General features: G+C 39.5%; 1 protein-coding gene and 1 non-coding gene across 2 annotated transcripts; both read right to left on the bottom strand.

Moving 5' to 3' along the window:
• Window positions 1-15,193: 15,193 nt before the first annotated feature.
• On the bottom strand, window positions 15,194-15,266 carry TRNAC-GCA. The gene has a single exon. It is a non-coding gene; the product is annotated as a tRNA-Cys (tRNA).
• A 27,041-nt stretch (window positions 15,267-42,307) lies between these two features.
• On the bottom strand, window positions 42,308-52,909 carry SUCNR1 (succinate receptor 1). The gene is made up of 2 exons (XM_040235130.1): window positions 52,836-52,909; window positions 42,308-46,537 (listed from the first exon to the last, which is right to left on the bottom strand). Exons 1-2 carry the CDS (start codon window positions 52,836-52,838, stop codon window positions 45,590-45,592), a joined length of 951 nt encoding a protein of 316 aa, XP_040091064.1. The 5' UTR covers window positions 52,839-52,909; the 3' UTR covers window positions 42,308-45,589.
• Window positions 52,910-72,089: the final 19,180 nt, after the last annotated feature.

The following is a 72,089-nucleotide window of genomic DNA, read 5'->3' as shown; positions in this document are numbered from 1 at the left end:
AGTCCCTTGGACTGCCAGGAGACCCAACCAGTCCATTCTGAAGGAGATCAGCCCTGGGATTTCTTTGGAGGGAATGATGCTAAAGCTGAAACTCCAGTACTTTGGCCACCTCATGCAAAGAGTTAACTCATTGGAAAAGACTTTGATGCTGGGAGGGATTGGGGGCAGGAGGAGAAGGGGACGACAGAGGATGAGAGGGCTGGCTGGCATCACTGACTCGATGGATGTGAGTGTGAGTGAACTCCAGGAGTTGGTGATGGACAGGGAGGCCTGGCGTGCTGCAATTCACGGGGTCGCAAAGAGTCAGACATGACTGAGTGACTGAACTGAACTGAAATGAATCATACTACAAAAAAAAAAAAAAAAGAGTCAGATATTATCTGGCTATAGGACTTCCTTTCAATTGTGGCTTAACAGTTTTAGAGCATACCAATGATTACAAGGGGCTTCCCAGGTGGCACAGTGGTAAAGAATCTGCCTGCCAACGCAGGAGACACAAGAGACACGGGTTTGATCTCTGGGTTGGAAAGATCCCCTGGAGGTGGAAATGGCAACCCACTCCAGTGTTCTTGCCTGGAAAATACCATGGACAGAGGAGCCTGGCAGGCTACAGTCTGTGGGGTGGAAAGAGTTAGACATGACTGAGCACAGGTGTGCACACACACATACCCAGAATTACAAACTGATACAGATTCAGCTGTTTATGAAAATTAAATTTCTATGGCTAGGCACTTCTATGTAATTCTACCCTCAGCCCCACTATAAGATAATGCTAGATATTAGTAATCTCCCCAGTGACTGAGGTGGCAGAAGAAAGTGTCAGTTATGCAAACTCTAATGCCTACAGGGATATTAATTCATAGACTGGATGCGATGCAATACAGAGCAGTAGGAATGCTGCCAATCAAAGAGGCACAACCACCTGTGCCTTCAGGGCCCCTCCCCAAGAAGGGACTTCATTCTCATATCAGTCTTTTCTTAACCGGTGGAAGTATGTTCTGAATACAAAAGCTAGAAATCCAAAATTTAAAAATTGCAGCCTTTTGTTTGTTGAATACTGGAAACTTTTTTTTTTTTTTTAAAAAGACGTGGCCCAAAGAAAATGTATCTGCAGACTAAACTTTATCTGAGGCTGTCAGTTTGCACCCTCTGATACAATATATAGGTTATGAAACATACTCTGGTAAAGAAACAGATGTTTCACAGTTTATCGCATTTCCTAAGTCCCCAGCCAACTCTGTGGTTATACTTTAGAAAGACAAGAGAGGGAAGACTTTGAGACATTTCATCAGAAGTAAATGAAAACTGTGTATCAACACGTCACAAAATTTTGAAAAAAGTTAACATAATTATGTCTGGGGAGTGTGTAATTTCCTTGGTTCTCTCTCATCACAACAAAAATTTGAAGTGACGGACCAATGTTTCAGCCCTCAGAAGGACCAGTATTACAGCTCCGTGTTACAGCTCAATTTTATTTAGAAAGCAAAGGAAAATACATCCTAAGGTATGAGGGCATGCTGACCCAAAAGATGTGAAGAAAAGAGAGAGACCCCTGGCCCTTTGGCTCCTCTCTCTATATGTTTTTTTCTCCTCCGCCTAGGCCTGCCCTATGTAAACTGGGCTAGCCAAGAGTGCTGTTTGTTTTACCTGAGGTCCTCACTCCAATCCTTGGACCTTCCTTTGCTCTATTTTCTCAGGCTTTTTCCTTCCTTGTCTTTAGCTACGGCCATTCTGGACTCCTTTTTCCTATTCTAACTACCTAAGATTTCCCCCTCAAGAGATGGGAGGCCCAATTCTTTGGGAATAGGGGCATCGAGGTCTCTCTGGCTACTTCCTGCTGAACTGGGACTGCAAGGAGCATTGGGCCTCCCCCTCTTGCTAGTCTCAGGCCTCAGAGTCCTTATAGCTGTGTCCGTCTAAGGGTGAGTGGTATTTTCTGTGGTCAGCTCTAGTGTTATATATCCTTGTTGCACTGGCACTGCATGTTGTAGCTTGTTGACCTGGGCAGAGACAAAATGAGTTAGGCAATTGATAATATACAGAATAATCACAAGCAGTATCAATATGGTGATGACAGGGACTAGTAGGGGAATTAGCCAACTCCAAATTTCCATCACCAGGAGGATCGCCCAAAGAGAGACTGTGGCCACCCTGAGAACTCTCCAGCTCATTCTTTGAGATCCTGTAGGGTCTGAATGTTTTTCTTGAGTACTGTGATACTTTCTTTAACTTAGCTGGAGGTATTTACCCAGAAATAAGACTTCTCATTCAAAATGCCTCAAGTCTCTCCTTGTTCAGAAACCCTTGCAAGGGCCACACCGAGGTTGTTTCAGCCAGGTTAAATCTGAGAAATGGCATCATAGATGTCAGAGGAGTGTGTAATTTCCTTGGTTCTGTCTCATCACAACAAAAATTTGAAGCAACAGACTAGTGTTTCAGCCCTCGGAAGGACCAGTGTTACAGCACCATGTTACAGCTCAGTTTTATTTAGAAAGTAAAGGAAAATACATCCTTGAGGTGTGAGGGCATGCTGACCCAAAAGACATGAAGAGAAGAGAGAGACCCCTGGCGCTTTGGCTCCTCTTTTTATATGTTTTTTTTTTTTCCTCTCCATGGGCCTGCCCTATGTAAATTTGGCTAGCCAGGAGTGCTGTTTGTTTTACCTGAAGTCCTCATTTTGGTCCTTGGACCTTCCTTTGTTCTATTTTCTTGGACTTTTTCCTTCCTTGCCTTTAGCCACCACCATTCTGGACTACTTATTCCTATTCTAAGTGCCTGAGGAACTATGGACAGAGGTTCGTGATATTGTACAGGAGACAGGGATCAAGACCATCCCCATGGAAAAGAAATGCAAAAAAGCAAAATGGCTGTCTGGGGATGACTTATAAATAGTTGTGAAAAGAAGAGAAGTGAAAAGCAAAGGAGAAAAAGAAAGATATAAGCATCTGAATGCAGAGTTCCAAAGAATAGCAAGGAGAGCTAAGAAAGCCTTCCTCAGCAATCAATGCAAAGATATAGAGGAAAAGAACAGAATGGGAATGACTAGAGATCTCTTCAAGAAAATTAGAGATACAAAGGAAATATTTCATGCAAAGATGGGCTCGATAAAGGACAGAAGTGGCATGGACCTAACAGAAGCAGAAGATATTAAGAAGAGGTGGCAAGAATACACAGAAGAACTGTACAAAAAAATCTTCATGACCAAGATAATCACAATGGTGTGATCACTCATCTAGAGCCAGACTTCCTGGAATGTGAAATCAAGTGGGCCTTAGAAAGCATCACCACGAACAAAGCTAGTGGAGGTGATGGAATTCCAGTGGAGCTATTTCAAATCCTGAAAGATGATGCTGTGAAAGTGCTGTACTCAATATGCCAGCAAATTTGGAAAACTCAGCAGTGGCCACAGGACTGGAAAAGGTCAGGTTTCATTCCAATCCCAAAGAAAGGCAATGCCAAAGGATGTTCAAACTACCGCACAATTGCACTCATCTCACATGCTAGTAAAGTAATGCTCAAAATTCTCCAAGCCAGGCTTCAGCAATACATGAACCATGAACTTCCAGATGTTCAAGCTGGTTTTAGAAAAGGCAGAGGAACCAGAGACCAAATTGCCAACATCTGCTGGATCATGGAAAAAGCAAGAGAGTTCCAGAAAAACATCTATTTCTGCTTTATTGACTATGCCAAAGCCTTTGATTGTGTGGATCACAAGAAACTGGAAAATTCTTCAAGAGATGGGAATATCAGACCACCTGACATGCCTCTTGAGAAATCTGTATGCAGATCAGGAAGCAACCATTAAAACTGGACATGGAACAGCAGACTGGTTCCAAACAGGAAAAGGAGTACATCAAGGCTGTATATTGTCACCCTGCTTATTTAACTTCTATGCAGAGTACATCATGAGAAACGCTGGGCTAGAAATAGCACAAGCTGGAATCAAGATTGCTGGGAGAAATATCAATAAGCTCAGATATGCAGATGACACCACCCTTATGGCAGAAAGTGAAGAGGAACTAAAAAGCCTCTTGATGAAAGTGAAAGAGGAGAGAGCAAAAGTTGGCTTAAAGCTCAACATTCAGAAAACTTAAGATCATGGCATCTGGTCCCATCACTTCATGGCAAATAGATGAGGAAACAGTGGCTGACTTTATTTTTCTGGGCCAGATGGTGACTGCAGCCCTGAAATTAAAAGACACTTACTCCTTGGAAGAAAAGTTATGACCAACCTAGATAGCATATTCAAAAGCAGAGACATTACTTTGTCAACAAAGGTCCGTCTAGTCAAGGCTATGGTTTTTCCAGTGGTCATGTATGGATGTGAGAGTTGGACTGTGAAGAAAGCTGTGAAGAAAATTGATGCTTTTGAACTGTGGTGTTGGAGAAGACTCTTGAGAGTCCCTTGGACTGCAAGGAGATCCAACCAGTCCATTCTGAAGGAGATCAGCCCTGGGATTTCGTTGGAAGGAATGATGCTAAAGCTGAAACTCCAGTACTTTGGACACCTCATGTGAAGAGTTGACTCATTGGAAAAGACTCTGATGCTGGGAGGGATTAAGGGCAGGAGGTGAAGGGGACGACAGAGGATGAGATGGCTAGATGGCATCACCGACTTGATGGACATAAGTTTGAGTGAACTCCGGGAGTTGGTGATGGACAGGGAGGCCTGGAGTGCTGCGATTCATCGGGTCGCAAAGAGTTGGACACGACTGAGCGACTGAACTGAACTGAACTGAACTACCTAACAATTATCATCAAATGATGAATCCTGGTGATTAATAATGCGTACACAATAATGCAATAATGCCTTTGATATTTCAGTGAAATCATATTAAGTCCCCTAGCATACCTGCACACCTGCATGTAAGTTTGCAATTGTTTTTTTCATTATGTACAGCTATAGTACTGTACAAGGGTAATTTTCAAATCTTTCCCCCTATTTCTAAGATCACCATTAAACCCTTAGCTTTTAGATTGTATTTAAACAAGCTCTTTGACTATGACTAGAAAGTAGTTTAAGTGATAAACACATATTTTTTAAAATTTCCGTAAAATAATGTGTTCTAGGATTTTAAGTTTTCCAGATTAACCCAATTAATTGAAATAGAATATACATTTTCATTGAAATGAAAAGCATGTAATAGATTATACAAGGCACGGCTTTCACATTATGATTCAGTGATAAGTCTTCTTGTCTTCTTTAACTGTCCTCTTATTTTCAAAAGACTAGGTGAAAGACTACTTTTGATTTCTGTGAAATGTAAATCTTTTATAGCCTGCTTTTTGCTCCAAATTTCTCAAATTTAAAGCAAAGTCTTTATAATGGAGAGATCATCTTCCCTTCACATCCTCTCTCTTAAACTTATGTGTCTAATGCTGAAGACAAAAAATACAAGAGAATCAGCTACTGTTATGTGAGAACTATGGCTCTAGTATGAAAAAGTACTATTTCTAGTGTTGGTCGAGATTACATAAAGAGTTTAGAAGTCGTTGCTCCTGTCCTTAGAATAAGAGAAAACTGAAAAAAGAGCTCAACGATTTTAGCCCAGTGAGACTCACACAAAAATCTGACTTTGAGAACTATAAATTTGTGTTGCTTTAAGATGTCACACTTGTGGCAACTTGATACAGTAGCAATAGGAAAATAATACATGGATGATCTGAGTCAGACCTCAAGCAGAAACCACTAGGGCTATCAGCTGGTGTGTGTGTGGGTTGCTCAGTCGTGTCTGACTGTTTGCGACTGCATGGACTATAGCCCACCAGGCTCCTCTATCCATGGAATTCTCCAGGCAAGAATACTGGAGAGGGTTGCCATTCCCTTTTTCAGGGGATCTTCCTGACCCAAGGGTTGAACCTAGGTCTCCTGCATTGCAGGCAAATTTTTTACCGTCTGAACCACCAGGGAAGCCCCATCAGCTGGTTGAAACATCAAAAGGCTAATTTTTACAAATTGCTGGAAGCTGGGTGTGGACTAATGAGAAAGTCCTGAGAGCCATGGACCTCTCAGAGAGGTCTTAACATTTTTATGGCTTTTACCACTTGGCTCTCATGATGTAGATCTAAGAAAGATCTCCTGTGGCTCTGGCCAGAGTGGGTGGGAAGACCAACCCACAAAATAGACCAAGAGCTTTCTCCACAATAAAGGCTTACAGCTTAGGTTAACCCTTGTGTAAAGAATACATTTTATTGGTTTTTCCTTGTGCCTTAAGGTGAACAATTGAGAAAATACTGGTTTAAGCCAGCAGTTCATAAATGTGGGTCCTGGGATAAGAAGCATCAGCATATTCTGGGAACCTGTTAGAAATGCAGGTCTTTGGAATCCACTTCAGGACTACTGATCGGACACTCTAGGGGTGGGGCCAGACATTAGTGTTTTAACACATCTTCCAGGAAATTCTGATGGAGCTAACAGTTGAGGCATAAGAAGTTTGAGAAAAAAAGAGAGCCCAAGACAGATCCTTTGGTTAACAGGGGCTCTTCTGTGATGTGAGGGCATCTAGATGTTTCCTTGTGCTTGTTTGGTATAGGGAAGAGGGTGAGGAAGAAGGCTACTGAAAACCAGAAGACTTAGAATGGCCTTTCCAGAGTCTGGACTAGATGCGCAGGGAGTAGAAGCCACGAGCAACTCCCCTAAACCAGGGTTTTCAAGGGGTTGGCAGCATCTGAAAGAATCAAGGGGAAGCCAAGGCAGCAACAAGGTGGACCAACCAGCCAGTTTTGCACATACCAGCACCCAGGGAGGGTACAGTGAGTTTCTGGTGAGCTGTTAACAGAAGGGGAAGGAAGCATAAGCTCTTGGAATGTTTGTATAAAGTAAGACTATTTTCATGTCTAATATGGAAGATAAAGTTATACCCACACCCTTTCCCTACCTAAACCCTAACCAGTTAACTTGGAGCTCATGAAACAGTCACACACAAATTTAAAAAGATGACAAAACCAACAATTTTGAAATTGTAGAGGGTGCACATATTTTGACACAACTACATAAAGCTGCTTAATAACATTTGGTTATCTAGAAAAATTTGAGAATTAAAGTCTTTTTTTTCAGATTTCTTTTCTCAAATAGTCTCTATGAAGTGAATTTGATGGAAATATTGACTACTGAAATAGATGTTGCAGTGAAAAACTGAAACCACTAGAGGGCAGTAAAAGCACATTTCTTGTGTTGCAGTTTTGTTTTTTTTTTTTTTTAATTATAACTTTAAACCAAACACTACCAAAATGCCCTTTTTTGTATTTCTACCTTGGTCTAGAGTTACACCTCACCTCCGCAGTTCAGATTCCTAGAGAATTTCTCCATGTAGGTAAAACAACAACAACAATTATTTTCAATGCACACATTTTTGTTTGTTTATCTGCTCTATTTTCACTATGGCTTGTAATGATATAATTCTGAGACATTGAACAATTAAGTCATAAGTTCAATGTCTTCTCCTCAATAACCTATTAGGTTCATGGAAGTATATCCCCAAATTCATCTATATATGTGGACACCCATGGTTGTGTGCATGTGTGTTTACCCAGAAAAGTTTGAGTAAATAAATAAAATACTGTATGTAACCATACAGTGAGCCAGCAGAATTCTTTGGAGGCACATTCATAAAGTATCTTTATTCTTTCTTATCACTGTCCTGTAAACCCACTGTCAAAACTGACCTCTTTTTCATGACCATCTTGGATAAATCTTGGGCAAGTCCCATAATTTCTCAGAAGTTAAAAAAAAAAAAAAAAAAGTCAAGTTATTTTGTTTCCTTCTCAACTTATCTCATTTCAGTAAGTAAAATGAGACGGACTTACTGAAAATACTTAAAATTCTAAACTTCGTGTAAAGTTTATCTTCCCCGTTTTGTCTGCTCTTGCAGTGGGGAAAAGTGGTGGGGTGGCGACACCCATTCAGGTTGATTTCTCTGCCTAGTTGCTATTCATCTGGCTGCTTACTAGGCTGCCTCTGACTTCCTGAAGATTGAGAGAAAGAGGGGGAAGAGAGGTACAGAGATGTCTTTCTTTGAGATCTGTGATACACACTGATTTTCTCTGGCTGTGGAAGACCTTTATGCCTAATTTCTCTTGAGTTAACTTGTGGGAACTTTGAGAGCTGTGTGATTTCACTACTAGATCGAGGGCCAGCTTAATTGGTGTGAGCCCCGTGCAGACTCTCAGGACCACAAGCTGAGGGGGGGCCTTAGGCTTGTTTTAATGCTCTGTCATCACCATCTTGAAATGTTTAAATTTTGAGCAAGAGCACGCTGCATTTTCCTTTTTTACCTCATGCTTGTGTGCTAAGTTGCTTCAGTCGTCTCCAACTCTTTGTGACCCTATGGACTGTAGCCCTCCAGGCTCCTCTGTCCATGGGATTCTCCAGGCAAGAATACTGGAGCGGGTTGCCATGCCCTCCTCCAGGGGATCTTCCCAACCCAGGGACTGAACCCTCATCACTTGCATCTCCTGAATGGGCAGGTAGGTTCTTTATCACTAGCTCCATGACCCGGCAAATTACAAAGCAAGTCCTAACTGAGCCACACAGCTTCAGCTCCGTTGCTGGGCAATGCCTCTCCTTCAGCTGAAAATCTACAATCTCCCCCCTCAATCTCTTTCTGGTCAGATAACCTCTACAGCAGAAACCGACTTGGGCAGGATTCCATGAACTGAGACCGCAAGCCAATATCCCTACTTAGCTTCTTGTGTTGTAGGAAAGCAAACACTTCAGGAAGTACAGCGACTGGAAACCTCTAAGCTAGTGCTACACGTTCTCTGTGGAGTCAAACTCTCCAAAGAGACTTTTGTCCTCAACCATGAGTCAGATGATTCTATTGTTTTAAATGACAATGGTCCCACTGAAGCTCTCCTTGAAACACCCCTCCTCCAGATAATTGTCAAATCAATCCTTCGTCTAACTCTCTGACTTCTTCACCTCAATTCTTTTATATCCTCAAGAGGAATGAGGAGCTGAGGGTCTAAACTTCAGTTTTTGGCTCTCCTATGCAGGGTCTCCAAAGGAGTTTAGCCTCACTCTGAAAACTGCTGGTTCTTGCCCTCTGCTCTTCTGTTCTCAGCCTTTTAAGAAACTTGGCAGAAGCAGAGTCCCAGGACAGTGCTCAACCACATCATTTATAACGACAAATTCTTATTTAAAGGGAGAGATTTTGAAATTAAAATTCTTGAGAAACATTTTCAGTAACACCAGTTCTATAAAGATGCTAATAACCTCATCGATAGAAAATTTCCATTCAAATATGTTGAGCATATCTTTTGTTTAGGAACCAGCATTAAGTTCGATTGATATGCAAATTAATAAGACTCTCTTGGTGAGCTCACAGGGAACAACATAGATGATTTTGTGAAGAAGATGGGTGATAATAAAGTTTTGTCATGGGTTTTGTGCAACTTTCCTGAGCTTGTGGGTGAGAGTGGGGGTTGTGGAGCTTCTTCCCTGAAGCTTCCTGATTGATAGATCGCTTAAAGCATCTGTCTACAATGTATGAGACCTGGGTTCAAGCCCTGGGTTTGGAAGATCCCCTGGAGAAGGAAATGGCAATCCACTCCAGTACTATTGCCTGGAAAATCCCATGTATATCGGAGCCTGGTAGGCTACAGTCTATGGGGTCGCAAAGAGTTGGACATGACTGAGCAACTTCACTTCACTTCACTTCGTAGAACCACCCCTCATAGCTGAGTCTCTGGCCCCACCATATCCACAGTGGAGCTGGGACAGGATGAATTCCCAACTTACACACTTTTAGACAAGGGGTTCCATTTTACCCATAAACTACTTTATGCCTATTCAAAACTAAATTCCATAGCAAAGCTTTGCATAAGGCATCTTGCATTTTTTCCTGTCTTGTTGCTATAAGGAATCAGTATTAGAGCCAACAGACAAAAACCTTTTTTAGCTTCTCCTTCAGTGTGTGACAAACAGTCCACAAAGAGAAGTGGGTGGATATCAGACTCTGTGTGTTCCATTAATAGATAGAAGAGGGAAGCCAATAGCGGCATTCTCAGTGACACTTCATATCTTAATGTGGAATTTTGTCCCCTCTTCCTTTTTATTTCCCCCCTTGGAGAGTTCCTATTATGATTAATAAAATCTTAGTAAATCTTTTAGGTTATGAACCCCTTTCAGAATGAAGGGGACATTTAGATCTCTATCAAGGAAAAATTTCCTAAGTTCATTGAGTTAAAAGAAAATCCCATTTAGTAGGAAAGGAAACAGGGGATAGGGTGGATTTCAATTTGGAATTTCCTGGACATAGCAATTATAAAGTGATTCACAACTTGGAAACATCTGCCCAGATTTTGTCTTTTTGCTACTAAAGAAAGAAAATTAATGCATACTGATTACAGAATTTGATAACTGGATCATTTTCTAAATAGGCTGACTTAACTGGGTGTTATTTTTCTTTTGTGTGTGTGTGTGTGTGTGTGTGTGTGTGTGTGTGTGTGTGTAACTCAGTCATGCAGTTTTTCTTGGGGGAGGGGATCACATTTTGCATAAATACCCTCTGCAATAATGGAGCCAAAACACACCTTCTGATCAGCCCTGATGTGTTTCTTCCCTGAAGCACTGAAATCATCTTGTACCACTTTCAAATCATCATGTATCACTCTCAGTACGAAGGAGCAGTATTTCTGAAGCAATACCAATTGCTTCCATAGCCCGTGCATTGGGCATTAGTACATCATATCATATACTTTTCATTAATGATAATTTCTCCCATTTTCAGAATAAGGATCTCACACTTTCAGGAAAGATGTCAGGAAGGCTCATTTCTCATCTGTACCTGCATCTTCCCAAGGGATATCTGTTTTTCAGTTATTCCTTTCTATCTAGATATATACTAGAGTTAAAGCTGTAAAGTCCTCATCTGCTATTGTTAAAACCTCTGGTGGAAGGCCCAGATTTTCAGTCATGTCTCTGTCCACCACAACTTTGAGAGGTCCAGTCAATTTAAACCCCAGTGGAGGGTATCAGAGGTCTGAGGGTCAAAACTTTCTTACAGAGCATTTGCCTTTTCTGGCTGAACTCTGGACAAAAACAAATGATTAAGTCATACTCTTATGGCTAGAATATTTGAATGCAGAGTTCCAAAGAATAGCAAGGAGAGATAAGAAAGCCTTCTTCAGTGATCAATGCAAAGAAATAGAGGAAAACAATAGAATAGGAAAGACTAGACAGCCCTTCAAGAAAATTAGAGATACCAAGGGAACATTTCATGCAAAGATGGGCTCAATAAAGGACAGAAATGGTATGGACTTAACAGAGGCAGCAGATATTAAGAAGAGGTGGCAAGCATACACAGAAGAACTATACAAGAAAGATCTTCATGACCCAGATAATTATGATGGTGTGATCACTCATCTAGGGCCAGACATCCTGGAATGTGAAATCAAGTGGGCCTTAGAAAGCATCACTACGAACAAAGCTAGTGGAGGTGATGGAATTCTAGTGGAGCTATTTCAAACCCTGAAAGATGATGCTGTGAAAGTGCTGTACTCAATATGCCAGCAAATTGGAAAACTCAGAAGTGGCCACAATACTGGAAAAGGTCAGTTTTCAATCCAATCCCAAAGAAAGGCAATGCCAAAGAATGCTCACTACCCAAAATTGCATTCATCTCACACACTAGTAAAGTAATGTTCAAAATTTTCCAAGCCAGGCTTTAGCAATATGTGAACTGTGAACTTCCAGATGTTCAAGCTGGTTTTAGAAAAGGCAGAGGAACCAGAGATCAAATTGCCAACATCTGCTGGATCATCAAAAAAGCAAGAGAGTTCCAGAAAAACATCTATTTCTACTTTATTGACTATGCCAAAGCCTTTGACTGTGTGGATCACAAGAAACTATGGAAAATTCTTCAAGAGATGGGAATACCAGACAACCTGACCTGCCTCTTGAGAAACCTATATGCAGGTCAGGAAGCAACAGTTAGAACTGGACATGGAACAACAGCCTGGTTCCAAATAGGGAAAGGAGTATGTCAAGGCTGTATATTGTCACCCTGCTTATTTAACTTCTTTGCAGAGTACATCGTGAGAAACCCTCAGCTGGAAGAAGCACAAGCTGGAATCAAGATTGCTGGGAGAAATATCAATAACCTCAGATATGTAGGTGACACCACCCTTATGGCAGAAAGTGAAGAAGGACTAAAGAGCCTCTTGATGAAAGTGAGAGAGGAGAGTGAAAAAGTTGGCTTAAAGCTCAACATTCAGAAAATGAAGATCATGGCATCTCGTATCACTTCATGGCAGATAGATGAGGAAACAATGGAAACAGTGGCTGACTTTATTTTTTGGGGTTCCAAAATCACTGCAGATGGTGACTGCAGCCATGAAATTAAAAGACACTTACTCCTTGAAAGAAAAGTTATGACCAACCTTCGGTTCAGTTCAGTTCAGTTGCTCAGTAGTGTCCGACTCTTTGCGACCCCATGAACCACAGCATGCCAGGCCTCCCTGTCCATCACCAACTCCCGGAGTTCACCAAAACCCATGTCCATTTTGTCAGTGATGTCATCCAACCATCTCATCCTCTGTTATCCACTTCTCCTCCTGCCCTCAATCTTTCCCAGCATCAGGATCTTTTCAAATGAGTTAGTTCTCCACATCAGGTGGCCAAAGGATTGGAGTTTCAGCTTCAACATCAGTCCCTCCAATGAACACCCAGGTCTGATCTCCTTTAGGATGGACTGGTTGGATCTCCTTGCAGTCCAAGGGACTCTGAAGAGTCTTCTCCAACAACACAGACAGCATGTTAAAAAGCAGAGACATTACTTTGTCAACAAAGATCCATCTAGTCAAAGCTATGATTTTTCCAGTAGTCATGTATTGATATGAGAGTTGGACTATAAAGAAAGCTGAGCAATGAAGAATTGATGCTTTTGAACTGTGGTGTTGGAGAAGACTCTTGAGAGTCCCTTGGACTGCAAGGAGATCCAACCAGTCCATCCTAAAGGAGATCAGTCCTGGGTGTTCATTGGAGGGGCTTATGTTGAAGCTTAAACTCCAATATTTGGCCACCTGATGTGAAGAGCTGACTCATTTGAAAAGACCCTGATGTTGGGAAAAATTGAGGGCAGGAAGAGAAGGGGATGACAGAAGATGAGATGGTTAGATGGCATCATTGACTCAATGGACATGAGTTTGGGTGAACTCTGGGAGTTGGTAATGGACAGGGAGGCCTGGTGTGCTATGGTTCATGGGGTTGCAAATAGACACAACTGAGCGACTGAACTGTACTGAACTTGTGGGTAGATAATACTATAAATACTAAGTTTATTGTATTATCCCATCCAGTTTAGGACAAGCAAGGAATGTTACCAGTCTCCTCTTCGAAAGACTCTCCAAATGTATACGTTGAATTTAACCATGTGGCCTACATCAGGGCTAAAAAGTCTAGTTTATGGATGGGAGATTGAACTTTTAGCCATGACTAGCAAATGCCAGGGTTTTCTTTCTCCAACTATTTACTTTTTAAAAATATAATACTACTGGTAAGGCTTATGAGCCAGTGGCCATAAATGATGTGTAATGCTTATTTAAATTAGTATAATTCAAATGATGATGTTTTGATAAAAACAGTTTCTTGGGTGTGACCTCAGCATCATGGTACTGTGAGTCATTCTGTCTCTCCCCTTTGATCTAAGGAGTAAAGCATCCATAACTCAATGAAAGTTCCTCATACCAGGACATTGGCGAGTTCCATACATCTGTATATCAAACGGTGGGTGGACTGAACACATAGAAGAGGCAGAATCACGGGAAACGTAGAAGTGGTGCCCGAAACCTTGGATTCTCTGCCATATCAGGTAAACCTGCAGCCCAGGAGAACCCACTGGCAACAGGGAAGCAGTGCAGGCGACTCCAGCTTCCCGGGTGCAGCAGTGCTCACTAGAACAGGGGACTGGCAGCAGCAGCAGCAGTGGGACCTGTGACCCCCACCCCTCCATCTGTGAACACAGCCCCAGATGTGGCAGAGGCACCCGTGACCCCGGCTCCCTGCATCCCTTTCTTCCTCCGCTACACCTGTTTCCCCCCACCCAGGCACTCCTGATCACAGTGGAAGTGCCTGCCATCCTGGGGTCCCCAGCAGCAACACCAGTCACAGCAGCAACACTGGCACACCAAGGCACCAGCAATGCTGGAGGCGGAAGCAGTGACAGTGAGGGCACCTCGCTGTGACACCTCTGACAGAAGTGTTGGAGAGTGGAAAGTTTTGGTTCTCAACAGCAGGCAGAGGAAGCTCAGGTAAGAGAATCAACAATTTGTGCTACAGTGCCATCTACTGAAGGAAATGGAGGAGGAAAAGGCACCCCACTCCAGTGTTCTTGCCTGGAGAATCCCAGGGACGGGGGAGCCTGGTGGGCTGCCATCTATGGGGTCGCACAGAGTTGGACACGACTGAAGCGACTTAGCAGCAGCAGCAGCAGCAGTAAGTAGAGAATCCACTCCAGGACTCTTGCCTGGAAAATCCCATGGGCGGAGGAGCCTGGTGGGCTGCAGCCCATGGGGTCGCAAAGAGTCAGACACAACTGAGTGACTTCACTTTCACATTTCACTTTCATGCATTGGAGAAGGAAATGGCAACCCACTCCAGTGTTCTTGCCTGGAAAATCCCAGGGACGGGGGAGCCTGGTGGGCTGCCGTCTATGGGGTCACACAGAGTCGGACACGACTGAAGCGACTTAGCACAGCAGCCATCTACTGAAAGATAAAAGAAAGACTGCTAATTGCCGATCTGTTGGATTGTTATAAATAGAAACAAGTGAAACAAACAAACAAAAACTTTACTTAGAGAGGAAATATATTCACTACTTAAAATGGACCAGCAGCAGAACCGCTCATCAAACACCATGAAGAACCACAGTAACACTGTACTGTAAAAAAGAAAATGACAATTCTTCAAAAACCAAACTTAAAAGCATGGAATATTACAATCTAACTGAGAGAAAATTCAACATAGTTGTGAAGCTCAACAAGCTACAAGAAAATTCAGAAAAGCAATTCAATGAGTTCATGAATAAAATTAATGAACAGAAGGAATGCTTTGCTAAAGAGACTGAAAGTGAAGTTGCTCAGTTGTGTCCGACTCTTTGCAACCCCATGGACTGTAGCCCAACAGGCTCCTCCGCCCATAGAATTTTCCACGCAAGAGTACTGGATTGGATTGCCATTTCCTTCTCCAGGGGATCTTCCTGACCCAGGGATCGAACCTGGGTCTCCTGCATTGCAGGCAGACACTTTACCATCTGAGCCACCAGGGAAGCACAAAGAGAGAGAGAGAGACTGAAACTCTGATAAAAAACTGAACAGATATTATGAAATGAAAGAACTAAAAATATGAGATAAAGAAAGCATTAGAAAACATAGAAAATAGTGCAGACCATAGGGAAGAGAGAATTATCAAGCTGAAAAGTAAAAATCTAGAAATAATTCAGGTAGAAGAGGAGATAGAACTGAGATCTAAAGATAAATGAAGAAATTCTATAGGTACTACTTGACGTCATTGAGAAAGGTGACCTAAGGATAACAGTTACCGCAAGAGAAAAGAGGAAGGAGGGGACAGGAAGTTTATTTAAAGAAATAACAGTTCAGATCTTCCCAGATCTGAAGAAGAAACTGGATATACAAGCTCGTAATGCTAAGAGAACAGCTATTTAGTCAATGCAAAAAGACCTTCATAAGAGACATTATTTGAAAACTATCAAATGTCAATGACAAAAAAATGTAAGGCAGCCAGGGGGAAAAAAGACAGTAACTCACAAAGGAACTCCTATCAGTCTATCAACAAATTTCTTAGCAGAAACTCTACAGGCCAGGAGAGAGTGGAATGGCATACAGAAAATTAAAAAAGGTAAAAGCTATCAGCCAAGAATACTCTATCCAGCAGTTATTTTTCAAATATTAGGGAGAAATAAATGCTTTTCCAGACATATGAAAGCTGAGGGAGCTCATCATCACTAGACCTGCCTTACAAAAAATGTGGAAAGGAACTCTTCCACTGGAAACAAAAGGGTAAAATAGCAGAAAATTTGAGTAGATGATAAAAGGCAATTAAAAAAAAACACCACCAAAAAAACACAACTCTGTATCAGAGTGGGTTTCCCTGGTGGCTGGACAGTAAAGAACCCATCTGCCAATGCAAGAGTACTGGGTTTGATCCCTGGGTTTGCGAGACCACTTGGAGAAGGAAATGACAACCCACTCTAGTGTTCTTGCCTGGGAAATCCCATGGACAGAGGAGCTTGGAGGGGGCTACAGTCCATGGGCTTGCAAAGAGTAGGATGTGACTTAGTGACCAAACAACAACAACATCAGAATTGTTGTGAAACATTTAATTATAGCATAAAAGTTAAGGAGGATAAAAGCAATGAAATTAGCTATCAGTTCAGTTCAACCACTCAGTCGTGTCTGACTCTCGGCCACACCAGACTGCAGAACGCCAGGCTTCCCTGTCCATCACCAATTCTTGGAACTTACTCACACTCATGTCCATTGAGTCAGTGATGACATCCAACTATCTCATCCTCTGTCATCCCCTTCTCCTCCCACCTTCAATCTTTCCCATCTCAGGGTCTTTTCAAATGACTCAGTTCTTCGCATCAGGTGGCCAAAGTATTAGAGCTTCAGTTTCAGCATCAGTCCTTCTAATGAACATTCAGGAATGATTTCCTTTTGGATTGACTGGTTGGATCTCCTTGCAGTCCCAGGGGCTCTCAAGAGTCTTATCCAACACCACAGTTCAAAAGCATCGATTCTTTGGTGTTCAACTTTCTTTACAGTTCAACTCTCACATCCATACATGGCTACTGGAAAAACCATAGCTTTGACTAGATAGACCTTTGTTAGCAAAATAATGTCTCTGTTTTTTAATATGCTCTCTAGGTTGGTCATAGCTTTTCTTCCAAGGAGCAAACGTCTTTTAATTTCATGGCTGCAGTCACCATCTGCAGTGATTTTGGAGTCCCCCAAAATAAAGTAACTCTGTTTCCACTGTTTTCCCATCTATTTGCCATGAAGTGATGGGACCAGTTGCCATGATCTTAGTTTTCTGAATGTTGAGTTTTAAGCCAACATTTTCACTCTCCTCTTTCACTTTCATCAAGAGGCTCTTTAGCTCTTCTTCGCTTTCTGCCATAAGGGTGGTGTCACCTGCGTATCTAAGGTTACTGATATTTCTCCCGGCAATCTTGATTCCAGCTTGTGCTTCATCCAGCCCAACATTTTGCATGATGTTCTCTGAATGTAAGTTAAGTAAGCAGGGTGACAATATACAGCCTTGAGTACTCCTTAGCTTTTGTTTTCCTTTAATCTGCATTGTTTCCTTTTCCTTGTTGTTTATGCCTGCTACTTTGGTCTGGCAGTTTTCTATGATATTTTTCTTTCTTTCTTTCTTTTTTTTTTAAATAGCTACGTCATTTGGTAACAAACTCACAACTTAAAAGGAGGTTATTTGAGACAACAAAGCATAAAAATCAAATCGGAAAAGGATGGAAGCCATGCAGGTAACTGAAGATAAGATGCTATCACCAGAAAAGGGACTATTTTACCCATGAAACATTTTATGTGAATCTCATGGTAATCACAAAACGTAAATCTAGAGCAGAGGCACAAAACATAAAATGAAAACTGACAAAAATATTATAGAAAACTGCCAGGCCAAAATAGCAGAAATAAATACAGGGGAAAAGAAACAAGCAGATTAGAGGAAAATGAAAGCTAAAATGGCAGTACTAAGTCTTCATTTATCAGTAATCCCTCTTAACATAAATGTGTTAAATTCATCAGTAAAAATAAATAGAGTTGCTGTGAGAAAGGCAATGTGAAAGAATGTTCAAACTATCGCACAGTTGCATTCATTTCACATGCTGGCAAAGTAATGCTCAAAATTCTCCAATGAGGTTTCAACAGTACATAAACTGAGAACTTCCAGATGTTCAAGCTGGATTTAGAAAAGGCAGAGGAACCAGAGATCAAATTGCCAACATCTGCTGGATCATAGAAAAAGCAAGAGAGTTCCAGAAAAACATCTATTTCTGCTTTATTGACTATACCAAAGCCTTTGACTGTGTAGATTCCAGACCATCTGACCTGCCTCCTGAGAAATCTGTATGCAGGTCATGAAGCAACAGTTAAAACTGGACATGGAAAAACAGACTGGTTCCAAATCGGGAAAGGTGTATGTCAAGGCTGTATATTGTCACCCTGCTTATTTAACTTCTATGCAGAGTACATCATGAGAAATGCTGAGCTGGATGAAGCACAAGCTAGAATCAAGATTGCCAGGAGAAATATCAATAACCTCAGATACACAGATGACACCACCCTTATGGCAGAAAGTGAAGAAGAACTAAAGAGCCTCTTGATGAAAGTGAAAGAGGAGAGTGAAAAAGTTGGCTTAAAACTCAACATTCAGAAAACTAAGACCATGGCATCCAGTCCTATCACTTCATGGCAAGTAGATAGGGAAACAATGGAAACAGTGAGAGACTTTACTTTTTGGGCTCCAAAATCACTGCAAATGGTGAGTGTAGTCATGAAATTAAAAGATGCTTGCTCCTTGGAAGAAAAGCTATGACCAACTAGACAGCATATTAAAAAGCAGAGACTTGACTTTACCAGCAAAGGTCCATCTAGTCAAAGCTATGATTTTTCCAGTAGTCATGTATGTGGGAGTTCGATTATAAAGAAAGCTGAGCTCTGGAGAACTGATGCTTTGGAACTGTGGTATTGCAGAAGACTCTCAGAGTCCCTTGGACTGCAAGGAGATCCAACCAGTCAATCCTAAAGGAAATCAGTCTTGATGGTTGGATGGCATCACCGACTCAACGGACATGAGTTTGAGTAAGTTTGAGTAAGTTTAAGGAGTTGGTGATGGACAAGGAAGCCTGGCATGCTGCAGTCCATGGGGTCGCAAAGAGTCAGACATAACTGAGCAACTAAACTGAAACTGATTCCTCCAAAGTCTAATTCTCTAAGTTATTAACATCAAGGATAGAAGAACTTAGAAACCCAGGATACACAAAAGAGCAGATATTTAATCATTACACTTTAGCTTTTGTAAATCCTTTACTGGTCTCACTCACTCATCTGACAAGCTGAGTAAAATTAGTGGAAGAACCCTGATTATATTTTGTAAAGAGATAAAAAAGAAAATGGAAAGTGGAAGTTTCTTATAGTAGGTAATATTTGCATAGTCAGTTACAAAATTTAGCCTGCTATTAAATGAAAGATTTATTTTCAGATTTTAAAGATCAATATATTACAGTGAACAAAACATACAAGTAAAATATGACATTTTATGGTAATTTTCATGCTGTCTTATAATTACTGTTCAAGTCTCAAAACTAAAATAAATAGATACATAAAATATACTGTTTCCTCATTTTAAAGATAAACTCTAAATTTACTCATGCTAAATTCAGTGAAAGCTGGCAAAAACCAGTCCTCTTCCAGTGTGTATAGATAAAGCACTAGGTAGGTTTCACATTTAGCCTGAATACTCTCCTTCTGGGGTCCATGAAATAACTCCGTGGTATGCTAAGTTGCTCTGTCATATCTGACTCTTTGCGACCCCATGGACTATAATCAGTCAGGCTCCTCTGTCCTTGGGATTCTCCAGGCAAGAATACTGGAGTGGGTTGCCATTTTCTTCTTCAGGGAATCCTCCTGACCCAGGGATCAAATCCATATCTGCTGCTTGGCAAGTGGATTCTTTACCACTGAGCCCACCTGGGAAGCCCCTACACCCTCTTAATAATTTTTTCAATTTTGCCTGAAGTACTTTATGAGAATCTCAGTTACTTGCATCCAAATGACCCCAGACTTGAAGTACTGCAGTCTTAAGTAGCTCATTAGATAACCACACCACTTTCTTTTCTAATCAATATCTAATGGAAGTAAGTAGAAACACCTAGGGTAACGGTACCAACCTCAGGAAGGTTATGGAAGGACTTAGGTGACTGCAGCCATGAAATTAAAAGACGCTTACTCCTTGGAAGGAAACTTATGACCAACCTAGATAGCATATTCAAAAGCAGAGACAGTGCTTTGCCAACAAAGGTCCGTCTAGTCAAAGCTACGGTTTTTCCAGTGGTCATGTATGGATGTGAGAGTTGGACTGTGAAGAAAGCTGAGTACTGAAGAATTGATGCTTTTGAACTGTGGTGTTGGAGAAGACTCTTGAGATCCAACCAGTCCTTTCTAAAGGAGATCAGCCCTGGGATTTCTTTGGAAGGAATGATGCTAAAGCTGAAACTCCAGTACTTTGGCCACCTCATGCGAAGAGTTGACTCATTGGAAAAGACTCTGATGCTGGGAAGGATTGGAGGCAGGAAGAAAAGGGGATGACAGAGGATGAGATGGCTGGATGGCATCACCGACTTGATGGACGTGAGTTTCTCTGGGAGTTGGTGATGAACAGGGAGGCCTGGCGTGCTGCAATTCATGGGGTCGCAAAAAGTCGGACACGACTGAGCGACTGAACTGAACTGAAGGTCAAAATGTGGGAAAACATAAGGTTCAAGTGATAACTCAGTCATACTGACAGCAAATAATCATTATCAACTCAGCAATGCAGGAGGGCAGGCATACCCTAATTTGCCACTGGCAGACCCCACTAACAATTCCCAGGAAATAAAAATAGAATCTGGGTAATAAAGTCTAACCTTCTTTATCTTTTCCTTTGTGCTTCATCTTGTTTCGTTTGTTCATAGAGTGTTGTGTACAGAGACCTTTCCTGGTGAACTTCAGGCCAGAGTTCCTAGTGTGAAAGAGCTTCGCCAGACACTTCAGCTCATCCAGCAAGGGCAGAAATGCTGCACAAGATACACTCTATTTAGGATGGGCAGCAGGTCTGATGTGTGCAGAGACGCTGCGCTCAACACTAGGAGAGAGATCTGGAGCATGAGCTTTGCAGCTACACCCACCTCACAGAAACTGCCCCCCACCCCGCCACCCACCCCCCCACCCCACCAACCCAGAGCCAACTGCGGAAGCGACCCTAGTGGAGCAGCCCCACCCGCAGCCTGTCTGGGAAGAGCCTGGGCTCTATAGCTCCAGCTGGTGCCTCTTCATTCTTTGACGTAAAAATAAAGATTTCCTTTGTTTTGGAGGCAACTTACCTTTGTCCTATTGGCTTAAACAACACTGGGCAGGAGGACTCTTGTTGGAGACCAACTTGGGTGGGTCAGTAACAAGCCCTGTCAAGCATTATTGCTGATATATATCTTACAGCCCATATATTATTTTACATGTATTATCTTCCTTATAAGACTATGACCCTCGAAGGACATAGTTCCTAATTCATATTTTCCAATCAATCAGTGTGGAATCTTGCTATTTAGTATTTAGATGGCACTAGTGGTAAAGCACCCTTCTGCTAATGTGGGTTAGACATAAGAGGTGCGGGTTCCATCCCTGGGTCTGGAAGATCCCCTGGAAAAGGGCATGTAAACTCTCTCCAGTATTTTTGCCTGGAGAATCCCATGGACAGGGCAGGCTGGCGGGCTACAGTCCACGGGGTCACAAAAAGTCGGACACGAATGAAGTGACTTAGTATGCATGCAAGCATGTACTTAGTAGATTTTTGTCAAAAGAGGGAAAATAATAGAAGGTTACAATTACTCTCATTGGAAATTCTGATAGTCAGGGATAGCTTATTTGAAAACAAAGGGAATATACCTTAAAAGAAGTGATTGTCTGAGATGTCACCTCGTAGGTAGAATGAAGGTGAAAGTCACTCAGTCATGCGACTCCATGCATTGTAGCCCACCAGGCTCCTCTCTCCACGGAATTCCTCAGATAGACTAGTGATTCTCAGTCAGGACTAGTTTGTCCCTTAGAGGTAGTTAGTAATGCCTGGTGACATTTTTGTTTATCACAACTGGGGTAAGGGATGCTACAATATCTTTAGTGGTTACAGGCCAGGGGATGCTGTTAAACATTCTACAGTGCCTAGAACAACCCTTTCTCAACTTTTCACAGCAAATAATTACTTGGTTCAAAATGTCAGTAGTACCAAGGTTGAGGAATACTAAACTAACTTTCCCCCTGATCAAAGACTTTTTTTTCTTGCTGACTGGAGTAGGAAGAACACCTCTGGACTTCAGTTACTAACACCAACAACTGGTGCCAGAGGTAGTATTTGTCCCACTGTAGCAATTCTCCTCTTATTTCAATAGGTAATAGGACATCTTAAGTTTTCTCTGGACCCTCAATTACTAACTAGAGACTACAGCTCTTATCCTCTCTTGTAGGCAAGATTGAGGAAGCAAGATTAAATTCTAGCCAATGGAAATGAGTAGAAATGATGTGTACTTCATGTCCTTAAAAAGGAAGATCTTTGCACTCTTCATTCTTTCTTTCCTGCAAATTATAACATGGATGTGGAGAGGATGAATGATATTTGTCTATGTAGATATGGATAAAATTACAGGAAGGGAATTCCTCAGTGGTCCAGTGGTTAGGACTCAGTGCTTTCATTGCTATGGCCTGGGTTCAATCCGTGGTTGGGGATCCAATATCCTGAAAGTCTCTTGGTGTGGCCAAAAAAAAAAAAAAAAAAAAGAGTGGTGGACAATAGAAACCTGGTCTTATGGAGCAAAGTCACCTACCTACTTTATCCTGCCTGTTTCCTGCTGGCCAGTCACACAAGAAAAAAGGCAAACTGCTTTTTGCTTCAAACAGCGCTGTTTGAACATTTTATAAAGGCAATTCTGTTTTTGTGCTAATACAAACCAGATACAGTTTTTAATGTTCTACATGATGACTGGGAGTGAGTAGCACTAGCCACATGGTTTAGAAAGCTGTAGACAGGACTGGTTAAAACTGATAAATACATAATATTGGTAGCCAGAAGGCAAGAGACCACATCTCAAAAGACCATACTATTTGCATGCAGTGGAATTTGTAGCAGTCAGTTGACTCAGGGATCACACCAACTGTGAAACACAGTAGATGTTGAAGTTGCTGTGATTTTCAAGCTGAAGGATTTATTTGGTTGGCCTGAAAGTTCATTCAGGGTTTTCCATAAGATGTTACAGAAAATCCCGAATGAACTTTTGGGCCAACCCAATAGAATGTGTATTGATTTTTCCTCCTGTATTGGTATTATATTTAATTTTTTTGTTTATAAGCTTTAGAGGTGTGATTAAGTTTTATAACCACCCTACTCCAGTACTCTTGCCTGGAAAACCCCATGGATGGAGGAGCCTGGTGGGCTACAGTCCATGGGGTCGCTAAGAGTTGGACACAACCGAGCAACTTCACTTTCACTTTTCACTTTCATGCATTGGAGAAGGAAATGACAACCTACTCCCAGGGACGGGGGAGCCTAGTCGGCTGCCGTCTATGGGGTCGCACAGAGTTGGACATGACTGAAGCGACTTAGCAGCAGCAGCAGCAGCAGCAGCAGCAGTAGGAAAAAAAAAATTCAGCTTCCTGGGACAAAATTCTATGGAAAGGAGTTGGACAGTTAACTCTTATTATAAACACTAGCTATCTTAAGAGTAATGCAGATGCCTTATTTAGGAATTTGAGCAAAAGATGGAGAGTAGATAAAACAAGTACTTTTTAGCTACCAAGTGCCTGATAATCTGCTTTATTCCTTTTGTTGTGGGACATAATTTCGGGGAAAAAAATCGTTTTTTCCTCCTGCATGTTGTGGTTACTGCCCCTATTTCCACCTATCAAATAAGTAGCTTTCATCATTTTGAAGAAGGACGCATGCAGCTGAGAAGGCAAAAATCAATTGAGTTCCTGAAGAGATATGTTAAAACTCCTCTGAACCAGGAATTTTGAAACCAAGACTTTCATGAGCCAAGTTTTTGAGATCACAAAGTATTTTTAAGCTACAAAAGGCTAAGCCTCTGGAGACTGTTGAATATGGAGTCTTGAGGATAAAGTTAGGGGTGGAGAGGAGCTTGCTAAGAAAAAAGTATTTTCCCACGCTAAAGGAGATGAAGTTTAATAAGTGACTGGGGTGAGTATTATCTGAGGGGAAGGAGCTAGAGTATGGAAACTGGGGGTGACTGAAACAGCACATGGCACCCTATTGTCAGCCCAACTAAGATTTGGATGGGGCAAATGCAGACCACAGGGAGGCTTGGATCAGAGCAGACAAATTTTCCTTGATACCCAAGAGAGTTTAAACCTCAAAGGCGTCCTCTCAGTGCACCTGTTCCCAACCCAAATCATCATCATCATCTAGCAATAGAAGGGTAGAATCAGAGACATTTCATCAGAAATGGTCACAGATACACTATGCCAAGCCTCTCACTAATTTAGACTAACACAGGCAAGTTTTCAAAAGATTTCTGTGTTCTTGAGAAGAGATAGAAGAGAGTTGCCTGGGAATCTGGACTGTCCTTACAAGTGGGATACGCAGAATGTGAAGTGATCTTAGACATGGCAGAGGGAGAGTCAATGGGGATGTGGATTTACAGCAGTGGGTATAAGTGGGCTAGGGATGGATGAACAAGTAGCAGTAGGCCCCAGCATAGGTCTAAAAGGATGTGAAGAAAAGAAGTGGGTGCATCTGCCCTTCAACATATACCAATATATACTAAATCTCTTCCCCAAAATAATCTACATCAAAACTGTGAAGAAAAAGAGCAGAAAGCAATGAAAACAACCTGGAATTGACTATTTACCCCCAAAGAAATGAAGAAAAGTCTCATAGCCTTCTACATAAATATGCAGTGACCTCCAGAGAAGGGAGGTGAGAAATCATTCAATGATCCACAAACTCTTGCCTAGTTATGAGGATGTTTTCAAGAAATGGATTCTGAACAAAAACAGTAGTTTTGAAAATCTAAGTGTTAAAAATGGACAAGTAAACAGAAAAGTAAATACTTTTTGAACAGGACATAGAGAAGTAAATGTGGTCGGACGCATTTGGAAGACATCTGAAACTTCCCAGCCCCTCCCCAAATATCCTGATGCCCCAGTCATGGAATACAGGTATTTATTGCCACAGAAGGGGGGTTAGATAGAGTTGGAAATAAATTGTCAATTAGTCCCTACATATGATTAAAAAATCTAATTGCACAAGTAAGAATAATGGAAGCCAGAGTTTACTAGTACAGAAGTCAGAGTTATAAGAAGTAAAAGATATCAAAGGAGCAATTTTTTGCAAGAAAAAAAATGAAGATTTAAGGATAGTTTTCTCAATCAAAAGGGAAAGAAGTTCAACCTGTGCTAAGAGGGAGAGTCTTATAGGACACAGGGCTGGACTTTAGAGGTTTATGTTATCTGAGAATGGGAGTTTTCAGCTTTCCTCCCCACCTGCACTGATTCCAGATCTCTGTGGAATGAATAAAGCCAAACAGAATCAGTGCCACTAGAATGATATAAACATACTCTGGGTGGTCGGGCTCACAAAAACAACCAGAGCTTATATAGAGTCAGGTGTCAAGTTGAATGAAAACACTGAAACATCTGTGAGGAAATTTTAATTATGACACTTTCAAAGGTACAAAACCTCCATAAACAGAAAAGACACCTGTATAGCTTCCTTCAAAATTACCAAATTTTTAAAAAAATTGTCTTATTTTAATTGAATTTTTTAAGAAATTAAATGTAATTCAACTACACCCCTCTTTTCCCCGCATTCCATTCTTAAAAACACTGTTTGCCTGAGCATAACGAATCCCAAGTCAAAAGACAAAGAAAAAAGACTAGAGTTCAGGAGCCAAGCTTGGAGCCTATACCTGAGACTGGGCTTGAGTCTGGGTCTAGTGATACTGAACCTGGGTCTAAGAGGTCTAGGTCTGGGTCTAGGACTGGGTCTGGGCCTGGTCCCAGGTCTTAGGGTGGACTTGCGTTGGGAGAGACTGGCACTGGGACCGGGACCAGTGATCGGGCGGGACAAGGCCTAATCCTGAGCCTGGGCTTGGGACTGTGCCTCATTCTGCAATATATCTGGGCCTAGATTTAAGTTGGAAATGGGGCTGGATCTGAAGCTGGGCTGGGGCTGAAAAATGTTTATCTGTAAGAGGAAGTTGGGGCTGCTGCAGAGCTACAGAGACTTTGCTCTTGGTTAGTAGATATCAGGAGTATATCTAGACTTGCTCTGATAAGGTCATCAGTGACTAAGAATTTCTCATCAACAAACTCACTAACCCGTTTCAGACTCAGACTTTCCTTTAATCCAGAAATCTTGCTATCTGAATTCAGACAAAAGTTTGTCAGAAGAACAAAAGTGAAAATACAGCTTTAGTTAAGCAGAATCTTAACAGTTTGCAGTTAGAAGACATTCAGGAGTCTTAGCTCTTTTAAATCTTAAACAAGTTTCAGTTATTCATATTTTATGTTTTAAACTAGTTTTTTTATATTTTAATAAAACATGTTACCTTTGATTGTTGTCAATATTGGTTTTGAAATTAAGCATTCCTATAATTTTCTAAAATCTTGTGGATCTATGATTTTATAAAAATGGGTTATGCATTATAGTCATTCATGTTGGAGATGGTACAGCTTGCCTTGGGAACAACAGTTTGAATTCCACTCTGCCTTAACTTAACTTTGAATGTCTCAGTTACTCTTAGAACCCCACTTTTGACATAACAGCATTGCCTCGTGGGGTTTTTAGTGGTCCATAAGCTAGTAAAAACAATGTACAGAATAGAGAATAGACAAGTCATACTCAGTAAGTATCCATTTCCTTCACAGGCACCACCCTCCATGAGGCTTCACTATTGGAATACTCTCCTGAGGAACACAAACTACTTTGGACAACTCAGTGTTTTGAGTCGTGCAAAAGTGGTTATGAACAACTTAGAGACTGTAAAATACCCCACACTAAGTTGCTAAAGTGTAAGTTACTATCCCACGCTGGATTCAATTGGCTTCTTATGTTTTTTAATGGGTAAGAGAAAGTAACCATTATGGGTTTCCATGATGTCTGGCACTTAGAACTCATTTACTCAATTTTCATAGTCAGCTGAAAAGGTGTGTTATTATCCCTACTCAATATACAGTATGTGAGAGTTGGACCTTAAAGAAGGCTGAGCACTGAAGAATTGATGCTTTCGAATTGTGTTGCTAGAGAAGACTTTTGAGAGTCTCTTGGACTGCAAGGAGATCAAACCAGTTAATCCTAAAGGAAATCAATCCTAAATATTCATAGAGAGGATGAGATGGTTAGATAGCATCACTGACTGAACAGACACGATTTTGAGCCAACTCCAGGAGATAGTGGAGGACAGGGGAGTCCGGCATGCTGCAGTCCATGGGGTTGCAAAGAGTCGGACATGACTTAACGACTGAACAACAACCACCATCTGAAGAATATGAGCCTGAGAAAGATTTAGTCACTTGCCCCTAGCTATGTAGGTATTCCTGACTGAGCCAGGATCTGAAGTCGAGACCTTCTAAGCCTGCGTAGGAACCCCCTGACCTATCCCTGCTTTCTGAGTGTGTGGGCGCTTTACAGAGGTGACAGTGCTCTCTGACTCACAGTCAAGTGCTTGCCTTTCGTTTCTGAGCTTTACTAGGTTCTTCTGACCCTTGACTTTCTTTCAATATTATGATTTAGCTTCTTTTGTCTTGAGTATGAGCCCCATGTCTGTGATTCACTGTTAGATCTTCTCTCTGTTGGGTGCCTAGGGGAAGAGCTTTTCCTTTTTTGGAAGTTCAATGCATGAAGCAGGGCACTTAAAGCCATTGCTCTGGGATAACGCAGAGGGATGGGGTGGTGAGGGAGGTGGGAGAGAGGTTCAGGATGAGGGAACACATGTGCACCCATGGGTCATTCATGTCGATGTATGGCAAAAACCATCACAATATTGTAATTATCCTCCTATTAAAATAAATTAATAAAAAATAGAGTTTTTAATGTATGTAAAAATTGATTTAATTTGGACATATTCAATGATGTAGAAATTAAGACATATTATATATAAATTAAGAAAAACTTCAACAAATTCTTGATTTTCATGAGAGTCTGTGTGCATATGTTATTTAAGATAAATCACAAATCCCAAGGCAATATTTTTTTATCCCCATCTAGTATAATACACTGCCACCTATGCCAGTCTGTGTTTTTAAAGAATGCAAATTAAATATAATATTGGAGTATGGCATTTTCAAGGAAGGAAAATTTGTTGTTAAAACATCATATAATTTAAATTTCATTTGTGTTTCACTTTGAATAGTATTGCCTGTGATATTGCTTCATCTAGAAGCACAGATGGTGAAAAATATGCTTATATATTCTCATTTTTTATATTCCTTATCTATTTCATTCATAATCTTTGGCACTGTCAGCTAACACAGTTTTATTTACTGAGATTCTAAAATTTCTGTAGAAATGACCTGTTCAATTGGTCTGAGTAAACAAGTCCAGGAAATTTAGAGTCGTGAGGAAATCATTAGTCACAACCTTGACGAGTTAATGTAGTGAAGAAAATCAAGAAGAAATATTCTGCTAACCACTGATTATTACTTAACATCAGTTTCTGGTGAAAGGCAAAAATACTAAAAGGTGAAACAGAAAGCCTTATCAGCACTACTCCTGATTAACATGCTCATCATGGCTGACTTAGGGTTGATTGTTGTCCTGGCCACCAGGGTCTCTGCAAGAACTCATCAGTACCTTGCCCTCTAGAGTTACACTAGGAAAGAAATGAAAACTCTGCTATTTTGTTAGTGTTTTTGTTTGTTTGTTTTTTACCTGTTTTTTTTTTCTTCATTAATTGCAACATCAGAACAGTAGACTTAACTAAGCATTGGCTATTAAAAACCAATTGTTAAACAATGATGAAAAGAAAAAATGAGGATTTCCCTGTCGGTCCATGGTTAAGACTCTGTGCTTCCAATGCAAGGTTTGATCTCTGGTCTGGGAACTAAAATCCCATATGCCATGCAGCCAAGAAAAGGAAAACTGAGTGGAGAGATTTTGCAATATCATTAAATCTTAAGGTAGCAGTAAAAAGGAATTTTGTAGTCAGAGCCAGATTATATATAATAAATTATCTAAATACTAACCTGTTATAAATTCTGTGGTCTTAGGAATATAAAATAAGAAATTAACTCATGCCTAAAATCTTATGCCACCTTTGTTTCCCCTTCAGGTTAGAGTTTTGAACTCTAATCAATTGAATATCTCTTCTTGAGAGGTAATGTTGCCCAGAAATTGGTAAGTTTCTTAAAAGTTTCTTAAAAGAGAACTAGAGCAAGATGCTAGGAGTGATCCCATGAGGCAGAATCATTGTTCAAGATTTTATGTGTTGATTGGCTTGGTGGTTGCCAGTTCGCCAAACAAGCATGGATAAACATCGGAAGTAGGTTTACCTAGAACAGAGGAAACAAAATAGAGTTGGACCACACCAGAAGAAAATAATGACATGAAATAGGTAGACCACCGCTGCCTTAAATGATATAGACAGGACAGTATTTAAGGACAAGACTTTGGAAATTATACATGCCGGGGCTCAAATCCTTCATCCATCAACCATTCGTAGAGACAAAATACATAACTATGCTATGATTCAGACTCCTTAGCTATATCTGCCAGGATTGTGGATAAGATTAGAGAAGATAAGCATCATGAACATAGTATAGGGCTTAGCTCTACAAACAGAATATAATTGGTGTTGGTAGCTAATATTAATTCTATTATTATCATCATCGCCTCCATTGCATGGCTGGAGTACAGATTCTGGAGCCAGATAATTAGGTTCAAACCCTTTCATCATCATTTACTGACTCAGTAATTCTTGATAGAATATGTACCTTTCATGTGCCTTGATGTCTTCAGTTGTAAAAAGAAGATAATTTCTATCTTGTGAATTTGTTAAGAGGATTCAGTGATTTAACACACTTGGGCTATTAGAATCACTAGATTGTATAAATAGTAAGCACTCTGTTAGTTGATATTCCATGTATATAATTTTAAATGGTATAGAGAAATTCTGAGTGAGAGATCAGTGACAATTTGAACATAAGAGAAGGTGCTTTTTAGCATGAGGAAAATGATTTTTTCTTTTTTGTATGACTGTCTAAACTAAGTTCCGGTGCCTAAAGGTTAGGATTAATTTTTTTTCTAGGCCTCTGTTATGCTTGGAGGAGTACCTGTAATCATCAAATCTACAAGTAGGAGAAAACCTAGTGGTTATCCTAGCCCATCTAAGACATGTACACTCTTTACAGTATTAATACTTCCAAAAACACATGGCATAGCCAATGAAGGTGAACACATTACTTTTCAAGGCAACTAATTTTCAGACAATCATAGGAAAGAAAGTTTGCTCTTCTCTGGAACTGAATCTCAATTCCCTTCCAATGACCAGACAAGCCCAGCCCTAGAAATCATCACAGACTAAATATAGTTTCTCTTCCTTATGACAATTATTCAAATACTTGTAAATAGCATCCATATCAACTCCTCTCCCCACTCATTAGCCTGTTTCCCTTTTCTTGAACAAAGTACCTTCCACTGTTCTTTGTATAAAAGCAGCATGAACCCCTTTGGAATCAGACTGAGTGGATCTCAAATTTCCAAGTGCTTAACTTGGGTGGTTTAGTAGATCATTCTTAAATGATTCATAGGAATGGAAGTGGTAATACCTAACTTTAAAAATGGCATTAAGAATTAAATGTATGAGTATGTACATAACACTAGACACAACATAAGTGTTCAAGAATAACAATACCTGTGTTGATAATTATTATTGTAAACAGAATATTTCTCCTGCTATTTTTGGCCTTCTTTGAGGACAGTGTTCAATGTGTCAACATGTGGAAGAGAGAAAACAATTACTTTCCTGTTTTGTACTGTTCCTAAATTTGGTTTAATCTTAATTTTTAAGCTTAAAGTGTCACAGAGACATTTGAATTCCCTCCTAAGGAATCCATTTGGTGAAAGTCGCAGAGTGCTTATTATGCGTCACTCACTGTGTTAAGTGCATTAGGTACACCATGCTCTGTCTCCAATACAATAATTCTATGTGGCAAAAGGTCATTACTATCCTCATTTTATATCAACAGAAAAGCAAACTGAGATTTAGTGTTATGACTGGGATTGACTGGGCTTCCCTGATAGCTCAGCTGGTAAAGAATCCGCCTACAATGCAGGAGATCCTAGTTTGATTTCTGGGTTGGGAAGGTCTGCTAGAGAAGGGATAGGCTACCCACTCCAGGATTCTGGCCTAGAGAATTCCACAGATTGTATAGTCCATGGGGTCCCAAAGAGTTGGAGACGACTGGGTGACTTTCACTTTCACTTTGAGGTTGACTATATATATTAATATGTATAAAGTATATAACTAAAGAGAACTTGATGTATAGCACAGGGAACTCTATTTGGTGTTCTTTGGTGACCTAAATTGGAAGGAAACCCCATAAAATGAGGGATATATATATATATATATATATATATATATATATAAAGGAATATATATATATGGATATAGGTGATTCATTTTGCTCTAGAAATTGACACAGCAGTGTAAAGAAACTATGTGCATGCGTGCTCAGTTGTGTCTGACTCTTTGCAACTCCATAGACTGTAGTCCGCCGGGCTCCACTGTCCATGCAATTTTCCAGGTGAGAATACTGGAGTGGGTTGATACTTCCTTCTACAGAGGATCTTCCCAAACCAGAGATCCAACTCACATCTCCTGCATTGGCAGGTGGGTTCTTTACCACTGCACTACATAGGAGGCCCAGAAAGCAATTATGTGTGTGTTTTCAGTCGCTAAATCATGTCCCATTCTGTGCAACCCCATGGACTGCAGCAAGCCATGCTTCCCTGTCCTTCACTATCTCCTGGAGTTTGCTCAGATCCATGTCCATTGAGTCAGTGATGCTATCTAACCATCTCATCCTCTGCCACCCACTTTTCCTCCTGTCTTCAATCCTTCCCAGCATTAGGATCTTTTTCAATGAGTCGGCTCTTTCCATCAGCTGGCCAAAGTATTGGAGCTTCAGCTTCAGCATCAGTCCTTCCAATGAATATTCAGGGTTTTGTTTCCTTAGGATTGACTGGTTTGATCTCCTTGCAACTATAATCCAATTAAAAAAATAAGGTTGTGGAAATTCACATCCTGGTAAGTAGCAATTACCCAAGTTTCTCTGATATAGCATATTGCACAAGGGGTCCACAGTCAGATGTGGATTTGCTGGAACAATTCATGGTCTTATGAATTTTTTTGAAATCAATCAACTGAAGCCATTTTCTAGGATAAAGTCCTACCCTGATGGGGAACTTAGAATTCAAAATGAGAAAGACAGTGTCAATGGGAATAAAGGAAAGAGAAGATTCCAAATAAGTGGAATGGGTGGGACAGAGGGCAAAACCAGGAGATCTCAGGAAGTATGTAACAAATTTTTAATTTAGAAAGAACAGAGAAGAATGGGCTCCAGAGTTGGAGTGCTGGGAGACTGAAGGGTCCAAAATGGCTCTATTCACATGGTTTGTTGCCATTTGCAAGGGCCTTGGCTGAGACTTTCACCAGGAATCTCGATCTTGTCCAGATGGGTTTATTGACAAGGCTTCTTGGACTTCCTCAAACCTCATGGCTGAGTTCCAAGGCAAAAGTGGAAAGCAGAAGCTAACAGTTCTCTTACATCTGGGGCACAGAAATTCCAGGAAATCACTTTCCCTGGTCAAAGCAGTTACAACAATAACCAGATTCAAAGTGTGGGGAAGTAATCCAGCTGTCAATGGGAGGGTACCACATTCATTATGTGAGAAAAGAACTGATGGGAGCCATCGCTGGAAACTATTTACTATACATGCTTATATTAAAAATGCAAAGAATGAAGCTAAAAGTGTATCTATCTGTTGATATAACTATTCTGAGAGCAGGCTTCCCAGGTGGCTCAGTGGGTAAAGAATCCACCTACAATGCAGGAGATGTAGGCTCTCCTGTCCATGGTGGGTTGCTATGCCCTCCTCCAGGGGGATCTTTCTGACCCAGGGACTGAACCTGTGTCTCTTATGTCTCCTGCACTGGTAGATAGGTTCTTAACCACTAGTGCCACCTGTGAAGCCCATACATATTATACATTTATTATATATATACACACACATACTTATTGTATGTATAGATATATATGTATATACTGTGAAGAAAGTTGAGCACCAAAGAATTGATGCTTTTGAACTGTGGTGTTGGAGAAGACTCGTGAGAGTCCCTTGGACTGCAAGGAGATCCAACCAGTCCATTCTAAAGGAGATCAGCCCTGGGTGTTCTTTGGAAGGAATGATGCTAAAGCTGAAACTACAGTACTTTGGCCACCTCATGTGAACAGTTGACTCTTTGGAAAAGACTCTGATGCTGGGAGGGATTGGGGGCAGGAGGAAAAGGGAACAACGGAGAATGAGATGGCTGGATGGCATCACTGACTCAATGGACGTGAGTTTGAGTGAACTCCGGGAGATGGTGATGGACAGGGAGGCCTGGAGTGCTGCGATTCATGGGGTCGCAAAGAGTCAGACATGACTGAGTGACTGAACTGAACTGAACCTTATACACTTTATGGTATATATCACATTTTTGGCAGAACTGAAAATTTTAAAACTGGATATTTGGCATTCAGTTATAATAATTAAGCATTTAAGCAATAATTGCATCTAAATTTCAAATCTCAACACATATTTCTTGCTCTTTCCCCCAAATTAATGCATTGTCTGGGCAGTTCTTCCTCTGACTGTGACTTGTGTTTAAATGTGGTCCATGAATACCTCAGTCTCCCTAGATTGCATATTCTTCTAATGACAGATAACAGGAGCACAGAGGTCAGACTTAATCACTATATAGTCTTTGCTGGTGTTATGAGCACTAATATTTCAAGCTATTCTCATGGTCAAGTTCATTTATCTACAAGTGAGGACATAATCTCTGTCCACAGGGGTGAAACTGTAAAGTCACATGGTGAAGGTCATAAATGGGTAAGTCTATAATAAAGTAAAAGTGAAGGTATGAGCACAGTAATCCATTCTACCATATACTTATGACTATTTTAAAAACAAGACGCGGGGATGACCCAGAGAGATGTTGTGGGGAGGGGGGGTGGGAGGGGGGTTCAGGTTTGGGAATGCATGTACACCCGTGGTGGATTCATGTCAATGTATGGCAAAACCAATACAGAATTGTAAAGTAAAATAAAAAATAAATAAATTTAAAAAAAAAGAAAGAAAAAAAAACAAGTTTTTATATCTTAGAGATAAATATTAGCATTTATGGAGTAAATGGTATGATATGATATCTGGCATTTATTTGATATGATAAAGGTGATAAAGGGGAGGGTCCTTATGAAACAAAGTCTTCCATAAATTGATGACCATTGTAGTTACGTGATGCGAACACTGGGAGTTCATTTTACTATTGTTTTTACTCCAAAATAAGTTAAAAATTTCAGAGTAACTGAAAAACAAATATTCAATGCCCTTCATCATTATTTGTAGATCACAGAATCATGAATAAATATTTGCTAAACATCCTTGGCAGAGAAGGCAATGGCACCCCACTCCAGTACTCTTGCCTGGAAAATCCCATGGACAGAGGAGCCTGGTAGGCTGCAGTCCATGGGGTCGCTAGGAGTCGGACACGACTGAGCGACTTCACTTTCCCTTTTCACTATCATGCATTGGAGAAGGAAATGGCAACCCACTCCAGTATTCTTGCCTGGAGGATCCCAGGGACGGGGGAGCCTGGTAGGCTGCCATCTATGGGATCACACAGAGGCGGACATGACTGAAGTGACTTAGCAGCAGCAGCAGCAAACATCCTTAGAAATACAAATAGTTTTAGATACCATCTTAAGGAAGGAGGATTTCTTAAAAAGGAAGTAATTTTGAACTGTGAAAGCCCAGATAACAAACGAAGTATGTTTGTTCTTTCTGATATACTTAGAACATAAATGATTATTGTTTCTCATTAAGCCATTTCAGTTCTATAGATATATCCACAATCATTTCTTTAGTGATTATTCAGTGATTCAGCAAAGAATGATCACTTGTCTTTTCAACATATCAACATTACTGGATGCAATAAAAAATAAAGTTCTAATCCCCTTTTCTATACTTAATTCTATAGAAGCTATTTAGCTCATTTTATTTATTTAAATTTCAAAATATGTTATTTACAACTTATAAGGTACTTTAAATTTATAAAAGCCCTTTAGGTATCACTTTCTGATATTCATCATTACTCTACAAAAGCCCACTAAACCTTCCAAAATATGTAAAAACAGAGATGAACAAAAAATTTTAGTTTTATAAACAATGCTTTTCCTAATTACTAGGCAAACATTTAAAACTGATATTTCCTCCCAACTCATTAAGTCTGTATCATAATTCCTTCAGTTCAGTTCAGTTCAGTAGCTCCATCATGTCCAACTCTGTGACCCCATGGACTGCAGCTCGCCAGGCCTCCCTGTCCATCACCAAATCCCGGAGTTTACCCAAACTCATGTCCATTGAGTCAGTAATGCCACCCAACCATCTCATCCTCTGTCATCTACTTCTCCTCCCACCTTCAATCTTTCACAGCATCAGGGTCTTTTCAGATGAGTTAGTTGTTCACATCAGGTGGCCAAAGTATTGGAGTTTCAGCTTCAACATCAGTCCTTCCAATGAACACTCAGGACTGATCTCCTTTAGGATGGACTGGTTGGAACTTCTTGCAGTCCAAGGGACTCTCAAGAGTCTTCTCTAATACCACAGTTCAAAAGCATCAATTCTTCTGCATTCAACTTTCTTTATAGTCCAACTCTCATATCCATACATGACTACTGGAAAAACCATAACCTTGACTAGATGGACCTTTGTTGGCAAAGTAATGTCTGCTTTTTAATATTCTATCGAGGTTGGTATATCTATCTAACTAATTATAGTTATCTAACTTAGATAACTAGTTAGATAGTATATGCTATCTAACTTTCCTTCCAAGGTTTAAGTGTCTTTTAATTTCATGGTTGCAGTCACCATCTGCAGTGATTTTGGAGCCCCCCAAAATAAAGTCAGCCACTGTTTCCATTGTTTCCCCCATCTATTGTCCATAAAGTGATAGGACTGGATGCCATGATCTTCGTTTTCTGAATGTTGAGCTTTAAGCCAACATTTTCACTTTCCTCTTTCACTTTCATCAAGAGGCTCTTTAGTTCTTCTTCAATTTCTGCCATAAGGGTCGTCATCTGTATGTCTGAGGTTATTGATATTTCTCCTGGCAATCTTGATTCCAGCTTGTGCTTCCTCCAGCCCAGCGTTTCTCATGATGTACTCTGCATAGAAGTTAAATAAGCAGGGTGACAATATACAGCCTCGACATATTCCTTTCCCTATTTGGAACCAATCTGTTGTTCCATGTCCAGTTCTAACTGTTGCTTCTTGACCTGCATACAGATTTCTCAAGAGGCAGGTCAGGTGGTCTGGTATTCCCATCTCTTTCAGAATTTTCCACAGTTTATTGTGATCCACAGTCAAAGGCTTTGGCAGAGTCAATAAAGTAGACGTAGATGTTTTTCTGGAACTCTTGCTTTTCTGATGATCCAATGAATGTTGGCAATTTGATCTCTGGTTCCTTTGCCTTTTCTAAAACCATGTTGAACATCTGGAAGTTCTCAGTTCATATTGTTGAAGCCTGGCTTGGAGAATTTTGAGCATTACTTTACTAGTATGTGAGGTGAGTGCAATTGTGCAGTAGTTTGAGCCTTCTTTGGCATTGCCTTTCTTAGGGATTGGAATGAAAACTGACCTTTTCCAGTCCTGTGGCCACTGTTGAGGTTTCCAAATTTGCTGGAATATTGAGTGCAGCGCTTTCACAGCATCATCTTTCAGGATTTGAAACAGCTCAACTGGAGTTCCATCACCTCCACTAGCTTTGTTTGTAGTGATGCTTCCTAAGGCCCACTTGACTTCACATTCCAGGATGTCTGGCTCTAGGTGAGTGATCACACCATCGTGATTATCTGGATCGTGAAGATCTTTTCTGTATAGTTCTTCTGTGTATTCTTGCCACCTCTTCTTAATATCTTCTGCTTCTGTTAGATTCATGCCATTTCTGTCCTTTATTGAGCTCATCTTTGCACCAAATGTTCCCTTGGTATCTCTAATTTTCTTGAAGTGATCTCTAGTCTTTCCAATTCTATTGTTTTCCCCTATGCCTTTGCACTGATCACTGAGGAAGGCTTTCTTATCTTTTCTTGCTATTCTTTGGAACTCTCCATTCAAATGGATATATCTTTCCTTTTCTCCTTTGCTTTTCACCTCTCTTCTTTTCACAGCTATTTGTAAGGCCTCCTCAGATAGCCATTTTGCTTTTTTAGTTCCTTAAATGGCAATAAAAGCAATCATATAACAGGACAATATTCTAACATATTAAAATATTTCATCAGAAGTATTTTGTGCAATAGAAATTTGTTAAATAATGCTGATTTGAAAACAGGTTAGATTTTTGACTCTTATTTGATTCAATGTGTGATTTGAGTCTGAAAAATCTATAAAAGTGATAATATAGGTTTGGTGATATTTACAAACCATAACTGACTAAACAGGAATGCTGGAACTGAATTTGAAAATAGCAATCAGGGTACTCTGCAATTCCTTTTCAAATCATCTTTTAGGGGTTGGGAAGAAAAGATTTCAAATAGCTGCCTGGGATTCATTCTCTCCTATTCTGCTAAGTAGAAAAGCATCTAGGAGAAAAAAAATGCTAGTGCTGACTTAGTCTAATTTTATAAACATGATGATTGACCCTCCTGGAAAATAGATTAGTGCTATTCATTAGAGAGTGCTTATCTATGGAATATTTTTTTAGCAGAATTCCCATGGTTTAGGACTGACATTGATGGCTTTGTGAAACAAAGCTTCCTGTGAAATGTGACACAAGCTCTAAGTTCTAGGACGCAGACATCAGTGTGAGGCAACGTAAATGTTAAGTGCATTGTGAAGTCTCTTAGACATTTCATCTATTACTTTGGGTCCTCAGGGCTTTTCCTTCGGTAGGAGAAAGGATCTGAGGAGGTGCTCTCAATGTTCCAGAGCATTCCCTGCTTTGCTTATGCCCTATCTTCCCTGGTGGCTCAGATGGTAAAGCATCTTCCTGCAATGCAGGAGACCCGGGTTCAGTCCCTGGGTTATGTGATCCCCTGGAGAAGGGAATGGCAACCCACTCCAGTATTCTTGCCTGAGAAATCCGTGGACAGAGGAGCCTGGTGGGCTATACACTCTGTGGGGTCACAATGAGTCAGACACAACTGAGTGACTAATACTTGCCTGCCCATAACCTTGAAAATATTAGCAAACCTTGGTACTGGGTATGACCTTTTATTATTTTTTTAAATTTAATTGATGTATTTGAGTCAGATTGATTTAACAGTAGTTTAAAACATTTAAACACTGTCTAAATCATGGGGTTTCCCAATAACTGATTTGAATTATGTGATTCAGAAACAGAGTAATGGGTGTTAATGCTTGATGAGTTAGTTAAAACAACGAAACAAAACTGTTCCTTTCCATAAGCAATTAAAAGCAATACTTAGTAAGAAGATCAGAATCTACTTCTAAGAAATATATATTTTACTGATAACTGAACCTAGATTGATGAATTAAAAAAATTGTGTGGGTCGCAAACTGAATATTTTATCTGTGATCTCTACAAAGGAAACCGCAGTTACAAAATGAGATTGCTTGCTATCTTTCATAACAGGGTAGATGTTTCTATATTTTTGCATTAACATTTGGAGGCTGCACACGGGTGCTCTTTTTCATTCAGAGTGATTCCTTCACCTCAGAAAGGGAATAACATTTTTCACAAATTTGAAAATAATATTTTGAGATTTGCACGTAAAGTTGATCCCAAGCCTCTTTTTATGTATCCTGAGAAACACTGCTATAAATAGTGATGCTCTATCTCTTTGATTTGATTATTTGATGCCATAAATAATATGATACCAATATTTCTAAGATATATCTCTTTCAGTTTAGTTCAGTCACTCAGTCATGTCTGACTCTTTGCGACCTCATGATCAGCAGCGCACCAGGCCTCCCTGTCCCATCACCAACTCCTGGAGATTACCCAAACTCATGTCCTTTGAGTCGGTGATGCCACCCAACCATCTCATCCTCTGTCGTCCCCTTCTCCTCCTGCCTTCAATCTTTCCTAACATCAGGGTCTTTTCAAATGAGTCAGCTCTTCACATCAGGCGGCCAAAATATTGGAGTTTCGGCTTCAACATCAGTCCTTCCAATGAACAACCAGTACTGATTTCTTTTAGGATGGACTGGTAGGATCTCGTTGCAGTCCAAGGGACTCTCAAGAGTCTTCTCCAACACCACAGTTCAAAACCATCAATTCTTAGGCACTCAGCTTTCTTCATAGTCCAACTCTCACATCCATACAGTACTAGTGGAAAAGTCATAGCCTTGACTAGATGGACCCTTGTGGACAAAGTAATGTCTCTCTAATATGCTGTCTAGGTTGGTCATAACTTTCCTTCCAAGGAGTAAGGGTCTTTTAATTTCATGGCTGCAGTCACCACCTATGGTGATTTTGGAGCCCCCCAAAATAAAGTCAGCCACTATTTCCATTGTTTCCCCATCTATTTGCCATGAAGTTATGGGACCAGATGCCATGATCTTCGTTTTCTGAATGTTGAGCTTTAAGCCAACATTTTCACTCTCCTCTTTCACTTTCATCAAGAAGCTCTTTAGTTCTTCATTTTCTGCCATAAGGGTGGTGTCATCTGCATATCTGAGGTTATTGATATTTCTCCTGGCAATCTTGATTCCAGCTTGTGCTTCCTCCAGCCCAGCATTTCTCATGATGTACTCTGCATAGTAGTTAAATAAGCAGGGTGACAATATACAGCCTTGATGTACTCCTTTTTCTATTTGGAACCAGTCTGTTGTTCCATGTCCAGTTCTAACTGTTGCTTCCTGTTCCTTACAGGTTTCTCAAGAGGCAGGTCAGGTGGTCTGGTATTCCCATCTCTTTCAGAATGTTCCACAGTTTGTTGTGATCCACACAGTTAAAGGCTTTGACATAGGCAATGAAACAGAAGTAGATGTTTTTCTGGAACTCTCTTGCTTTTTCAATGATCCAGCGGATATTGGCAATTTGATCTCTGGTTCCTCTGCCTTTTCTAAAACCAGCTTGAACATCTGGAAGTTCATGGTTCATATATTGCTGAAGCCTGGCTTGAAGAATTTTGAGCATTACTTTACCAGCATGTGAGATAAGTGCAATTGTGTGGTAGTTTGAGCATTCTTTGGCATTGTCTTTCTTTGGGATTGGAATGAAAACTGACCCTTTCCAGTCCTGTGGCCACTGCTGAGTTTTCCAAATTTGCTGACATATTGAGTGCAGCACTTTTACAGCATCATCTTTGTTGACATATAAAATATTGAAATAAGATTTAAAGATAAAATCACGTTTCCCTGTAGGGGTGGTGTTGGAGTCAATTTAAGCTCACAGATAAGACAGAAACCAATGAAATTTTCTGGGGGAAGAAGAGAAAGCTGAAAAGACCAATATTTAAGAAAGAATAGGCTGGGATAAGAGTGACAGAGATTGCAGAGCAGTGAAAGAAAGAAAGCAAGACAGAGTATGTCAAATTAATGATTTAACTGTTCATTAAATTTTGTTTTGTCTAAGCCTCCATGAAATAACTCTTTTGGGGAAAGTCCTAGTTGGACAACTCTTGGATGGTTCTGTGTAAACAACTGTAAGCTGAACAGCTTTGCATACATGTATGGTTTCTCTTGGGGCTTTCCTGATGGCTTAGTGGCAAAGAATCCATACGCAAAGCAGGAGACGAGGGTTCAGTCCCTGGGGAAGATTCCCCAAAGAAGAAAATGGCTACCCACTCCAGAGTTCTTCCTGGGAACCTGGTGAGCTACTGTCCATGGGTCACAAAGAGTCAGTCATGACTGACTGAACAACAACAAATGGTTTCTCTACTACCAGAAAGACACTACTGCCCATCTCATCGAAAAATGCACATTTAGACAGAAATGGATCTTCATGGGGTTTGCCTACACACACGTCTACCTTCCAGGCATATGTCTTTATGCTTCAGCTCCCTCTTCTGTTGCACTTCCTCTCCCCACATGGCAGCCCTCAGCAGGATTAGCATCTTCTCCAAATCATACCCCAACCTACTATGACAGAATTAATGCCTGTACTTTTAGCAGTTTAGGCACATGTCTGTTTTGTCCGGAAATAATGCCTGTCTGTTTACAGTCTGCTTTCCCTATAAGACCATGAGCTAATTGAAGGCAAGAAATATTTGCTGTTCATAGTTTATCTAATGGCAAAATTTCTGGAAAACACTGGAAATATTTGTTGAATAAGTATTTTTTTTTATACAAGTGGAAAACTGCCACATACTTCTACTTGCATAGATAATACATAATATGATTTTTTTAAATGTATTCAAGACACATCTCAGTTTAAGTCTTATCAGTCTCCTGGTATAGACAAAGCTTAATGAGAAAACATCACATAGGAACTGAGTGTTTGCATAAGTGATGTTGTGAGCTTTACTTTCCTGTTACATGTATTAAATATGTGTGTATTTATGTCTCCATACAGCAAATTTATGTATGTATGCCAAGACTTTCTCCAGGTTCACCAATATGGGAGCACAAATAATAATGCTTTTACTTGATTGTGCTTCCTCTACTCAGCATGTATAAAATCCTGTCCAGGTATATATTTTTGTAAAGCCACTGGAATGTGTCTCATTTGTGCTCATAAATATGCTCATGTTTCCTTCTCTTATGATGCAGATTCTTTTTCATGGCATCCTGCTTGGATTGCTGAAGACCAGAGATCTGACTGTCTACTTTTCTCTTGATACTTTCACTTGGTACTTGGTACTTCCACTTAGACCATCTGAGAACCACCTATCACCAATGGATATTATATCACTTAAGTTTCAAAACAGCATGATATTCCTAGGTGAAGTGTGTGAAGATCTTTCCTTTTAATGAGCTTATAATCTGGATGCAAGTCCTTGTCAGGTAATGCTGGTTTGCTGAAATCCAGAAAGAAACCTATTTGTCTATTTGGCATGGGAAAGAAAAGATGAGTTCAGGATGAACTCAGCAGCTGGAAAGTAAGCGGGTAAAGATCCTATGTAAGAGAGAGCTTACATATGTTGTACATAAACTCTGTTCAAGTCTCTAGCTAACCTCTGAAGTTTGGGTGTGCTGGGTAGATTCTAAACAACTGAGTTTCTAAGCTGGCTAAAATAAATGAACTGAGATTTCAGAGATTTGAATTTGAATTTCAGCCATGAAATAAAATAACAGCACTTTTTAGGAACATAACAGAATCCAGAGTCTCCATAACAAATTCATAATGCTGAGATAGCAGTCTAAATTTATTAGATGGGAATAAATAAGAAGTTGTCATGCATGCTTAAAGAACTTAAAGAGAAAAAGCTATAAGTGGAGACCAACTTCAAAATAACACAGATTTGGAAGCAGGCACAAATATTAAGCATCCATTAAAACAATGCTAAAAAGTGTAGAGGAAAATATAAAGGTCAAGGCACTGGCAGTTGGCACATGTATTTGTGTATAGACATTCTTTCCTTCCTATCAAGTAACATTCATTATAAAAGCAGTGAAGAGAGAAAATAGCTTGACATACACACTCAAAAGGAGTATTGAATTCAAATTTGTCCTATAAGACATTCATTCATAATGAAGAATCATTTAAAATGTACCTTGTTTGTGCTGCGAAGACAATAAAATATTTTAAAAATTAGATACAGTTTTTCTGTTAACAGACCTAAGAATTGACTTTAAAATGCATTTTATGAAAACAATAGTCAAAAGTAGTCTGAAGCCCCAGAGGTAGGCAGATTTATTTTCAGATTTGGGGAGAAGTCCTAAAAGTAAGGCTTTAAGATGGAGAGACAGATGATATAGACCTTAAAAGAGGCTTAGATTTTTTTAATATGTGGGCTTAATAAAACAAGGTGAGCATCCAGGCATCCGCAGTAGAGAAAGTTCTAAATATAATGAAATTAAGTAGCTATCTTGGTTGAAAGGTATAATTTGTGACAACAGTGGTGAGAGAGAATGCACAGGGAATAGGTGGGTCCAGACTGCAAAATGCTGGACCAAATACTTTAGTCATGATTCTGGAAGATACTAAAAAGCCAATAAAAGACAAGTTATAAAGCCCAACATTTTTTCCCTTGCAAAACACAAATGCAGAAATGATATCCATTATTTATTGTTTGCGATTCCATTCATTACTTATTGTTTGCGATTCCATTCATTACTTATTGCTTGCAATTGTAATCACCCGGTACAAAATGCAAATGGAATAGTTCTTGTAACTTCCATGCAGATCACTTTAATCAGTTAAGGATTACGTTGTCACATGACAAATTTGAACAAAAAATAAGAAATATGTTATAAAATTAACATTTTGCTTATAAAATATGTGTAAGAGTTCATAGTTTCACAAAATATTTCGCTATACTATTAGAAAAGCTTACCCCTACCAATTCTTGGGATAGGTGCGGCACAAATTTAATTTCATGTTTACAGATGAAAATCAATGCATCAGATGCAAATTACAGTTAAATTATATGTTTGCAGATAAGTGAATCTTTCCTAAGACCCTTTCTTGTGGACTTTTCTAATGAAAAAAATTCAGAAGATCAACTTTTATCAGGCAGTTATAAAATGACATTGACACTAAAATTATTGACAAATGAAAAAAAATTTAAAAGCCTAAGGTTAGGTAGGAAAACAAATCCTTTGTAAGTAATGTTTTTTTACAGTATTTCAATGGGAACATTTTGGGGTTTTGGAATGTCAGGATATAATGTTACCAGGAAACCTCAAAACAGAGGAGCCATGGAATTTTATGTCTTTGCTCCTATAATGCTTATTTTTATCCTTTGCATTACAGCTAATGACCTTAAGGAAAAGAGCATAAGCATGTGGCCATGCACACATTTTACTGCATGTAATATGTAAATTATTATATGATACTTTTTAACTCTAAATAGCTAATGCAGCACTCATTCCCCCTCTCTAAATTTGATTTGTGGCATGGGATAGTGTTTACATAACCCTCTTGGAATAATCTATATTGATAGGTACATGAATGTCCTGTACATTTTGCAAATTCATATAGTGTATTTTGTTTAAAACATTTTCTCCAACAGTCTTAGGTAATACTCTATGAAAATAAGTCTCATTGCAGATATGAGTCACTCTCTCAAGATAAAATTGTCCTTGTAAATTATTCCATTGCTTAAAAAAAAAATAAGTGTGTATTTGGGGCAAGGAGGGGGGTGTAGAAAAACGGATTTTTCTCTCCAAAAAAGGAAAATAATTAACTCAATAAGTTTTGACATTACCATTTCACTTCCTCTTATTTTCTGGTTTTATGATATTAATATATTTCAAAGTTTTCTATTTAATCAAGAGCAGGAAGGCTAAAGAACTTAATATATTTCCATGCACTGAAAATCACATTGTGATCATAAAATACCAGATGGTACATTGATTATAAAAACAGTGCACTGACTTTGTTTTGTTTTGTCTTCCTTTGAGTTTCCTGGTAGGTTGTGTTCTATGACTTTGGAATTTTTACAGTTATCCTTGGTATCTGACTCTATTATTTTTATAAAGCCACTTATACCTAAGTCCCCTGAGAGCTGAGCTCACATATGCCTCTATGAAATCATCTCTTTAGGTTCTATTTAATATGATTATTTGCACTAAAAACCATATAACAACAAAAGAGAACTTATAATTACAACTGGACCCCAATTCTTAATCAATATAAAGAAATATGGGCATATTTGAACCAGTTACATTTTTTTCTGCTCTTTGTTGCTACTATTATCTCTAAATTTGCTCAAGAGCACAACTTCTAGCAACAATATTTAACAGCACAAGACTAATCTTCTCTTATTTGGTCTTCACAAAAAATTATGGGATTGTATGAGTAATCTTGTATGAATAACATTGTATGGGCTTCCCCAGTAGCTCAGCAGTAAAGAATCTGCCTGCAATTTGGGAGACCTGGGTTCGATCCCTAGGTCAGGAAGATCCCCTGGAGAAGGGAATGGCAAGCTACTCCAGCATTTTTGCCTGGAGAACTCCACGGACAGAGAAGCCTGGAGGGCTCTAGTCCATGAAGTCACAAAGAGTTAGACACGACTGAGCAACTAACACACACACACACATACACACACACACACACGAATAATTTACAGAATATTGCCAATACAATTTTTTTTTTTTTTTTACAATCTGACTAGTGATTAAACACAAACAACTTGCAACTTTGTCTTCTGTTCCTTTTACACTGATTGAGAGGGTCTTATATCATGTAGAATGTTGGACTTATGTGCTCAAACTTTAGATAGTGCTAGTACAACTCCTTTCAATGCTTAGGCCAAGAAACCAATAAATACCTTCCATCATCTTCTTTTCACACACCCTGGGTCCAGTCCAGCATGCCTTTAAACCAGGGTCAAGTCTGTGGGCCTCTCTGAGTAATGTCTGAGTTAAACTCTAACCGACGTACAGCTGCTTCTATAAAACAATCTGCTACACAGACATCTCACTATTCTCAAACGAAAATGTTAGTCCATGAGCTCATCTTCTGAAGGATGTAAGGGCCTTGAAGTGGTGCCTCAGTTTATTCATCAACATCTCCCTGAAGTGATCTCCCAAAAGGAAATAGAAGACAGGGTTGATGACACTGTTCAGAAAGGCCAACGGCCTTGTCAGGATGTACAAGGAGTTGATGATGGCTTCAGTACATGGGGACTTCCTCCAGGTCTCCAGGCGTGAAGCAATCCGGACATTTCGCATGATATGGTAGGGAGTAAAAAGCACAGAGAAGATCACAACTGCCATGATGACTAAGTGGAGAGGCTTCTCAAGGGGCAAAGCTGTAGTGAGCTGCCTGTTCCTCTGCTTTAGAAAGAGAGCAATCTTCAAATAAAAGAAGCACATCACAAAAAGGGGAATGAGAAAGCCCAGAAAGGTTAGACACATGCTATAAATGAGACTGTGATTGGGGTCCCCAGAACTTGCATAATCAGTACAGTTGTTGCTATTGTCATCAGAATGTATAAAAAGAAGTATGGGCAGGAGCTCTAAGGTTACTAAACCCCAAATGGCCAAAGATATTAAAATAGCAAATGCTTTCTTTTGCAGGAGGTGTTCCCGGAAAGGATAGTTCATGAGCAGATATCTATCGATGCTGATGAAAGTGAGGAAAAGAATACTGGTATAGAGGTTGGCATGAAGTACATATCGGTTGCTTATACACAGCACATATCCGTATGTCCATTTTCTCTGGGAGTACTGTCTCATCAGCATGGGAAGGGTACACAAAAAAGCCAAGTCACAGATAGAGAGGTTGAAGAGGTAGATGTTACTGCTGTTCCAGTTCTTCAGGCAGAAGAGGTAGCCAAAAACAACAGCAGTATTCCCAAAAATTCCCACAACAAACTCAATGCCATAAAAAATGGGAAGGTAGCAGCTTTCCAGGGCAGTCTGCACGGCCTGCCAGTGTTCACAAGTTGCATTCCATTCCTAAAGAAAGAAGAGAAAACATAAGGATGAATCACTAAAGTAAGACCAAAAAAAACTGTACAAAATATCGTTGCCTTCATTATTAGCATCATGATCAACATCATCATCATCAAATAACACTTAAAATTTGAACTGCAGAGAGTTGGTTACATTAGTAAGAAGTGCGTATGTATAATACATAATTATATGCCTACATATCATTAATATATTATTTTTACCTATACTTATTGAGATCCTTTGAACTATATGCTAGATACGGATGACAGTTGTGAGTAAAATAACATTCTCCATCTCAAATAACTTTTCCTCTCTTGGGAAAAATCAAGAAAGAAATAAGTTCATGTCATGTAATGATGAAGATTGTCAGACATAAGGAAAAGCATATGCAAAGGTCCAGAGATGGAAACATGCATAGAGGACTTAACAGACAGCAAAGAGACCGAGAGAAACTGCAGTGAAATAAGTGAGAAGTCAAATTAACTTTGTCTTCAGGATTGACTGTGGTCCATAGCAAATCGCAGTAGTTCAACAAATTCTCTGAGCTGTGTTTAACTGAACCATAGACTAGAAGAGGAAATAGCGATTCTTACAACTTCAGTCTTGCAATTTTTGTTTCCATATTGACAAAGGATTATGCTTATTGTATTATGTTTATAAAATACAACTCCAGTCTTTTAATTTTGCAACAAGAGAACATATTTATTGACATATGCCAAGCACATCATAAATATTATCTCTAATTTTCAGAAAAATCCATTTAACTCAATTCCACTTCCATCCCACTAGACAGGAGAAAAACCTGGGTTGAAGAACTAAATTACTAATCACAGGTCACCAAATGTCAGGGCCAGAATTTGCCCTGCAGCCCACGGCACTGCACACAGTAGATCCTTCGCTGTAAAACTGAGCAGGCTAATTTGAAGAACCAAGCAGATTGGTTTCACTCTGTATTTGAAGTTATGTGAGTTTACTGTTCTCTCACATTACCAGCAATTTACTACATTTCTCATTGTCATACCTTTCCAATTTTTTCAAACCTCTGTCCTACTCATCATTAGCGGATGGTTTTGCCTGTGAATCCCTGAGAAGAACCTGGTCATTGGGCGTCCACTCTCTGGTTCCTGCCTCTCTTACTATCCTCTCCTTCTTCCTTCCTGTGACAACAGAAAATATCTATTTCTCTTGGCTTACTTCAGATTGAACTCATCCCTGAGTTCTTAAGATTCCCACATGTTATTCATCATCTTTTTAGCCGCTCCATCTCAACTTCATCCTTTCCAATGGCTCTTATATACTCTCATCTTGTCATAAAAGCAAGGCATATATAAGATTAAACAACTCTCCCTGGTTTCACATATTTCTCTCCTTGTCATACATTGATCAACACTGGAGCTGTCTTCACTAATTATTTTGACATCCTGACACCCTATTCCTTTTTCAACCTACTTTAGTTTGGCTTCTGATCCATCACTCTACCTGAATGGCCTCCATATTACTCCATCTAATGCTCATTTTTTCAGTCATCTTATCTGACATCTCTTTATACAGCTATGTTTTTCCATTTTTCATAGAAGTACTCTCTTCCTTTGCCTTCTGTGACATGAAAATCTCCTAATTTTCCTTTCTTTCCCTCCCTGGTTGTGTTTTGAAGACTCTCTTGTGGTCTAAGCTTTCAAGGCCTAGGCATTAAATGTTGACTTCCTCAAGGATCAATACTGAATCCCTTCTTTATCTAAACTCCTTTATCATAGTCCTTCTTTTCATGTCCATGGTGTCAATGGCATTGTCAATACCATAGACATGAGTTTGAGCAAACTCTGGGAGATAGTGAAGATGCGAAAGCCTGGTGTGCTGCAGTCCATGGGGTCACAAAAAGTTGTTAGCATCTGAATAACAACAATCTAGATGCCTGGATGATTCAATCCACTTTCTATCTAATGACCATCAATATATCCACCTATCAATGTACATCTCAGCCCAGCCCTGTCTTATAAGTGCTAGTGGTTTATAGTTATTACCATAGATTGATCTCTCAGAGGTGCCTGTCTCTAGAAATCCTATAAAAGTTCTCCAGCTTCCTTCTCAGTCTTGCTGTGCCTCCAAATGGCCACACCATTTACTGAAATGTTCACCTTAGACATCTGAGCAATGTCTTGAAGTCATCTGTAGCTCACCTCCAATAATGAATAAACAACCATGTGTTGTTGACTTCAATGTCTGGATATTTCTCTGCTGCTGCTGCTGCTAAGTTGCTTCAGTCATGTCGACTCTGTGTGATCCCATAGACGGCAGCCCACCAGGCTCCCCCGTCCCTGGGATTCTCCAGGCAAGAACACTGGAGTGGGTTGCCAGTTCCTTCTCCAATGCATGAAAGTGAAAAGTGAAAGTGAAGTAGCTCAGTTGTGTCCGACTCTTAGCAACCCTATGGGCTGCAGCCTACCAGGCTTCTCTGTCCATGGGATTTTCCAGGCAAGAGTACTGGAGTGGGATTTCTCTAATCCATCACTATTGCTTCATCTCTTTCATCACCATTCTAATTCAGGCCACCAGCATCTTGGACTATTTGATATTCTCCTATTGTCTTCTCACATCTTCCCTGGCCCCCTTTCAGCCTACTTTCAACATGATAGCTAAACAATATTTAAAACCTGCAATCAAAATTCTGATCATATTTCTCTCTGCAACCAAAAGGCTTGAATAATTTTCACAGTCTAAGGAATAAGTCCATAATTTTTAGTGAGACTTCAGTGCCTACATGGTCTGGCTCCTGGACTCCACTTCAACCTCATCTAGCATTATTCTCCTCCTTTCTCATCTTTCTTCCTGTTGTTTGCATGCACAGAGAATTTTCCTAATGTTCAGTTTGTTGAATTTTTCACTGACCTTTTATATGATCTTTATTCCATCACATCCTCTGTCTTATATCTCCACTTCTTTCAGACTTCAGTTTAAGTGCAGTTCTCCAAGATAGGTTCTGACTCCCCAGTCTAATTAGCCCCCTGCCCATTGTATACTTAGTTTTTTCTTAGCATTTTTCACAACTTTATCTTACATATAGTTTATCTTCTATACCTGGTTCAGTTCAGTTTAGTTCAGTCACTCAGTCATGTCTGACTCTTTGTGATCCCATGAATCGCAGCACGCCAGGCCTCTCTGTCCATCACCAACTCCCGGAGTTCACTCACACTCACGTCCATGGAGTCCATGATGCCATCCAGCCATCTCATCCTCAGTCATCCCCTTCTCCTCCTGTCCCCAATCCCTCCCAGCATCAGAGTCTTTTCCAATGAGTCAACTCTTCACATGAGGTGGCCAAAGTACTGGAGTTTCAGCTTTAGCATCATTCCTTCCAAAGAAATCCCAGGGCTCATCTCCTTCAGAATGGACTGGTTGGATTCCTTGCAGTCCAAGGGACTCTCAAGAGTCTTCTCCAACACCACAGTTCAAGAGCATCAATTCTTTGGCACTCAGCCTTCTTCACAGTCCAACTCTCACTTCCATACATGACCACAGGAAAAACCACAGCCTTGACTAGACAGACCTTAGTTGGCAAAGTAATGTCTCTGCTTTTGAATATGCTATCTAGGTTGCTCATAACTTTTCTTCCAAGGAGTAAGCATCTTTTAATTTCATGGCTGGTACTGGTCTATAAACACTTGCTTAGTGGAAAGAGGAACATAAACACTTGACTTTTTACAAAGCATTTATATAAATATTTCCTCTGAGGTCTAATAAGTGATAAGTGAAAGTGAAGTCGCTCAGTCGTGCCCGACTCTTTGAGACCCCATGGATAGTAGCCTGCACCAAGCTCCTCCGTCCATGGGATTTTCAAGGCAAGAGTACTGGAGTGGGTTGCCATTTCCTTCTCCAGGAATAAGTGATAAGTCCACCAAATTAAGCTCGTTGTTCTATTTCCGAATAAAAGCTGATGCTATATATAGTATGAAAGTGAAAACATTAGTCACCAAGTTGTGTCTGATTCTTTTGCCACCCCATGCCTTCCAGGGCCCTCTGTTCATGGAATTCTCCAGGCCAGATACTCGAGTGGGTTGCCATTCCCTTCTCCAGTGGATCTTTCTGACCCAGGGACCAAACCCAGGTTTCCCACACTGCAGGCACAGTCTTTCCCATCTGAGCCACCAGGGAAGCCCCATATATAGTATGACTAATATTAAAAATTAGCAATGTAGTAGTGCTATCTATGATTTAGACGTATAGTTGTAGAAGGTAAAATTTAATATATATCTTCTAGGATCAATTTTAAACATTTAAATTAGCTAAAAAAATTGAAATTTACACATGAAGTTAATAAACCTCAGAAAGTTCAGGACAGATACTAAAATATTCCTATTGATGAGATTCCAGATAATTTTTATTCTGTCCATTCTGCTTTGGTTTATTTGGACTGTCTATTTTTACTTCCAAATCAGCATGTGTGATATTAAACATTTCTAGAAATACAGTAGAAGTTCAATGATATTTACAAAATACAGGCTTTATTTTTCAGCTCACTGGTAATTTTTCAACATTATTTTTTACTTTATTCCCAGTGACTTCCCATTCCATGATTCTGGAAGTTCTCTCTTCCTTTTCTTCCATGACATGGTGATCTCCTTGTCCTGTTTTCTCTCTTTGTAGACCCTTTTACAGTCTAATCTTTCTTTGCCCATGTTGTAAATATTAGAGTTTTTCAAGATCATTTCTAGGCTACTTTGTAATTTTGGGAATACTCAAAATGCTAGTGCATGTACCCAAATGAATATTAAACCAGTAGGAAGTTTCATTATGACAAGAAGCTTACTTGTTTTATTTTTGAATTTCCTCTTTTTCTAATTTTAATTCGTTCTGCCTAGTCAGTGCTTAAATATACTGACTTATGTCAGCAGCTTATGTGTAGCATAAACGTTTGGCTGCCATGGAAGTAAGGGTAAGGTTGTCTAACATTTTCAGACCACTATAACCTCACCTGGACCCACTATTTTTAGATTTCAATTCGTATGAGTGTGTCTTTAGTGTGGTAATCACAGTTCTACAAATTGAAGTAACCTAGTCCTTTAAGCAAAAGTCTTGTTGAAGATGAATTTCCCTCATGAAAAATGAATATACTCTTTGCTTTTTAGTGGTTAAATTCTTAAATTTTGGAAATAGAATTCATGATAAATATGTTATGGCTGATTTGGATGAATTATTTTTAACAGGTTTTTTTTTATTAGATGTTGGCAATTAAAGTGAAACCTTTAATTATATTTATAAAAATATATCTAGATTTGTTAGAGGTATTAAACTATAAATAATATTCAAATTACATAAGTAGATCACTAGTTCTCATTTTTAATTTTGGAACAAAGTATTACTTTAATTGTATTCAGTTTTTTTTTAATGTACATTTTTGACACAAATTTAAAACTGTTTGATAGTCTATTAGCTTTTAAAGTGTTTTTCTTATAATCATCACAGTGTGATAAAGAACATTTATGAAATTTTAATTCTTAACTACTTCAAGACCATATAGCAATATAAGTATTTATAAACAAATTGCTTTTTCACTGATAAATAATTTGAATGAAAATATTTACACTGAAAAGATATAATCATTCAATATGAATGACTTCATCTTTTATATATTTTTGTATATTCCAGAAATTATACCAGAAATCAAAGGATTAAAGGCTGATAGAATGGTTTCAAATTGTGTGTTTATGAAGCTCTTTAAAAATACTTCACCAACTATTGAAAGTTCTGGAAGTTATAATAGCAACAGTTTCTGCAATTTTCTCCTTTTCCTTGGTGAACTATAAATATTCTTAAAGAATATAATTTTTACAAACAAATGCTAAATCTCATTTTTAGAATGCCTTAAAATTTTTTCTAACACATTATTTTCTGAGCATGTAATTATTATTCATTACAGATTGTTTTGTCTGATCTAGAAACTTTAGTTATTTTCTATAAGTATTTATATCTATCTAAATAAGTCCAATTATTCTTTTTGTTGAAATATGTTACTAAGAATTAGCAAATAAAATAAATAAACCCCTTTTAATAAATTAGATTTATATTTGACAATTAAAACAAGACATGTAATTTGGAAAAAAAAAAAGTAGAGGAAACAGCTATGACTTTCTTTTGGCTTCTTTTCCTGTTCTTCCTGTACTTACAAATGACGGTTCAGACAGCTCATTTAAACATTGCTTAAAATCTTAATTGCTCACAGACACTTTTAAAAGAAACCCCTGACTAATGGGAAGTCTAGAGTTATTTTATATACCTGGAAAACATGAATTGCATTAGAGCTTACCATTTTGTCAGGAGGCTTGATCCCTTGACAGAAATTTTTTGCCAGCAACTTGATACAGCTTCTGATCCAGTGCTGTGCTGCTGACCATAGTTAGTGCAGTCTCATTTGCATATCGTGTCACCAAGATTAATAATTCAAAAGTTCAGGAAAAATGTCAAACCTCCAAGTCAGCTGTTCATGTAAGGAACTTCCTGAGAAGTTGAGACATAAACTTATTATTCATCTCTTGGAAAACACATTTTACAAACAGATTTTCAAAAGGTTACTGTTGAAATTATTCACTTCACTAGCAAAACAACAGAGAAGCACTCATTATTTCCATGTTTATTTGCTTATTTAAATAATAAGAAAATGTAAGCACTGTATGTTCGGTTTACAACTGCTTCTGCTTTTTCTCCAGTTTTCAAATTCACAAATTTTGGTGAATTCTGTATCAGGCATATAATAACTAAACAACTGTTATCAACAAGTTTGAGGGAAATATAAAACTGAAAATTTGAAGGCAAATCTGGATATTGTTGTCAGAGTACTAACAAAAGGGATACTAGAGTTTTAGGCATTTTCATTTTATTTTCAGTGGTTAAAAACAAGAGACACTTAAAAAAAATACATTAGGTGGCCAGTGATTAGGGAGAAAGGTGACAGCTAAGTAAGATAACCTCAGTAGAAGGCAATTTACACATCCCAAGCAATGCTCTGCATAGCACCTGGAAACATATAACCACCATTTCAAACAGGAAACACACCTGGCCTTTTCTGAGGATTATATTAGATTTATACTCAAGCAAACATTCAGTCGGCTTTATTTGAAACCCAGTGATGATGCTGAGAAAGATCTTAAATTGTGCAGGCAGTAGTCATTTAATTTGAATGCCTTGAAAGTTTAATGTTGAATTGGCAGTGACAGGCAAAAGCCAAGTATTTCACCTTTTCTGATAAATAAGAGCCCCAAACTCAGAAACCTAAAAAATAAAATTTATAAATAAATACATATACATAAGTATGGCTTCCCTGGTGGCTTGGATGGTAAAGAATCTGCCTGCAATGCAAGAGACCCAGATTCGATCCTTGGGTCAGAAAGATCTCCTGAAGAAGGGAATGGCTATCCACTCAAGTATTCTTGTCCAGAAAATTCCATGGACAGAGGAGCCTGGTGGACTACAGTCCATGGGGTTGCAAAGAGTTGAGCACAACTGAGTGTCTAACACAAACATACATTATATACTTAACAGTATATGCATACATTGAAACACAAATGTACTCATATATAAAATGTATGTATATTTATATGAAATAGTCTCTATAATTTGTTGAATTCTTGTGATATGCCTGGTATTGCACTAAGCACCTTTTTGTATTGAATACTTATGAAGATCCTCTGAGGTTTTTTACTATTTCTAAAATTTTCTCACTTTACAGATTAAAAAACACTGAGGCTTAGAGAGATTAATTAACTTTATCAAGGTCACAGAGTCAGTAAGGAGAGGGATCTGAGTTTAAACATATATATTTTAATTCTAAACACACCTACTCTAATTCTTAATTGCCTCCAAGATGGAGTGATGATACTTTTGATGGACACCACAGATTGAATCAAAAATCAAAAATTAATGCAACTATTTTTCAGAAATTCAACTCTCTTTTACTTTTAAAAGAAAGGCTAAAAACATCATTTTCTGTCTGCAATTTTAAAAGGACAAAAAGCAAAGCATTTGAATGACCCATACCAGGCCTACTAATTTTAAACAAATTAGCATAGACCCCCTCTTCGGTACATGGACACATCTCACGGGTTTCTGACATCATTCTGAGGGGATGCAGGGCAATTCCTTTTTTTGTGGGATGGTGGGAGTTCCCCAGAGCTTCCTCTTTCTTCTCCCCGCATCCTGACCGCCATCTCACTCTGGACTGTTATGATGAAAAGTGGTCTTCACTTCTCCTTTCTCATAGCACCAGCAATCATTACTGGTAGCCTTGCTACCCTCCCAAGTTTTACTTCACCAAAGGTTGTACTGCCTCAGGACGTTCTCTCTGGAGAAAAAAAGAGGGCTTCTGAGACAGACTCAGGAAGAGGTCTCTACTATTTCCGTTCTATTATGAGGCTTTATTGGAGGGCTTCCCAGGTGGCCCTCGTGGGAAAGAACCCACCTGCCAATGCAAGAGACGCGGGAGGCCCAGGTTGGATCCCTGGGTAGGGAAGGGCCCCTGGAGAAGGGGATGGCTACTCTCTCCAGTGTTCTTGTCTGGGAAACCTTATGGGCAGAGGAGCCTGGTGGGCTACAGTCCCTGGGGTCACAAAAGAGTGGGACTTGACTAAACAGCAACAGCAACAGCAACATGAGGTAGATGTTAATAGCAAAATGAATGCTGGCTATTATAGAAATTTATAATAAATGAGAAGATTTATTCAGAATAATCATATCAATCTAATGCCATTAGTGTTAGAATATTTGCTGCCCAGGAATATCCATTTGAAAATGACTTTACAAAAGGCAGCTTGGTGAAAAAAGATTAGTGAATTCTCACAAGGCTTTGCCTTTTAGTTCCTGCATGCACCTTGAAAACAGAATGAAATGTTGTGTCCTTGTTTGGAAAAGGGGGATAATAATCCCTATCCCCTAAATCTCAAAATGTTCATAGTATCAAATGAGATAATATGTGAAAATTCAACGGGCTAGGAATGTGAAGAGCAGTTCATACATACCAGGGGCACCAATCAGGAAATTCAACAGGACAAAGAACAGAGTGGGAAATTCAATCAAAGTATTAATTAAATCCAGTGTGAATAATAGCTTTAATATTTTTGAGCACTCAGTCTATAACAACGTGGTGTTTATTTTTTGTTTTATTTATTTATTTTCTTGGCTGCACCACACCATGTGCGGGGATCCCCGAGCAGGAACTAAACCTGCTCCCCACCACAGTGGAAAGATGGCTCCTTAACCACTGGACCAACAGGGAAGTCCCAACATTGTGTATATTAATTCCTTTAATATATATAAGAACTGAATGCAGTGCCTATTATTACTGATCTTGGGTGGCTTTGGCCTGCAGTTACTTGAAGCAGGTTTTGGTTCCAAGCCAGAGACTGAAGTCAGGCTGCAGCAGTGAGAGCTCTGAATCCAAGCCACTAGATCACCACAGGCAGTGGTCAGTGGCAAGGCCCTGGCCTGTCAGCTGTGTCGTAATGAATTTCCTGGTAAAGATGGAAGGTAGTGAAACAAGTACTTATTATCAAGAAAAAGGGCACATGTGGATAGATACACAGGCAGACTCTGAGAGAGTTGTGCCTTTGTGGTAGATTGAATCGCTTTTATGGGGCATTTCTTCCTGTTTTCCTTTGGGCAATCATCCTCCTTTCGATCCCCGTATTTGGTTTACTTCAGAATCCTCCCATAAGTGCACATGCATGTCTTAGCCAAGATGGATTCTAGTGAAGAGGCCTAAGGGTAGATTGACATCACTTACTATGGTGATGCCCCCTCACTTTTACCCTCCTTGGAGCCTTTCTGCACAAGTGTCTCCTTGACTTCAATATTGAGGAATATGTGTCTTTTATCTTTTATCACTGATTCAATGGACATGAATATGAACACACTCTGGAAGACAGTGGAGGACAGAGGAGTCTGGCGAGCTGCAGTCCATGGGGTTGCAAGGAGTCAGACACGACTTAGCAACTGAACAATAGCATCTCTTATCTGGGCAGGCTCTGCTCCTCTCCCACTCTTGCTATTTTGGAGTATCTGTCCATAGTGGATGAATTCCAGCTGCTTAGCCTTGGGTCTACTTATCTGTGGTCTCGTTACTATGTCTAATTTTCAAATAAAGAAATTGAGGCCAAAAAAGATTAAATAACTTTCCACAACCACACAGCTAGTAAGTGACTGAGCTATAATTTGAAGGTTTGTGTGTTTGACTCTCGAACCCAAGCCTTTATTAATTTGTTGCCCTCATGGTACAGAGGAAAATATTAGGTCAAAATATAAAATGACTGACACTGTACAATGTTTACTTTACTTATGGCAATTTACTGTGTTTTAACTTAATAAAAATCAGTCTAAAACTAACATTCAGTTTAATTACTAGTTATCAATTTTATTGGTTATCAAATTTAAGTATTTAAGTCTGACAACTAAAGATAATAGAACATTTTAGATGAGAAACCAGACAACTAGACACATTTAAAATAAAGAAGTGTTTTTGGAAAGGTTCTACTAGCAACAGCCCTAGGCATGTTTACCAGACACATTGTTTTCAACTGCAGGAACAAGTCTGAGTGGAAAACAAGCTTGTCTAAGGGTCATACTGACCATCAAGGAATCACAAGCAGGAAAAGAGGAGAACAATTCATTTAATCCAAGGAATTTCTTCTAAGCCTTTCTGGGTAGTAATAGTAACAATATGACTCCAAAGAAGTTGAAAGGAAACAAGAAGATTATTTTGGTGTTGCTGTGCTAGGACGATTTACCCAAGGAAATCTAGATATATCTCAAGTGAAAGAACGGGTTTAGATACAAAAAGAAAAATTAAGAGAACAGCGGAACAGAAAACATAATAGAAAGTATATGTAGACTGTCTAAAAAGTGAAAGTGAAAGTGTTAGTCACTCAGCTGTGTCTGACTCCTGGCAACCCCATAGACTGTAGCTCTCCAGGGTCCTCTGTCCATGGAATTCTCCTGGCAAGAATACTGGAGTGGGTTGCCATTCCCTTCTCCAGGGGATCTTCCCAACCCAGGGACTGAACCTGGATCTCCTGCACTGCAGGCAGATTCTTTACCATCTGAGCCACCAGGGAAGCCCAGATTGGCTCTAAACTCTTCCATATTCTAAAATTCAAACAAACCTCTATCAGCCAAATTTACTTACCATGGAGAGTAGTTCATCCAAGATGGGCATTCCAGCTGAGGCAAAGCAATCTACTTATTCTATATATAAAAATCCTTGGGACTTCACTGGTTGTACAGTGGCTAAGACTCCATGCTCCCAATGTGGGAGGCCAGATTCGAGCCCTGGTCAGGGAACAAGATTGCACATGCTGCAACTAAGAGTTGGCCTGCCGCAACTAAGATCCTGCATGTTGCAACTAAGACCTGGTATAGTCAAATAAATATTAAGAAAAAATCCTTGTCATGTAAGAGTCGCATTAGTAATGAGAATTTGTACAACACTGATACTTCTTTGTTTCTTATCCAAGTGAATAAAATATCATGTTTATTATTTATCAGCAAAATTCAGAAGTATTATTTTCTGTTAAATAAAAATGTTACTTGTTAAAAATATCTGGCTATAGCTGCTAGTAATAGTCCAACATACAGCAAACTCACCTCTTAATTTCCAGATTATACTCCAAAATTCCAAAACCTAAATGACTTTTTAATGATATATGATAAGTGATTACCATCAGTGTCTCCCTACAGAAAATAATGTTGTCTTGTTGCTTGACATGAAATTCAAATATTTATGTAAAATTATGGCAACATATTTTACTCTTAATTATCAATGACCAAGGCAAAGACTTTTTATTTAAAAGAGAGAGTTTGCCTGCAATATTGAAATAATTGATTCATTTAATTCGCTATCCTACTCCTCAGTGTTTTTCAGGCCAATTTATTGTATTTTGTACAAATCTGCTTGATTATTGGAATGTTTGGCATTACTTACAAAAACAAAACAAAAAGCAGCTAGTTCATTGTTTTGATGTACATATAAGCACTTTTCAATTGGACCTAATTAACTACTCCTCATCTTGCCTTCTTGCTTGTTCAGATATATGCCCTTGGAATCAGTTCAGTTCAGTCGCTCAGTCATGTCCGACTCTTGTGACCTCATGAATGGCCTCCCTGTCCATCACCAACACCTGGAGTTCACTCAGACTCACGTCCATCGAGTCCATGATGCCATCCAGCCGTCTCATCTTCAGTCATCCCCTTCTCCTCCTGTCCCCAATCCCTCCCAGCATCAGCGTCTTTTCCAATGAGTCAACTCTTCGCATGAGGTGGCCAAAGTACTGGAGTTTCAGCTTTAGCATCATTCCTTCCAAAGAGATCCCAGTGTTGATCTCCTTCAGAATGGACTGGTTGGATTTCTTGCAGTTCAAGGGACTCTCAAGAGTCTTCTCCAATACCACAGTTCAAAAGCATCAATTCTTTGGTGCTAAGCTTTCTTCACAGTCCAAATCTCACATCCATACATGACCAAAGAAAAACCATAGCATTGACTAGACGGACCTTAGTCGGCAAAGTAATGTCTCTGCTTTAGAATATGCTATCTAAGTTGGTCATAACTTTTCTTCCAAGGAGTAATCGTCTTTTAATTTCATGGCTGCAGTCCCCATCTACAGTGATTTTGGAGCCCCCAAATATAAAGTCTGACACTGTTTCCACTGTTTTCCCATCTATTTCCCATGAAGTGATGGGACCAGATGCCATGATCTTCGTTTTCTGAATGTTGAGCTTTAAGCCAACTTTTTCACTCTCCTCTTTCACTTTCATCAAGAGGCTTTTTAGTTCCTCTTTACTTTCTGCCATAAGGGTGGTGTCATCTGCATATCTGAGGTTATTGATATTTCTCCCAGCAATCTTGATTCCAGCTTGTGTTTCTTCCAGTCCAGCATTTCTCAAGATGTACTCTGCATAGAAGTTAAATAAGCAGGGTGACAATATACAGCCTTGACATACCCCTTTTCCTTTTTGAAACCAGTCTGTTGTTCCATGTCCAGTTCTACCTGTTGCTTCCTGACCTGCATACAGATTTCTCAAGAGGCAGGTCAGGTGGTCTGGTATTCCCATCTCTCTGAGAATTTTCCACAGTTTCTTGTGATCCACACAGTCAAAGGCTTTGGCATAGTCAATAAAGCAGAAATAGATGTTTTTCTGGAACTCTCTTGCTTTGTCCATGATCCGGCGGATGTTGGCAATTTGATCTTTGGTTCCTCTGCCTTTTCTAAAACCCGCTTGAACATCAGGGAGTTCACCATTCACGTATTGCTGAAGCCTGACTTGGAGAATTTTGAGCATTACTTTACTAACATGTGAGATGAGTGCAATTGTGTGGTAGTTTGAGCATTCTTTGGCATTGCCTTTCTTTGGGATTGGAATGAAAACTGACCTTTTCCAGTCCTGTGGCCACTGCTGAGTTTTGCAAATTTGCTGGCATATTGAGTGCAGCACTTTCACAGCATCATCTTTCAGGATTTGAAATAGCTCCACTGGAATTCCATCACCTCCACTAGCTTTGTTCATGGTGATGCTTTCTAAGGCCCACTTCACTTCCCATTCCAGGATATCTGGCTCTAGGTGAGTGGTCACACCATTGTGATTATCTTGGTCATGAGGATATTTTTTTGTATAGTTTTTCTGTGTATTCTTGCCACCTCTTCTTAATATCTTCTGCTTCTGTTAGGTCCATACCATTTTTGTCCTTTATTGAGCCCATCTTTGCATGAAATATTTCCTTCGTATCTCTAATTTTCTTGAAGAGATCTCTAGTGTTTCCCATTCTGTTCTTTTCCTCTATTTCTTTGCATTGATCGCTGAAGAAAGTTTCTTATCTCTCCTTGCTATTCTTTGGAACTCTGCACTCAATGATTATATTTTTCCTTTTCTCCTTTGCTTTTCGCCTCTCTTCTTTTCACAGCTATTTGTAAGGCCTCCCCAGACAGCCATTTTGCTTTTTTGCATTTCTTTTCCATGGGGATGGTCTTGATCCCTGTCTCCTGTACAATGTCACGAACCTCATTCCATAGTTCATCAGGCACTCTATCAGATGTAGGCCCTTAAATCTATTTCTCACTTCCACTGTATAATCATAAAGGATGTGATTTAGGTCATACCTGAATGGTCTAGTGGTTTTCCCTACTTTCTTCAATTTCAGTCTGAATTTAGTAATAAGGAGTTCATGATCTGAGCCACAGTCAGCTCCTGGTCTTGTTTTTGTTGACTGTATAGAGCTTCTCCATCTTTGGCTGCAAATAATATAATCAATCTGATTTTGGTGTTGACCATCTGGTGATGTCCATGTGTAGAATCTTCTCTTGTGTTGTTGCTATGACCAGTGCATTTTCTTGGCAAAACTCTATTAGTCTTTGCCCTGCTTCATTCTGTATTCCAAGGCCAAATTTGCCTGTTACTCCAGGTGTTTCTTGACTTCCTACTTTTGCATTCCAGTTCCCCATAATGAAAAGGACATCTTTTTTGGGTGTTAGTTCTAAAAGGTCTTGTAGGTCTTCATAGAATTGTTCAACTTCAGCTTCTTCAGCGTTACTGGTTGGGGCATAGCCTTGGATTACCATGATATTGAATGGTTTGCCCTGGAAATGAACAGAGATCATTCTGTTGTTTTTGAGATTGCATCCAAGTACTGCATTTCAGACTCTTTTGTTGACCATGATGGCTACTCCATTTCTTCTGAGGGATTCCTGCCCACAGTAGTAGATATAATGGTCCTCTGAGTTAATTTTACCCATTCCAGTCCATTTTAGTTCATTGATTCCTAGAATGTCGATGTTCACTCTTGCCATCTCTTGTTTGACCACTTCCAATTTGCCTTGATTCATGGACCTGACATTACAGGTTCCTATGCAATATTGCTTTTTACAGCATCGGACCTTGCTTCTATCACCAGTCACATCCACAGCTGGGTATTGTTTTTGCTTTGGATCTATCCCTTCATTCTTTCTGGAGTTATTTCTCCACTGATCTCCAGTAGCGTTTTGGGTATCTACTGACCTAGGGAGTTCCTCTTTCAGTATCCTATCATTTTGCCTTTTTATACTGTTCATAGGGTTCTCAAGGCAAGAATACTGAAATGGTTTGCCATTCCCTTCTCCAGTGGACCACGTTCTGTCAGACCTCTCCACCATGACCCGCCCATCTTGGGTTGCCCCGCAGGCATGGCTTAGTTTCATTAAGTTAGACAAGGCTGTGGTCCTAGTGTGATTAGATTGACTAGTTTTCTGTGAGTATGGTTTCAGTGTGTTTGCCCTCCGATGCCCTCTTGCAACACCTACCATCTTACTTGGGTTTCTCTCACCTAGGGCATGGGGTATCTCTTCACAGCTGCTCCAGCAAAGCACAGCCGCTGCTCCTTACCTTGGACGAAGGGTATCTCATCACCACCTCCTTTCCTGACCTTCAATGTGGGATAGGTCCTCTAGGCCCTCCTGTGCCCGCACAGCCACCGCTCCTTGGACCTGGGGTTGCTCCTCCCAGCCGCCGCCCCTGGCCTCAGGCATGACGTTGCTCCTCCCGGCCACCGCCCCTGACCTCGGATGCAGGGTAGCTCCTCTCAGCCGTTCCTGCGCCGTCACAGCTTGGTACTCCCGGCCGCAGTCCCTGACCTCGGACGTGGGGTAACTCCTCTTAGCCACTGCCCTTTGGGCATGGGGTCCTCCCTGCTTCTACCGCTGACCTTAGACATGGGGTAGCTCCTCTCGGCCGTGCTTAGTGTGGCGGGCACAGCTGCCCGCGCTTAGTGCACTGGATTGAATCTCACTGAGCATTTTGTAATTGAATCGAGAGATTTTCAAAATTCCGTTGCATATAAAAAATATGTTCATTAAGAGAGTAAACTCTCTGTGATTGCCTTAGGTATTAAATTTTAAAAATTACTGTTTCCACCTATATATTCCTGGAATAAAGTGTCAAGTGGGCCTTAAGAAGAATCACTATGAACAAAGCTAGTGGAGGTGATGGAATTCCAGTGGAGCTATTTCAAATCCTAAAAGATGATGCTGTGAAAGTGCTACACTCAATATGCCAGCAAATTTGGAAAACTCAGCAGTGGCCACAGGACTGGAAAAGGTCAGTTTTCATTCCAATCCCAAAGAAACGCAATGCCAATGAATGCTCAAACTACCACACAATTGCACTTACATCACATGTTAGTAAAGTAATGCTCAAAATTCTCCAAGCCAGCTTTCAATAGTACATGAACCGTGAACTTCCAGATGTTCAAGCTGCATTTAGAAAATGCAAAGGAACCAGAGGTCAAATTGCCAGCATTCACTGGATCATCAAAAAAGCAAAAGAGTTCCAGAAAAACATCTATTTCTGCTTTCTTGACTCTGCCAAAGCCTTTGACTGTGTGGATCACAACAAACTGTGGAAAATTCTTTTAAGAGATGGAAATACCAGACCACGTGATGTGCCTACTGAGCAATCTGTATGCAGGTCAAGAAGCAACAGTTAGAACTGGACACGGAACAACAGACTGGTTCCAAATAGGGAAAGGAGTATGTCAAGGCTGTATATTGTCACTCTGCTTATTTAACTTCTATGCAGACTATATCATGAGAAATGCTGGGCTGGATGAAGCAGAAGTTGGAATCAAGATTGCCAGGAAAATACCAATAACCTCAGATATGCAGATGACACCACCCTTATGGCAGAAAGGGAAGAAGAACTAAAGAGCCTCTTTTTGAAAGTGAAAGAAGACAGTGAAAATGCTGGCTTAAAACTCAACATTCAGAAAACTAAGATTATGACATTTGGTTCCATCACTTCATGGCAAACAAATGGGGAAACAATGGAAACAGCGAGAGTCTTTAATTTTCTTGGGCTCCAGAATCACTGCTGATGGTGATTGCAGCCATGAAATTATAAGATGTTTGCTCCCTGGAAGAAAAGTTATGACCAATCTAGACAGCATATTAAAAAGCAGAGGAATTACTTTGCCAACAAAGATGTGTCTAGTCAAAGCTATGTTTTTTTTCTCAGTAGTCATGTGTGGATGTGAGAGGTGGACTATAAAGAAAACTGAGTGCCAAAGAATTGCTGCTTTGGAACTGTGGTGTTGGAGAAGACTCTTGAGAGTCCCTTAGACTACAAGGAGATTCAACCAGTCAGTCCTAAAGGAAATCAGTCCTGAATATTCATTGGAAGGACTGATGCTGAAGCGAAACTCCAATAGTTTGGCCACCTGATGCGAAGAACTGACTCATTTGAAAAGACCCTGATATTGGGGAATATTGAAGGCAGGAGGAGAAGGGGACGACAGAGGATGAGATGGTTGGATGGCATCACTGATTCGATGGACATGAGTTTGAGTAAGCTCCGGGAGTTGGTGATAAACAGCGAAGCCTGGAGTGCTGCAGTCCATGGGGTCACAAAGAGTTGGACAGAACTGAGCAACTGAACTGCACCTATAAAACACTTAGTGATGCAATTCACTTGTAGTATTTTCTTTGTCTCTACAACATACTCTTTGATGCAGTTATTAATTTTAAAGTGTGTTTAACTGAGGACTTCCCTGATGGCTCCATGATAAAGAATCTGTCTGCAATGCAGGAGACCCAGGTTCAATCCCTGGGTTGGGAAGATCTCCTGGAAGAGGTCGTGGCAACCCACTCTAGTACTCTTCCCTGGCAGGCTGCAGTCCATAGGGTTGCTGGGAGTTGAACACAACTGAAGTGACTAAGCAGCAGAAGCATGTTTTACTGCCGGCTTATTATACTGCAAAACTAATAAAATTTGACTTCACTATTAGATCAGCGTTGTAATATAGTAAATGAATTTTCAGGCTATAGAAATGTTGATAGTTACATTTAAACAATCTGAAAGGTTACAAAAATATTTCAAGTATTGCCTTTTAAAATATCCTCTTACCCTGTAGGTATTATTTATGTGTCTGTAAGTAGTATTTTTTTCATGTTTACATAACTTTTTTTTTTTTAGCCACACTGTGTGGTTTGTGGGTTCTTAGTTCCCCAACCAGAGATTGAACTCAAACAGCCTTCAGCCATGAAAGTGCAGAATCCTAACCACTGGACTGTCAGGGAATTACCCTAACTTTGTGTATTTTAAGTAACAGAAAAGAAGGAAAGAAAAATAACAGCAAGCTTGAAAAATGATCCAGCCATTTGACACTCATGATGGCTTCATCGTCAGGAGAGGGATGTGACAAACTTGAGCTGATCAAGAACTTCTTACTGCCCAAAGACTACAAAACAGGAAAGCTTAGCCAAAAGACAATTCACTCTACGCAGAATTTTTTTGTGTTGGTATGCTGTAACCGTAGTGAAATGCCCCAGCTGCATGTTTTACCGCTGACTGGGGCTTAACTCCCAAATACCAAGCAAACTTTTTGAATAAAAATGGACCATTTCCTCTATTCTGCTATTCTTTCATTTTTATTCAACATCTTTTAAAGGCCTCCATGTATATCTATGGGGAAATGGAAATGGTGAAATGCTTATCTGTAGCAGAGATTAGCATACACAGAAAATAAAATACATTTTTTCCAATGACACTAAATTCTTGAATATTAAATACCAAGCATGATGAGTAGCATGAGGAGAGCTGGCCCTTATTGTTTGCCATCTGTAACTCAGTTCACCAATCTGCTTATTTTTGAGAAAATCAAGTCTCAGATAGTGTAAATTTTGCAAGGTCACCTGCAATGAGGGAGACCTGGGTTCAATCCCTGGGTCAGGAAGATCCCCTGGAGAAAGGCATGGCAACCCACTCTGGTATTCTTGCCTGGAGAATTCCATGGACAGAGGAGACTGGAGGGCTACAATCTATGGGGTCACAAAGAGCTAAACACGACTGAGCAACTAACACTTCCACTTTCACTGCTCATGCTAGAATCCATGGTGTATATCAGTCACGCTGTTGCTTCTACTTGCCCAAAGTTAATTCAACAATATTTCTTGACAGTGGTCTCCAGGAAGTCCCTACCAGGTAAAGATATCTTGGTGTATCTTGTCTTGAATATAGTAGCTCTTGTTTAAATATAAATTATCTAGTTCTACCATATGATAATATCCTGTTAAAAATGTAATGCTATGTCACTCAGTTGTGTCCAACTCTTTGTGACCTCATGGATTATAGCCCTCCTGGTTGCTCTGTTCATGGGGATTCTCCAGGTAAGAACACTGGACTGGGCTGTCATGCCCTCCTCCAGGGGATCTTCCCAACCCAGGGATTGAACCCAGGTCTCCCGCATTGCAGACAGATTCTTTACCATCTGAGCCACCAGGGAAGTACCAACTGAGAATTTTTAAAAACTTCTTTCTGTCAGTTCGTATTTCCATATTGTCCCAGGCTCCTAAAAAATTCCTGGTTGTGAGTTTGATTACAGTTTCTGTATTAGCTAGATTCATCTAATTTTATTGCTTTTATTATACCTGGAAATTATTATAGACTGTATCAAATGCTTTCCATAAAATGTCAGCTTCTAAATAATAAGCAAATTATTATTTCAGTGATTATTGTGGTCTTTATAATCTTATTCAACTCTCATAGGGTATCAATTTCAACTTAAAGTACTTCAGAGAATTAGTGTGCTGACTGATTTAGAATCCAACATGTAATGCTTGAAATTTTCTCAATTTGTTTTAGTAATATATACATTTATGACTAATGCAAGGATCTTGTCCATCTTTGGTTATTACTCAAGCCTCCTTTTAAATAGCATAAAGGCTTGTGTATACAGGACAAAGGGCAAGAATAAGTTTCAAATATTATTCCCTAGAGTAATGAAAACCCAGCCTCTAAGAAAATCTGGGAAAGGAAGGAATGAAAAAAAAACTCTATCATGTAGTACCATGTTTTGTGAACTCAGGAAGAGAATCAAGAAGAAAATAAATAATAGAAATGGAGAGAAAATCCTCTTAGAATTCAAGACATCAAAAAGTGTTGCTGACTTGGGGAATGTTTGTAAGCCCATACATGCATGTCAAGGTCAAAGAACAAATATTAATGGGGAAAATAAGTACTTCACTAATAGCAAGCAATAAAGTCACTGCTGATGGTAAAAATGAACAAAATTCAAGAAATCTGGCTCACTTTTTGCTTAACTAGATTTGTTGCATATTTATTTTAATTAAGACAATCTATTGACTCTATTAAACTTACAATTGTTTAATTTATACAGATAGGAAGATTTTTCCAGAACTGATTTGTTAATTTTAGTTTGTATACTATACTTTTATAAAATTGGAAATAATTGTAGATAGTAATTTTTAAAGTTTATTTATAGATATTCTACCCAGCAAAGTTCTAAATTTACATATAAAATTTTATTATTTTTAATTTTAGGGAAGTGAAAAATAATAAAATAATATTTTCTAAGCAGACAGTCAGTAATGTAATATCTATTATTAAACTGAAAAAATAAAGGGAAAGGAACAAAGATTTGACTGTGTGGCATAAAAGAGATGGCAGGAAAATATTGTATGCATAGAGAAAAGGTTAATGTGAACCAGTGAAATAGTTTCCAGCTCAGTCAGGGCACTGAAGCAAGTAATAAGAATACTGCCCACTGGGGCTCCTTTGACCCCACCCCAGAGGGGAGTAGGTGTTGGGGAAGTGCCTTGATGCTGCCCAGAGGGGATGCAAGTCCTGCCTCCATCAAGAGGGTTTGAGGTGCCTTTAGAGCCTGGCAAGGGTGGGGTCTAAGATGCTCACTCCACCTTTGCTGGTATGGTGGGAGTGGGCCAATTTTTCTCTTCTAGTGTTTGATTCAACTAGAGTAGTTTTAAAAAGCTTTGTATCCTGCCAGACTGTCCCTTTCCTATCACCTGGGCTAGAGAGAACAGGCTTTTATAGTGCTTTAAAAATTTTTTTCTATTTATGCCTATTACCATGAGTTTGAGAAAACTCTGGGAGTTGGTGATGGATAGGGAGACCTGGCGTGCTGCAGTCCATGGGGTCGCAAAGAGTCAGACACGACTGAGTGACTGAACTGAACTGATTGCCATTTGTAGGTTGTGCTTCTTTTGCTCCACATCTGATCTACATGAGGCAAATAACAAACAGATAAACAAAACAACCATTATCTTTGACATTATCTTTGTCCTCATATTGTTTTAAATCGTTAAAACTTTAAAAAGTACTTTTAAAAGTTTCAATCATGTATCAAGTATAACCAGAGAATTATTCTGGACATAAAGTTCAAATACATTAAACTGTTTTGTTTTTTTTTAAACTTTAATTGTTGTGACCAAATGTATGTCAGGTAAAATGTTTAAAAATAATTTATGCATTATTGTCTGAAGATTAAGTGTTTCCAGCTTCAAAAGAACACTGATAAATGGCTAATTTTGATGAAATTATAATTTGATTTATTATATTATGACATAGGTCGCAGAAAGCCACTGGCTATTTAGAATAATGAGCAATGTGAAACGAAAGAAGTAATTTCCTCTGATATTCAGAAAACATTTTCATGTAAACAGATATTAATCCTTTACATTCTATCTATTAACATATGTCAGCAGATACATACATATATAACATTTTAGCTCATAAGAATCTATTATTAAATTTTCAGGAATTTTTCAAGCTAGTAGAGGTCAAGGTAATAGTTTGAATCTGGCCATAGTGCGAATATTTACACCATGGAAATCGCAAATCCTTTAAATCAGCACCGTGTCCCCCCAAATCTTACTTTCACAGAGAGATGGTTGTTAAACATTTACCAGCACACCACTCTATAAATTCAGGTATTTGTCATCATTACTAACTGGCACATATATATTGAATAAGTGCATATGTATTAAATCTACATATATTTAATAAATGCATATAGCAAATATGTATATGGAAGTTTTCATTCCAATCCCAAAGAAAGGCAATGCCAAAGAATGCTCAAACGATCACACAATTGCACTCATCTCACATACTAGTAAAGTAATTCTTAAAATTCTCCAAGCCAGCCTTCAGTAGTACATGAACCATGAACTTCCAGATGTTCAAGCTGCATTTAGAAAAGGCAGAGGAACCAGAGATCAAATTGCCAACACCCATTGGACCATCAAAAAAGCAAGAGAGTATCAGAAAAACACCTACTTCTGCTTTATTGCCTATGCCAAAGCCTTTGACTGTGGATCACAACAAACTGTGGAAAATTCTGAAAGAGATGGGAATACCAGACAATTTGACTTGCTTGTTGAGAAATCTGTATGCAGGTCAGGAAGCAACAGGTAGAACTGGACATGGAACAACAGACTGGTTCCAAAAGGGAAAGAAATATGTCAAGGCTGTATATTGTCACCCTGCTTATTTAACTTCTATGCAGAGTACATCATGAGAAATGCTGGGCTGGATGAAGCACAAGCTGGAATCAAGACTGCCAGGAGAAATATCAATAACCTCAGATATGCAGATGACACCACCCTTATGGCAGAAAGGGAAGAAGAACTAAAGAACCTCTTGATGCAAGTGAAAGAAGAGAGTGAAAAAGTTGGCTTAAAGCTCAACATTCAGAAAACTAAGATCATGGCATCCAGTCCCATCACTTCATGGCAAATAGATGGGGAAACAGTGGAAACAATGACAGACTTTATTTTTGGGGGGCTCCAAAATCACTGCAGATGGTGACTGTAACCATGTAATTAAAAGATGCTTGCTCCTTGGAAGAAAACCTGACTTTGCCAACAAAAGTCCATCTAGTCAAAGCTATGGTTTTTCCAGTAGTCATGTTTAGATGTGAAAGTTGGACTATAAAGAAAGCTGAGTGCCAAAGAATTGATGCTTTTGAACTGTGGTGTTGGAGAAGACTCTTGAGAGTCCCTTGGTCTGCAAGGAGATTCAACCAGTCCATCCTAAAGGAAATCAGTCCTGAATGTTCATTGAAAGGACTAATGCTGCAGCTGAAACTCCAATACTCTGGCCACCTGATTCAAAGAACTGACTCATTTGAAAAGACCATGATGCTGGGAAAGATTGAAGCAAGAGGAGAAGGGGATGACAGAGGATGAGATGGTTGAGTGGCATCACCGACTCAATGGACATGAGTTTGAGTAACCTCTGGGAATTGGTGATGCAAAGGGAAACCTGGCATGCTGCAGTTCATGGGGTCACAAAGAGTTGGACACGACTGAGCGTCTGAACTGAAGTTGCTGTAGAGATAACTTTTAATTATATCAGTATATATACTTTATACACACACATCTATGGTCCATGATTTGGCAGAACCCATGCTAGGTGTGTTAGGGAACACAAAAGTGACTTAAAGGAATCCCCTGCCCTATCTTCATGAAAGTACCTAATCTTAAACAAAGACGGAAGCAATATTGTGATATTTTTTTCCTCTCGCTTTTGTCTCCTTTTGTCTTTGGAGTCCTGAAATATATGTTTCTTGGAAAGGGTTATTAAATAGATGTTTAAAGAAATGATTGCTTGAACATACACCAGTTCTTTTTGATGAGCACAAGCAGGTTCTCTCCCTGCTGGAAATTACAAACATATAGTTGTGATATAAGGGCTTCCCAGATGGCTCAGAAGGTAAAGAATTCGCTTGCAATGCAGAAGATTCAGGAGACACAGGTTTGATTCCAGGGTCAAGAAAATCCCCTAGAGGAGGTCATGGCAACCAATTCAAGTATTCTTGCTTGGAGAATCCCATGGACAGAGGAGCCTGGTGGGCTACTGTCCAGAGGGTCCCAAAGAGTCAGATACGACTGAATCAGTTGAGTATGAATGCACGCAAAACACTGCATGGTTATGTTCCAAATAAGTCTAGAAATCCTTCCTTTCTTGTAGGTATCCACCCTCAAGCAATGGATAACTAATCTCTTCTGTTTGGATGCAGTAGACGGGCAGATAGTTATGTGTGATTATGGCTGTGGACATCAAAAGGAGTCAAGGATTCAAGAATCTGAACTCTGCCTGTTTCTCTTCCATATAGCATCCCAGCTCAGCACTCCCAACTGTTCTTCATGCCTTCACATCTGAGACAGAAGGAAATCAGCTCATTCATCTCATTAAATAAGAAGCCAGCCTTCCTCTCACTCCTAACTACAGTCAGTTCATTTTTAAATTTTCTTAATGTGGAAAGACTTAAACTGCTCTTCTAAATCTGAAGGGAGAGAAAGCTATAAGAAATAAATGTTGGGTGTTGATTTATTTTATTCCTAGTTTCCTTCAGGCACTTATCAGGTAAATGTAGAATAATAAAATATCTGTTTCATGAGAAAACATGATTCACGATTAGGATCATTAAGTTTGAACCGATAATGATTCTGTTTCAAATGTTTTGTTGTTGTCTTTAAGGAGCTAAGTGATAAATGACTTGAAAAATGCTTGTTTGAATCATGAAATCTAAGCCTGGTATTCTTGTCATCACATAAATAATTGCTTCATAATCCTCAGAGGGAAAATTATGTACATCTAGATTTACACCTGTCTTAGTTTAGTTTAAAGTTACATATTGCTGTTAGGTGCAATCAAAATAGCAAATAAAATATCTCTTGATAGTGTTTATTGTACTGACTATCATTATATGGTTGTGTTCTTAAATTTCTGCCAGTTTAATGTATCTTGTTTCAAACTCTGAAAGTATCAGAAAGAGAAATAAATAAAATATAAAATGAGTTGTCTTTACTCTGCCAATAAATTCTTTACTAGTTTCGTGTTGTTGTTGTTGGTTTTTTGTTGCTAAGTCATATCCCACTCTTTTGTGACCCCATGGACTGTAGCCCTTCAAGCTCTCCACAGGATTTCCCAGGCAAGAATACTGGAGTGGGTTGCCATTTCTTTCTCCAGAAGATCTTTCTGACCCAGGGATCAACGCTGAGTCTCTTGGCAGGCGGATTCTTTAGTACTGAACCACCAGGGAATTTCCAAATTCCTTGTAAGACTGACTAAAATAAACTAGAAAAAGAAGGTTACATTGTTGTTCTTATAAAAGTGGCCATTTAGGAGAGAAGGAAATGTTGTTTAAATATCCTTTCTGCCCCTACTTATCCAGGGATTTAACCTGGCCCAATCTCAGGGAGTCAGAATGATGGGGGCTTTATCAGGGCCAAGAGATATAAGTGTTCTGTGTTGAGGAATTGACACTCTTTGTCTTGAAGGAAGAAATTAAGTCCATGCTTAATTCCAAAAATATTCCTGGACTAGAGCAATTCTACCTTTCTAGGTCTTCTTTTGCAGACATTCTTTGATAAGCAAAGGAGATGTGCTGTGTTGTGTTTAGTTGCTCAGTCGTGTCTGACTCTTTGCGACCCCATGGACTATATAGTCTGCCAGGCTCCTCTGTTCATGGAGATTCTCCAGGCAAGAATACTAGAGTGGGTTTCTATGCCCTCCTCCAGGGGATCTTCCCAACCCAGGGATCGAACCCAGGTCTCCTGCACTGCAGGCAGATTCTTTACCATCTGAGCCACGAGGGAAGCCCAAGTAAAGGAGATAAATACTCAGAATTTTCTAATCTCAATGAATGACTCTTCCTACCCCCAAGATGGGTCAGTCACAGGGAAAGGAGGAGGAGGGTGGGATGAATTCCTAGATTGGGATGAACATATATATA

Source organism: Oryx dammah, unplaced genomic scaffold (genome assembly GCF_014754425.2).
Source record: "Oryx dammah isolate SB20612 unplaced genomic scaffold, SCBI_Odam_1.1 HiC_scaffold_2, whole genome shotgun sequence".
Classification (NCBI taxonomy): Eukaryota; Metazoa; Chordata; class Mammalia; order Artiodactyla; family Bovidae; genus Oryx; species Oryx dammah.
This window is presented reverse-complemented; position numbering and strand designations above follow the sequence as displayed.